The sequence below is a fragment of the Lontra canadensis genome, unplaced genomic scaffold, assembly GCF_010015895.1.
Source record: "Lontra canadensis isolate GAN:19392208 unplaced genomic scaffold, GSC_riverotter_1.0 scaffold45, whole genome shotgun sequence".
NCBI classification, from domain to species: domain Eukaryota; kingdom Metazoa; phylum Chordata; class Mammalia; order Carnivora; family Mustelidae; genus Lontra; species Lontra canadensis.
Genome location: NW_022631039.1, coordinates 12,654,824 through 12,726,912, shown reverse-complemented (window position 1 = coordinate 12,726,912; position 72,089 = coordinate 12,654,824). Strand labels below are relative to the sequence as shown.

General features: G+C 40.9%; 1 protein-coding gene and 1 pseudogene across 1 annotated transcript; both read left to right on the top strand.

The window, feature by feature from the left end:
* Positions 1–17,210: 17,210 nt before the first annotated feature.
* Positions 17,211–41,789, top strand: LOC116876267 (protein sidekick-1-like). Its single transcript, XM_032872318.1, has 5 exons — positions 17,211–17,352; positions 22,673–22,832; positions 33,851–33,957; positions 36,072–36,219; positions 41,716–41,789. Exons 1-5 carry the CDS (start codon positions 17,211–17,213, stop codon positions 41,750–41,752), a joined length of 594 nt encoding a protein of 197 aa, XP_032728209.1. The 3' UTR covers positions 41,753–41,789.
* On the top strand, positions 26,215–26,338 carry LOC116876585 (annotated as a pseudogene).
* Positions 41,790–72,089: the final 30,300 nt, after the last annotated feature.

Sequence of the window (72,089 nt, the reverse complement as noted above, 5' to 3'; positions counted from 1 at the left end):
TAGTCAGCCTCAGATAGGGTCTAACGTTTGAGAGGCAAAGATTTAAATAAATTTCCCCGAAAAGCTACTTTTGTTAGATACCCTGATACAGATTACAAACAAGGCTATTGATGGTTCCATATAAAAACAAATGAATATATTTTTAACATTTGTGGAAATCATCGTTTTGAAGCTCGGAAGGCCTGTGTATCACTATCTGCTCTATTTTTGGAAGTAATGGAGGAAGTATTTCAACCTGATTACTGCCTGTGGAGTGAGGAATTTCTTAGTATTTGACTGACCGCCTGCTGGCACTTTATTTCCTTAGAGCTCCTCAAGTCATTATAAGAATCACCCAACAGTTTGAAATGAAAATGATGTCTTACTATAAAATGTCAGCTATCTATGGTAAAAAGATTACACACCATTTAAAAATATAATTGCCATTCCCCTCTCCCCCTTACATCTAAACATTTCAGAAGAACAGAATCCTTGCAGAATGAGAAGGAGCACTCAGGGTTCAAGCCTTGCAGATTTGAGAAACTGCATCTATTTTAAGTCTTTTAATAGTCCAGATAATTATAACTCCACCTACTGCCCTTTTCTTTCATCTACCTCCTGGTCATTTTAATGATACAGTTTGTGTATTGCTACTGATGAATTCGGCCTGCTGAAGGTTACTTATTTATTTTTCCCTGAGCTGGGCTTTATCCTCTGTTTACTTATCTTGGTGTTCTGTTTCCTTCCTGAACTGCCACCAGACGTTCCTTTACATGGCCATTGTGTAATGCACAGTGGGCAGAAGGAGCTTGGGGACTCCTGCTGTGGGAGTCCTGTTTGGGTAAATGTCACCTCTTTAGACAAAGAGGAACTTGGCCGAATCATGCATCCAGAAAAAGCTTAGATTGCCACATCTTACACATTTTATCTGACAATTTGAAAGTCTCTGTTTGCTGTATGGTTTTGAAGAGCTAAACTGGTTTGGTGTAGGGTTTTTAATGCATTTCTTGTTAATATTTTTGGGGTTGAAGGTGGAAAGGAGCCAGTTGGGAATGAGTAATCTGGAGTCCATGCCCTCCTGCCCCACTTTGTCCACAGGCTTATTAAGAGCTGGGACATGAACCTAGGAGAAGAGAGCTCCTCTGTAAAAATGTTGTTGACTCCCGTGCAAATTAGTGTTGCCGCTGGAGCTTAATGGGGGTGCAGAAGAGAGCCTGCCTTCACCACTTGTGGAGGAAGGTATTGGAGTTAGTATCTGTGACAACAAGCTGGGATTTAGGTACTGTTTTAAGAAGTCTTACTCATCTTTAGGCTTATTTGTTGACCGTAAGGACATTCTTAGGCAGTAATACTGCTTTTCTCAGCACTCAGGGTTTCCATCAGGGGCCCTGGCCTTCGCTGATTTGTACGCACGCCTGCTGACCCTGACCTCCCTTTCTAGTTATAGGAATTGGGGTCAGTGTAGACCATGTCCCCGTGGGCTATCTCTTCCCACCTCTCCTCAAATTTTGTTTTAGTTGGAGACCTTGGTGGCTCTAAAAGTACTTTAGCTTCTCTTTGTATAATTCTGCTTATTTGGAACATGATTACTATGAAGAAAACTTGGGGAACACCTTTTCATGATGTTTTCCATCCCATTCCCAAATTGCATCGGTTAGCCTTGTCTAAGGACCTGATCCAAAAGAGGGTACCCCTTGCTACTGGGGAGAACCTTTTAGCTTTCAAGAATGTATGTGTAAACTTAAGGCAACTGTTCTTCCCTACTTCTCTTGTCATCTCTCCTGTGCCCCTTCCAGTCTCCCTGCTCTTCCTCCTGTTCACTGGCCACAGCTGACACCCACACACAGAAGGCTGGCTCTTTTCAAGAACACGCATGGCACAGTGGGCAAGAGAATAAACTTTGCAGATAGGTTCCCTGGGCCCAAGTCTGGCTCTGCCACTTCCCAGCTGTGTAACCCAGGACAAATTCCTTGACCCTCCTGTGCCTCACTTTCCTCATCTGTAAGAGAGTAAAAATAATAGTACTCACCGTGTGTAGCACAAATAGCTATTATTATTTCCTGAATATACTATTTTAACAGCTTTATTGAGATAGAATTTATAGCCATAAAATCCATCTGTTTTAAAGTGTCAACTCTAGATTCTTAATATGTTTAGAGTTGTGCTAACATCTCCATACTCTAATTTTAGAACATCCCCAAATCATCCTCATACTTACTAGTGGCCCATCCCCACCGAGACTTCCCTTTCTGCCAGGTAACCGCCCATCTACTTTGTGTGCAGTTGCCTTTTCTGGACATTCCTATCGATGCAGTCACACAATGCATGGTCGTGACTGGCTGCCTCCATTCCACATGTTGCAGCGTGTATGGGTCATGTATTTATTACTTCCTTTTGATTGTTGGATCATATTTCATCACTTAGATATATATGCCACGTGTTGTTTATCCAGCTGTCACTTGACAGACCTCTGGGCTGCTTCCGGATTTTGGCTCTTAGCCATGGACATTCACGTACAAATTTTTGTGTGGACATAACCCACACATTTTATTTCTCTTGGACATATACCCAGGAGTGGAAATAATGGGTCTATGGTAACTCTGTTTTAACATTTTGAAGAACTAGCAGACTGTTTGCACCTCATATTCCCACCAGCAACACACGAGGTTTTCAATTCCTCCATATCTTTGCCGGCACCTGTTAGTGTCTTTTTGATGATAGCCTTTCACGTGGGTGGTTTGAGATGGGTTATCTCATAGTAATATTGATTTTTCTAATGACAGATGATGTTGAACATTTTTTATGTACTTATTAGCCTAAATATACTATTGATTATATGAAAACTGGCTTGCTGGTTTAGAGATAATAGAGATATAAGAAATATCAGTCTCTGCTTTTATGAAGTTTACAACCGTGACAAGAGTGAAGTTAGTTTGAGTCAAGCATACTTAAAGAGTCCTATCTGCATCTCATTAACAGTAAGAAAATGTTAGCTCTAGATAAAGCTAAGTCGTCATTAGTATCTAGAGCATAATCATTTTCTAATAGGTTTATGTGTAGAGAGATAATTTTGTTTGGTTTCATCTCTACTTGCTTTTGTGTTTTAATTTTTATAAATTAAATTGGTAATGTGGAAAATGGTTTTGTTGCCACACTGTAAGTTCCAGTTTGTTCTCAGCAACTCTCAGATGATTGAAATAAAATGTGGCCATTTTTCTCACTTTTTTAAAGTTTTGTGGTTTTTTTTTTTTTCCCCCCTGTCTTACCTGAATTATGTAAGCTATTCAGCTGGTCACTTAACAGTGGTTTTTCTATAATATTCGTGGGTTTATGTAATTTTTGCTTGTAGGAAATTATATATATTCATTTTTATACCTCAATTTACCTTGTTGAATGTTACCTGCATGAAATCTGTGACTGTGGCACTGATTATCTCTGAGGGCTTTTCTAATAGTGCTTATCTGTGCGTTAGTCTCAGGTAAGAGGCGTATTTGGTGCACATTTTCTGGTTTTTGAAAGAGAAACATGAATCACTCCCTCCGATATAAAATTCACCAACACTAATATTAGTATTTTGTCATGCAATTATGTTTCTATTCATTTTTAGTTTACATTCTGAACCAGAGGGCCAGTGGGCAGAATGCATGGTCATGGAATTAATTAGGCAAAGAGGTTTGACCACTTACTGTCTCTGTGGTCTTAAGCAAGGTACCTAATCTCTTTCTCAGTTTTTTCATTTGTATAATGGGCATAAAAACATGACCTCTATCTGATGGAGTTGTTGCGGAGATACCTGATATTTTGTTTATTAAAACATTTCTTCCCAGGTATGCAGTAAATGCTCAGTAATTGTTAGATAGTAGCACTAGTAGTCCAAATAGGAATGTTGCCTTCTCCATCTAATTGGGAGATAACATACACCTGAAGAGTTAAATGGTACCTGGAGGATTGAAAGCTCAAGAACAGATAGCAAACTAGTTAGCATGATCGTATAGGAGCTTGGGTTTTAAAATGCCAGTGACCGCCAGAGTGGACAAAAGGTACTGCCTTAAAGTGGTGTGAGGAAGGTGTGTCTCCATTATGAAGGGTGGATAGATGGATGCCTTAAGGCCTTTTAACTGAGGTAAAGTTTCTACACCGTGAAACTCACAGATGTTAAGTGTACTACTCAATGAGTTTTGACAAATGTATACATTCACACAGCTACCACCTCAGTCTGGATAGAGAACGTTTCTGTCACTCCAGCAGATCCCCTCACGCATGCCTGTTCCAATCAGTCTCCGTCCCTGTAGGCAACCGTTTCTCTGATTTCTTTCTACATAGATTAATTTTGCCTGCGCTTGAATTTTGTATAAAGGGAGTCGTGTAACATGGGTGGTTTTGTCTGGCATCTTTGACCCAGCGTGATGCCTGAAATTCCTCCATGGTGTTGAGTTTACCGGTTTCTTCATTTTTATTGATGTACCTCTCTGTTGTTTTCAGTTTAGGGTATTATAAATAATGCTACTGTGATTCTTCATGTAAATTTATTTGAGTGGATGTGTACTTTCTTCAGGAAATATCTCTTGAAGAAATATCTGGGCCTGGAACTTCTGGGTCATTGGGTAGATGTTTGTTTAATTTTGTAAGAAATTGCCAAACCTTTCCCCCAAGTGGTTGTGCCATTTGTACAGTCTTACCAGAAATGGAGGAGAGCTGCTGTGGCAACACACATTTACCTACATTTAGTGTTGTCTGTTTTTTCCCACTGAGCCGTGTAGTCAGTAGTGGCAAATGATGTTAAGCACGTCCGATGTGCTTATTAGCTGTTGGTGTATTTTCCTCTGTGAAGTCCACGTTCAGGCCTTTTGGCTCCTTTTACTTATGTGTTTCCTTCCATGTTAATCTTTGAGTTGTGGGCATTTTTATATAATTTGGATACAAGTTTTTTCAAGATGTATGTAACCAGAATATTTTCTTCCACTTTGTGGCTTTCATATTCATTCCTTAACAATACACTTCACAGTGCAATTGTTTTAATTAAACATTTTTTAAGATACTCTTACATCCAGAGGAGTTACTAGAATACAGAGAGATCCCGTGTACCTCTGTGCCCTTTACTCAGTTTTCCCCAATGGAAATATCTGGAATAGCGATTGCAACCAGGTAACTGACATCCATGCATGCAGTGAGCACAGAGAATCCCTTATGTTGTTGCCCTTCCCATGTTCCCCACCCCTTTACCCCCCACCCCCATTTCTGGCCCTTGCAATCACTAGTCTTTTCTCTGTTTCTGTGATTTTGTCATTTCAGCAATGCTATATAAAAGGAATCCTATTGTATGTGACCTTTGGGATTAGATCTTTTTTTTCACTCAGCAGAATTCTGTGGAGATTCATCTGGGTTGTGTGTATCAGTAGTTTGCTCTTTTGTATTACCTAGCAGTGTACTATGGTTTGGATGTGCTGTAGTGTGTACAGGGACATCTGGGTTCTATGTGGTTTCTGCCTGTTATGACTAAAGCTGCTATTAACATCTTGTACAAGTTTTTATGTAAACGCAAGTCTTCATTTCTTTGGGATAAATGTCTAAGAGTGCAATTGCTGGGTTTGTACAGTAGATACATGTTTAGTTTTATCAGAAACTGCCAAACTGTTTGCTAGAATGATTGTACTACTTCATGCATCACCAGCAGTGTATAAGTAATCCAGTTTTGTTTTTGTTTTCACATGATCAACCTTTGGTGTTGTCACTATTATTTTAATTTAGCCATTCTGATAGATATGTACTGATAACTTTATTAGGGCTTTAATTTGCATTACTATAATGATTGATGATGTTGAACATTTTTTCATGTATATATTTGTCATCCATAGATCTTCTTCAGTGAAATGTCTGTTTATATCTTTTAGCCATTTTCTATTTAGATTATTTGTTTTGTGTGGTTGACTTTTGAGGGTTCGTTATGTATTTTAGATACTAGTCCTTTTTTAGATATGTGGTTTGGACATATTTTCTCCTAAATCAGTGCTCGTCTTTTTATCCTCTTCTCAGAGGCTTTTAGAGAACAGAAGTTTTAAATTTTGGTAAGATCCAATTTGTTGTTGTTGTTGTTGTTATTTTTTATAAATATATAATGTATTTTTATCCCCAGGGGTACAGGTCTGTGAATAGCCAGGTTTACACACTTCACAGCACTCACCATAGCACATACCCTCCCCAATGTCCATAACCCCACCCCCCCTCTCCCGACCCCCCTCCGCCCAGCAACCCTCAGTTTGTTTTGTGAGATTAAGAGTCACTTTTGGTTTGTCTCCCTCCCAATCCCATCTTGTTTCATTTATTCTTCTCCTTCCCCCTTATCCCCCCATGTTGCATCTCTACGTCCTCATATCAGGGAGATCATATGATAGTTGTCTTTCTCCGATTGACTTATTTCGCTAAGCATGATACCCTCTAGTTCCATCCACGTCATCGCAAATGTCAAGATTTCATTTCTTTTGATGGCTGCATAGTATTCCATTGTGTATATATACCACATCTTCTTTATCCATTCATCTGTTGATGGACATCTAGGTTCTTTCCATAGTTTGGCTATCATGAACATTGCTGCTATAAACATTCGGGTGCACGTGCCCCTTCGGACCACTACGTTTGTATCTTTAGGGTAAATATCCAGTAGTACAATTGCTGGGTCATAGGGTAGTTCTATTTTCAACATTTTGAGGAACCTCCATGCTGTTTTCCAGAGGGGTTGCACCAGCTTGCATTCCCACCAACAGTGTAGGAGGGTTCCCCTTTCTCCGAATCCTCGCCAGCATCTGTCATTTCCTGACTTGTTAATTTTAGCCATTCTGACTGGTGTGAGGTGATATCTCATTGATTTGTATTTCCCTGATGCCGAGTGATGTGGAGCACTTTTTCATGTGTCTGTTGGCCATCTGGATGTCTTCTTTGCAGAAATGTCTGTTCATGTCTTCTGCCGATTTCTTGATTGAATTATTTGTTCTTTGGGTGTTGAGTTTGCTAAGCTCTTTATAGATTTTGGACACTAGCCCTTTATCTGATATGTCGTTTGCAAATATCTTCTCCCATTCTGTCAGTTGTCTTTTGGTTTTGTTAACTATTTCCTTTGCTGTGCAAAAGCTTTTGATCTTGATGAAATCCCAATAGTTCATTTTTGTCCTTGCTTCCCTTGCCTTCGGTGATGTTCCTAGGAAGATGTTGCTGTGGCCGAGGTCAAAGAGGTTGTTGCCTGTGTTCTTCTCAAGGATTTTGATGGATTCCTTTCTCACATTGAGGTCCTTCATCCCTTTTGAGTCTATTTTCATGTGTGGTGTAAGGAAATGATCCAATTTCATTTTTCTGCATGTGGCTGTCCAATTTTCCCAACACCATTTATTGAAGAGGCTGTCTTTTTTCCATTGGACATTCTTTCCTGCTTTGTCGAAGATTAGTTGACCATAGAGTTGAGGGTCTATTTCTGGGCTCTCTATTCTGTTCCATTGATCTATGTGTCTGTTTTTGTGCCAGTACCATGCTGTCTTGATGATGACAGCTTTGTAATAGAGCTTAAAGTCCGGAATTGTGATGCCACTGACTTTGGCTTTTTTTTTTTTTTCAATATTCCTTTGGCTATTCGAGGTCTTTTCTGGTTCCATATAAATTTTAGGATTGTTTGTTCCATTTCTTTGAAAAAAATGGATGGTATTTTGATAGGAATTGTATTAAATGTGTAGATTGCTTTAGGTAGCATAGACATTTTCACAATATTTGTTCTTCCAATCCAGGAGCATGGAACATTTTTCCATTTCTTTGTGTCTTCCTCAATTTTTTTCATGAGTACTTTATAGTTTTCTGTGTATAGATTCTTAGCCTCTTTGGTTAGGTTTATTCCTAGATATCTTATAGTTTTGGGTGCAGTTGTAAATGGGATTGACTCCTTAATTTCTCTTTCTTCTGTCTTGTTGCTGGTGTAGAGAAATGCAACTGATTTCTGTGCATTGATTTTATATCCTGACACTTTACTGAATTCCTGTACAAGTTCTAGCAGTTTTGGAGTGGAGTCTTTTGGGTTTTTCACATATAGTATCATATCATCTGCGAAGAGTGATAGTTTGACTTCTTCTTTGCCGATTTGGATGCCTTTAATTTCCTTTTGTTGTCTGATTGCTGAGGCTAGGACTTCTAGTACTATGTTGAGTAGCAGTGGTGATAACGGACATCCCTGCCGTGTTCCTGACCTTAGCGGAAAAGCTTTCAGTTTTTCTCCATTGAGAATGATATTTGCGGTGGGTTTTTCATAGATGGCTTTGATAATATTGAGGTATGTGCCCTCTATCCCTACACTTTGAAGAGTTTTGATCAGGAAGGGATGCTGTACTTTGTCAAATGCTTTTTCAGCATCTATGGAGAGTATCATATGGTTCTTGTTCTTTCTTTTATTAATGTGTCATATCACATTGATTGATTTGCAGATGTTGAACCAACCTTGCAGCCCTGGAATAAATCCCACTTGGTCATGGTGAATAATCCTTTTAATGTACTGTTGAATCCTATTGGCTAGTATTTTAGTGAGGATTTTTGCATCTGTGTTCATCAAGGATATTGGTCTGTAGTTCTCTCTTTTGATGGGATCCTTGTCCGGTTTTGGGATCAAGGTGATGCTGGCCTCATAAAATGAGTTTGGAAGTTTTCCTTCCATTTCTATCTTTTGGAACAGTTTCAGGAGAATAGGAATTTGTTCTTCTTTAAATGTTTGGTAGAATTCCCCTGGGAAGCCATCTGGCCCTGGGCTTTTGTTTGTTTGGAGATTTTTGATGACTGTTTCAATCTCCTTACTGGTTATGGGTCTGTTCAGGTTTTCTATTTCTTCCTGGTTCAGTTGTGGTAGTTTGTATGTCTCTAGGAATGCATCCATTTCTTCCAGATTGTCAAATTTGTTAGCGTAGAGTTGCTCATAGTATGTTCTTATAATTGTTTGTATTTCTTCGGTGTTAGTTGTGATCTCTCCTCTTTTATTCATGATTTTATTTATTTGGGTCCTTTCTCTTTTCTTTTGATAAGTCTGGCCAGGGTTTTATCAATCTTATTAATTCTTTCAAAGAACCAGCTCCTAGTTTCGTTGATTTGTTCTGTTTTTTTGGTTTCTATTTCATTGATTTCTGCTCTGATCTTTATGATTTCTCTTCTCCTGCTGGGTTTAGGGTTTCTTTGTTGTTCTTTCTCCAGCTCCTTTAGGTGTAGGGTTAGGTTGTGTACTTGAGACCTTTCTTGTTTCTTGAGAAAGGCTTGTACCGCTATGTATTTTCCTCTCAGGGCTGCCTTTGCTGTGTCCCACAGATTTTGAACCATTGTATTTTCATTATCATTTGTTTCCATGAATTTTTTCAATTCTTCTTTAATTTCCTGGTTGACCCATTCATTCTTTAGAAGGATGCTGTTTAGTCTCCATGTATTTGGGTTCTTTCCAGATTTCCTCTTGTGATTGAGTTCTAGCTTCAGAGCATTTCTTTAATATTTTTTTCTAACAGTTTTCTGATTTTATACCTAAACCCATGATCGATTTGAGTTAATTTTTATATGAAATAAGAAGGTTAGTTAGAGGTTCTCTATTTTTTTTTTAAATCTTCTGGATATACGATTGCTCTGTCTTTGCTTTTTTTTAAAAAAAAATATTTACTTATTTATTTGGGAGAGAGAGAGTGCATGATTGGGTGAGGCAGAGGGAGAGGGAGAAAGAATCTCAAGCAGACTCTGTGCTATGTGCAGAGCTGGACACAGGGCTTGATCTTATGACCCTGAGATCACAACCAGAACTGAAACCAGGAGTCAGACACTTAACCAACTGTGCCTCCCAGGCACCCCTATCTTTCCTCTGTTGAATTTGTCCTTCACCTTTGTAAAAGATCAGTTGGCTGTACTTGTGTTGGGCTTTTTCTAGGTTCTCTATTCATTTCTTTGATTTAAAATTCTGTCTCTGCCAATACCATACTCTCTCTCTCTTTCTTTTCTTTCTCTTCCCTCTCTTTTCTTGTCCTCCCTTCCTCCCTTCTTTCCTTCTTCCCTTCCTTTGTCATTCTAACTGGATTGTAGCATGCTACAATCTCTTTAGTTGAAAACATCACACATAACCTCTGGCTGAGGTCAGGCTATATGTGAAAATTGATTTCATTTTTAAAGTCACGTTAAATTTTTGCCAAAATCAAACAGAATTGGAAGGCTGATAAAGGAAAATTAAAAAACAAAACAAACTCAGAAGTCTCCTGCTCCACTCCTCCCTAAATTATTCTTTGTTGAATGCTAGTTCTTCATTTATCACATTTTATCCTTTTCCCCCCTTTTTTGGCCTTTTGTTATGAAGATGAGGACTTTATATCCTTATATGGTCCAACATTCATGCTTTCCCTTCTGTTTTCCAAATATAATTATATCAAAATTTTGAGTTAAAGCAATGTAAAATGTTTGACTAATTTTGTTTAATATTTTGTAATTATATTTTTCTTGTTCAAAATATTTTGCTTTCTGAAGTTAATAATTACTTAATTTCCCCTCACTTATTTGTTTATGTTCCTATTACTAATTATTTTCAGACTTCCAACTCCTGAGATTATGATTTTCCCACCCAGCCCAATGTATCCTCTTTTCTTTATTCTTAAAGACTCCTGACCCAGTTGTGCTCTAGGTATTCCATATAGATGTGCTCCTGGCCCTTATCATTGCTCCTGTCTCATTTCCTAAATTCCATCTCTTTCTCATCCTTAATATATACTATAATTTTAGTAGAGTACATCTTTTAGTAGTTTCATAAGAAAGCATGCATGAGAAATATTTTTGAGACCCTGAAAGTGTTAATAGGTATTAATATGAAAATATATAATATGTATCTTTTTGTGCTTAATTGATAATTTGAATGTAGAATGCAAATATTCAAAATTTGAGGCTGTGCTCCATTGACTTCTTGCTTTGACCGTGTTGTTGAGAAGGCAGATGACATTCATATTCACCATCTTTTAATGTGAACTAGTTATTTGTGACTTGGAGATTATAGTATCTTTTCTTTATCCTCAATGCTCTGAAATTTCATAGCAGTATGACCTGATATGGGGATTTTTAAAATTCATTATGCTATACATTCAGTAGGCTTTTTAATTTGAATACTTATATCTCTCAGTTAAGAGGATATTTTGTGTATCAATATTTTAATAATTTCCTCTTTATTTTACTCTGTTTTCTTTCTCTGGAATTCTGTCACACAGTGGTTAGAATTTCTGGACTGATTGATACTCAAATATCTTATCTCCTATTAATACCATATTGTCTTGATTACTATAGCTGTATAATCTTGAAATCAGGAAGATTGATACCTTTCATTTTCTTCTTTACTGTCTTTTTTAAGATTTATTAAAATTCATTGAAAGAGACAGAGCACAAGCAGGGGGAGAGGCAGAGGCAGAGAGAGGGCAGAAGCAGACTTTCCATTGAGCTGGGAGCCAGATGGGAGGCCCAAGCCCAGGACCTGGAGATCATGATCTGAGCCGAAGGCAGATGCTTAACCATCTCAGACACACAGGCACTCCTCTGTTCATTTTCAAAATTGTTTTAGATATTCTAGTTGCTTTGCCTTTGTATTAATTTTAGAATAATCTTGTGTATATCTACGAAGAATGTTGCTGGTGTATTTACAAAAATTCCATTAACCCTGTATATCTGTTTGCATAGAATTGACATCTTCACTGTGTTGAGTCTTCAAATCTATGAACATAGTCTATCTTTAAATTTTTTTTTTAGGTCTTCTTTGATTTCTGTGATCAGAATTTTATAATGTTCAGAATAAAGATCATGATAAGTTTTTTAAAGTTTATACCTAAGCATTTCATTTTATTTGGAGTAATTGTAAATGGTATTGTTTAATTTTGGTTTCTACTTATTCACTGGTAGTTTATAAAAATGTTATTGATTTGTGTGTTGATCTTGTATCCTGCAGTTCTTGTTGAATTCACTTATTAATTCTAGAAGGGATATGTGTATCTGTGTGTGTGTATGCGTGTGTGTACGCGCACGCACGCATGCCTATAGCTTCTTTGGGATTTTCTACAGACATAATCATGTCATCTACAAATAGGGACAATTTCATTTTTCCCTTCCAATATGTATATCTTTTATTTATTTTCTTCCTTATTTCAGTGGCTAGACCTTGACTAGGATTGATGAGAGCAGACATTCTTGATTGGTTATCAAGTTTAGGGGAAATGTATTCAGTCTTTTAACTGTTCAGTAAGATGTTATTAGATGTAGGTTTTTGGTAGATTTTCTTTATAAAGAAAGTGCTCTCTATTCCCAATTTGATGAGAGTGGTTTTTTTTTTTTCTTAACTTTATGAATGGGTGTTGGATTTTGTTGAATGCTTTTTCTGCTGCAGTTTATAGATCACAGATTTTTTTTAACTCATTGATATGGTAAATTATGCTGATTGATTTTTCAAATTTTGAACCAGCCTTGCATACCTGGAATACATTCCACTCAATCTTGGCATACAATTCTTTTAATACATTACTGTATTTGACTTGCTAATATTTTGTTGAAGATTTTTGTGTCTAAGATCAGTAGAGATATTGGTATATAATTGACTTTTTTGTATTATCTTTGCCAAGATTTGATATCAGGGAAAAACTAGGCTCAAAAATGAGTTGGGGAACATTTCTTTCTCTTCTGGTTTTTGGGCAAGAAATATGTAAAGTCAATGTTAATTCTTTAAATATTTAATAGAATTCTTTAGTGAAACCATCTGTGTCTGGAGATTTTTCTCAGAAGCTTTTTAATTACAAATTCACTTTCCTTAATTGGTTACAGTACTCTTTGGGCTGTAGATTTCATTTTGACCGAATTTTTGTAGTTTATAGTTTCTCAGGAATTAGTTCACATCTTCTAAGTCTCAAATTAATGAGTTTAAAGCTACTCATTGTATTCTTAGTGACCGCAAAATCTGTAGTGATATCCCCTATTTCATTGCTCTTATTGATGGTTTATTTATTCACTATTTCTTTCAATCTTGTTAGAGCTTTACACTTTTTTCCTTGAAAAACCAGGCTTTTGATCCATTAATTTTGTTTTACTTCTCTCTTTCTTTCTCTTTCTCTCTCTCTCTTTTTTTTTTTTTTTTTAAGAGAAACCGTGAGTGGGGGTGGTGAGTGGGAGAAAGAGAATCTTAAGTAGGCTCCATGCTGAGCATGAAGCCTGATGCCGGGCTCAATTGCAGCACCCTGAGCTCATGACCTGAGTTGAAGTCAAGAGTGGGATGCTTAACTGATTGAGCCACCCAGGCACCCCTAAAAACTGAGCTCTTAAGTAAAAATTAGGATTTTGGAAATTCTATATATGCCACCCTGAGCTGGACAATTCCCATTATTTAGGGATTTTTTGATGAGATATGGAGCTATATTAACATGGTATTTTCTATATTGCATGAGAAAGTATGTCAACATTTTGAAGAGCTGCATAAGTTAGCAAACCAACAAAGTCATGCAGGCATAAGAAATCCACTCAAAGTGTGAGATAGGCTAAAAGTTTTTAATGTAGGAAGGCACCAGAATTTCACTGATAGAGTTACAGATCCCAAATGGCAACTAATCTTTATGAGACTTGCTACTCCTTCAGTTTTGGTGCAGTATCAAGAATATTCAGTTATCTGAAAAGGCTATTAAAATACTTCTCCCTTTTCCAGCTCCATGTTTGTGAGAGGTGAGACTTTTTTCATGTCCTTCAGCAGACACAACATACTTGCAAGAGATTAAATGCAAAAGCACATATGAGAATCTAGTCATCTTTTATTAAGCCAAACATTAAATAAATTTGGGGAAAAAAGTGCCATTCTTTTCAATAATTTTTTTTAATTTGGGAAAATTATTTTTTCAAAGCTTGTTATAGTATGATAACTTTGTTACTATTTTAATGAATTAATAAATATTTCCATAGTTCTCGGTTTTACATTCTTATATATAATAGAAAGATATGACTCATATAAATAAGAATTTGGGGTGTAAAGGGGTCCTGAGACCAGAAAGTCTGCTCACTGTTGCTGTAAAGGAGGTTGGTTTTATGATTTTGTTGATTGGGAAACCCAAGCATAGGAAGCAGGGTTACCAAGTTCAGGAGCTAGAAATGGTTAGCGCTGAGATCCGTACATGGGCGGTCTGGTTTCAGGGTCCTTGCAGTAGTTGCCACCATACACCAGTACTTCTCAGTGGGGAGACTTTACGGTTTGTAACTTGGCCAAGATCAATGGGCCTTATCTGTTGGAACGTTGATATCTATAAGAAGTTCCTTCCCCATATAATTTTCTTGGTCTAAAGTTAAATCTTTACCATTGGGGTACCCTTTGAGTCCCACTTTTGATGTCAGTACATACGTGGCATAAATTCACAGTAAGCGCCTAAGCAGGGCAAGTTAAATCACCTGTGAATTTCTTTCCATGGACTTTTCTGCCTTTTATTTAATCAGAGTTGGACTTCCAGGATTATTTGAAAGAAATACTGTACCCTGTTCAAGAAGAATGTTTGTTATCTCTGATAACTCTTCTTATATTGGTTGGTCCTACTTTTTCGCTACAAACCATAGAATGACAATTTAGTGCATTTCTACTTTGAAATAAAATATTGGAGAGTTGGAAGCTTATTTCAGTTTGGAGAAGTAGAGGAATTGCTTTTATCCCACTGCCTCTTCTTATTATTAATTTATATGTTGAAATATATTAGCACGGTGCAGAATCAAACCAGTACATAAATACAACCATTTATGTTTCTACCATAAGCTTCACTGTAGATTAATCTTACTGAAAGCTTGAATGGTTTCTTAGGGGGAAATATAGGAAGGGTAGGTTTACCCCATGAGCTCTCTTAAATATGCTGTTAATTCGCATTGATTTCAGAGAAAACAGAGATAATCAGTTTGACTTCCCCCTGACTGAATGTATCATCCAGCTGTTTGCAGCACTGCTTAATGGAAACCTGAGGGCCCCTCCTGCTTTCTGGGTTTTCGTGTGCACAGATCCAGATGCCAAGAGAAGACTGAAGACACTACTCAGAGAAAATCCCACACTTCTAGTCAAACTTTTGAGTCCAAAATGATGACTTTATGGTGCGATCTAGGAATATGTACTGGGAGCTTTGTTCTGCTTTCTTCCCTCTGATTATAGTGCCCTCCAAAAGACAAAGGGACAAGAGCCTCGGGAGGGGGTGAGGTGTACTTACGTGATGTGCTCAGGCTCCCCCAAGTCAGCCCCTGACCAAGCTTAGCAGTCACTGCCACTCCACACCAGGCCATCCCTCTCCCTCAGAGTCTGCCCCCGGGTGGCCAGGATGCTCCTAAGCTCTGCTCACCTTTCACGGGCCAGACATACACATGCGCGCACACACACGTACACACACACACACACACAGGCTTGCACAAGCCCACTTCTTAATTGGGGTGGAGATGTGCCGTAATCTAAAAAAATTCTCATTTGTCATCAAGGATGGAATGGTTCTTTAACAAGTCTTCAGATGCCTTTGAAAGCCATGGTGCAGCATAGGCAGCGCTAAGAGATGGACCCAGGCCCTCACATTTCTGTGAGATCTCAGCACCTTGACCCCTGGGAAGCCTGAGTCTAGCTGCTCCGGGCTCTTTGGGCACTGATGCCTTACCTCCTTCCCTGGCTGACTTGTAGACACTTTAGCCACGGGGGTTTTTGGCCATGCCATTGAGGGTCCCACAGGCAGCAGCTTCCTGCTTCTGTCCTCTTACTTCTTGGTATTGCTCTCGGCTGGGTAACCAGCATCACACTCCCTGGACTGTGGCTCCTCGGGGCAGGGACCAGCTGTCTGAGACTCTCAGGGAACGCTTGAGCCAGGGACCACAGGACATTAGCAACCATGAGCTCCAGGCCATGCCTCTCCAGGGCTGGACCCTGTGGGTATGAGGAGGACATGAAGGGTCTTCTGGCTCTCAGAGGGCAGAGTGGCAACTGGCCTTGCCGTGAAACTTGCAGTCCCCCACTAAGACATGCTCGAGAGTATACATGTGGGAAACCCACTATGTTTTGTAGTCCTCATTTCAGTTTTTTAAAAATTATGTTTAAAATGTATGTATTTGTTTAATTGCAGCTACCTTCTGCGCTGAGATTTCTGATACTCATTTATTTTATAAAGCAGTGGTGGAAATATATAAAGTGACATATAGAGAGGTTGGCTGATTTTTTTTTAAGACACACAGAATATGATGGGTCTATCACTGGAAAATATTTATAAATATTTCTGATAAGCTAGGAGAATGAAGCCTGAGAACTCACTCTGGTGATAGAGCTGCCTCCTCCTTCATTTCACCTGTAAACAGCAAGGGCTTCTGTAGGTGGTCCCAGAAAGCACAGTTTGCATCAGCTTGTCCTAAAGCATATGGAGGACTCGCTCCAGAGAGAATTATCTTCTAGGATCATCTCACGTCATTGAAGGGTCACCTTTCCATACTTGTGTATTTAACTGTAGTAGAACATACCTGATCATATTTACATTTTTACCTCAGAAATACACTTGAAATGCACAGCTCTTGCCTTTAAAAAGACAAATATTACTCTTATGAGAAAGCACAACACACTGTGAGATTGAAGCCCCGGCTTCAGTAGGTGTGCCTAATGACCTGCCAGCAGCAGGGATTTGAAGGACTATATTTACCAGAAAAGGATCTTCTACCTGTATTTTTCAGAATAGGTGTTCACAAATGATGCATTATGCCCTGTGCTTTTGTTTCTCACTGGGATTTGAAAAATAAAACTTTCCGTTAGCTGTGAATTCATAAGCTTGGGGCATGAAAATGTTTGAATTTGATATAAAAGAAGTTTTGAAAGGAAGATTAGTGGTTTAAACCAAAAGATTAGTCACCTTGGGAAATTCAGCTGTCGAAAAAGCCGAGTTCAGTAATAAAAGGTCCTGCTCCAGCTGATTGCTCCATTCATGCTACGATTCCTAATCCTTCCCGCCAGACCCTTGCCTGATCGACAGCACTGATTACCAAGGCCTAATAGCACTCATCGTCACTTTACCAGAACGTGTGGGGTTCATCTGCGTTAGACACCCCTCATCTGTGGTGCACTTGGCTCCTTTGCTGTGTGGGAGAAATAATAATTACTCGTATTCATTATCACTTTAAGTGGAGGAGAAAGGTGAGGTCCTAGAACCGATCATGATTACGTGGGCCTACCTCTCTCATTGGCAGAGTCACGGATGAGCTTGATGTTGGACTCTTTTGGCAACCAGCGGTTGATTCCTATCCATTCTGCCATGAGAGAGTTTCTGGTAGCAGACCCATGGTTTTCCATGATGGAGCAGATAATTAAAACCCATGGCGAGCTCAGCCTTCTTCAGGGTAGGAAAACCTGGGGCCACAGGACGGGGTTCTGCTTTACAGCTGCCTATTCCCCGCTTTCCCCCAGAAGTAAATGATCTTTGCTGTGGCAGATGGTTGTGGTCCCCTTGTAGATGAGCAGAAGATTATCTCCATATCAGACAGGTAAAGTTAAATCCATTTACATTATATCAAAACCTTGAAAGTCCATTTGGGAAAGTGACCTCTACATCATAAAATGGTGATGTTATCTCAAGAGAGCATTATGTGCATTCCCCTCCTTTGGCTGGCCCTGAAGTCTCTGTTATCCAGACAGACGAGACTCTCTTGTTCATAACTGATTTCTATTCTATTTAATAGTATTTGGAAATGGAAATTTCAGAGTTTTTCATAGTAATTCATCCCAGGGTCTTACAGTGTTCATTTTGTTAAGGACAAAGAAGCTGGCTTAATAATGTCTACTCATTTTTCCCAAGAAGAGGGAGAACTGTTAGTCATTATTTGGAAAAACACACATGTGCACACATACACACACACACACACACACATATACACACACACATACGTAAGTACACATGTACACAAACCCCTCAACAAGCATGAGGTAGACCACTGACTTTCCCCCAGCTCCAAGTTTGATGATTTATTTTAGAGGTAACTTAATCATTTTTGTCTTTATGGATCTTTTCAGACTTTTCTCTGTTCTGTTGAAGGTATATAAGGATCACATGCTTTTGTCAGGGTCTCTGCAGACCTGAATAACCAACCCTTCTGTCTCTTATTGGTCACCAAAGCTTTTGAGCTCTGTTGCCTTGATGCCCTCTGAATTTCATGATCTGCATGTTTCAGTGGTAAATAGTTCTGGGCTCAGAGCAATAACCCTGTTATTCTGCACACTGATCTGTGTCGTGTAATGACTGGCGCCTACACACGTAAGATCCCAGAGCACGGACGCATTTGCCTCCCTTTCTCCTACCATAAATATTAGTGTCTGCACTAATCACACTTCTGTGATCATTTGGATCACAAGATATTTGCTTGCCAGCTGTATGAAACTATTCTTTAAGAAGATTTCTTTTCCTGCTTGTTCTGAATATGCAGCGTAATTTGTACAGAGTATAGACGTGTTTACTAAACTATGAATTCTAGGAAAAAATGAATTATGGTATCATTTACATTTAAAATAGTCATATATTGATACTCTGTCGATTGTAAAACCAAATTCACATCCTTGAGTGTCTATTTTGAAGCCTTTTTTCTTTCAAAAGATGTATTTTCTATTAGTCATTTTTGTAGGACACGGGAGCCATATGAAGTGGTTAAATATGGTGCACATGGCAGGGCACTAATGAAGCCCTGAGCTTAGTCAGTCTCAAGGTTTCAAAGCTGTAGTCATCACACTTCAGCCTTATGAGGCCATGAAAGCAGCCACTTTGAGCTGAAGTATGTAGCAAAGAGGGACCCTGGACAGGCTGTCACTGCTGGTGGGCAGCCTGGGGATGCCCTTGCAGTGTAACTCGGAGAGGGTGGTGTGCCGCAGCACCTTGGGACAGGACGAGGATTGACTGCTTTCCTGTCTCTCAGTCACAAATTTCAGTCACATTGCCGGACACTTTGCCACCTCTTGTCCTGCATCACACCTAGCCTGTATCCTCTTATGGGACAGCAACTGTGCCTTATTCTCATTGTATTCCCAGCACTAATAACAAAATGTGTGTGTGTGTGTATGTGTGTGTGTGTGTGTTGAACAGAAAATCATGCAAGTCAGAGACCTAAGAATCTTTCTTGATACCTCCCTCCCTCAGTCCCATATTTAGTCCGTCACTAATTTTCTATTTTGCTATGTAAATACTGTTTTAAAGCTACTCATTTCTCTCCATCTCCACCCTACAACCACTACTGTTACCTTGGCCCAACCCCCCATCACCTTTGAGAGCATTTGCTGGGTCACCACAGTGGCCCTAAGTGGTCTATTCCCACCACTCTGGCCCCTCTTAATTCCTTCTCTGTAGTGTGGCCAGATGAGCTTTTAACAGCACAGCCCCTTCAAAGGCTGTCTGCTGTCCTTCTGTAATAAAGGCTAATCATCATTATCATCATAATACTGGTAGTACTTTGACCAAGGCCATTGAATAGTGGTCATACAATTTATCATTCACATAAGGACACTTTTGAATGTGAAGTGGTGCCATTGAAAATTCTACAGGGATGACATGGAAATAAGGATCTTTGCTTGCCTTGCCTGCAACAACCTATAAGAAGGGCCTAGACCTTGTTCACCCTGCTTCCATTTGCTCTGTCTTCCATGCGCCTATAGATCTGCTTGTTTTTCAGTGTTTGGTACTTCCCAGGGTTACTCACTATGTTTGCTACCATCACAGGGCCTTTGCACATGATATTACTTGAGTTTTTGAATCCTACTGCTCTTTAGCTTCTGCATAACATCCCATTGACTAGGCTAAATCTTTTTTTATAGGCTCTTACCACATTCATGAGTGCAATTTAACATTAGTTACCTGAATGAATAGTAGTAAGAGATTGGCAATATTCTACTATCCATGTACCAGTAATAGAATGTAGTGACCAGCACAATGGCAAAATAAACTCTGTACAGTTGGCCCTTGAACAACATGGGTTTGAACTGTGTAGACTCACTTATACATGGGTTGTTTTTTTTTACAGTACAATACTATAAATGTATTTTCCATATTATTTTCTTAACATCTCTTTTCTCTAGTTTACTATATTATACAGTATATAATACATACAATATACACAATATGTGTTAATCAACTGTTTCTTTTATTGATAAGGCTTCTGGTCAACAGTATGCTATTAGTAGTTAAGTTTTTGGGGAGTCAAAGTTGTATGTGGATTTTTGACTGTGGGGATTGGTGCCCCTAACCCCTGTGTTGTTCAAGGGTCGACTGTGTTTAAGTAATATGTATTGGGGTGCCTAGGTTCAGTTCGTTGAGCATCTGCTTCTTGATTTCGGCTTTGTTCATGATGTCAGGATCCTGCGATCGAGCTCCGCGTTAGGCTCCACATTCAGTTTGGAATCTGCTTGATTTTCTTTCCCTCTACCCCTTCCCCCACTTGTGCATGCACATTTTCTCTCTCTCTCTCTTCTCTCAGATAAGCAAATCTTAAAAAATTAAATTGTATATATTAAGGACAAAAAAACCCAGTTATATGTACTACAGTTTAATGTAAAAATACCATCTTAGTTTTAACACTGTTAATATGCTATTGATGCTTAAATTGTTAAAAATACAGTAATTTAAAAGCCCAGTTTAATAATTCCACAAATTTATCCAAACTTGAAGTTAAAATGCGGGTTCTTGAGATTTCCTTAAGGAGACACCCATGGCATTTAGAGTCATTATGTATACTATTTAGGGATTCCGTATCAGATTATCTGAATTTAAATGGTGATTTCACAACTTACTGTCTGGGTGGCATTGAGCAAGTTAGTTTCCTTGGGTCTCCCTTTACCCATCTGTAAAAGGTATAAAATGGTGACATCTTTCTCATGGGACTTTGTGAAAATTGGATAAGGTAGTGCATACAAAGCGCTTAGCACAGTTTCCAGCACATAATAAATGCTCAGTGACTACCAACTATAACTGTTATCTGTGTTGTTGTTATTCTTTTTATTTGTTCAGCAAATATTTTATTCAGTATCTACTTTGCCTCTGGCATTGTTCTAGGTGCTGGGATTCAGAAGTAGTCAAGAAGAGGGCATGGAGTGTGTTGGGATAACCCATAAGCATTCTTAATTTCGAGATCTTGTAGGTGTTGTGACTGAAACAAATGTCATGGTTTGTTGGGGCATGGTGGTGGGGAGAGGTTTTGTCAGCTGGAAGGATGAGAACGAGTCATCTCATACAGAGCAAGGGGTATGTGGGGATGGGAAGGAACACACAAGAAGGCCCCACATAGGAAGAGGCTCAACCTGATTTCAGAGTTAAAGAGTGTTCATGTGTAAGTAGAAAGGGTCTGGGGCGAGGGAGGCAGGTGTGTCAGGGGATTGTATTCGTAAAGTAAGAAACTAGAATTCTGTTTATTTTAGTGTTGAAGAAAGAGAAACCCCGTGTCCTAATCAGGGTCATGTAGAAAATTAGTGATGGGCCCAGAACTAGAAGCTAAGTGTCCTGTGTTCATATTTATGGTTTTTTTTAATGGGTTTTTCTTACTAATTTTTTTTTAATTTTATTTTTTATAAACATATAATATATTTTTATCCCCAGGGGTACAGGTCTGTGAATCGCCAGGTTTACACACTTCACAGCACTCACCATAGCACATACCCTCCCCAATATCCATAATCCCACACCCCCCAACCCCCCTCTCCCCATCAACCCTCAGTTTGTGAGATTGAGAGTCACTTATATTTATGTATTTTTAATTATTGAAGTGTACATAGAGAAATTGCACAAATCTTACACAGAATAATATTCTATGAATTTTCATAAAGTTAAGTGCCCTGTGTAATCACATTGAGAAATAGGTCCTGGCCTGCTTGCTGTAAGCCATGCTGTCACACCCCTACACCATCCCTATCCCCCAGAGGTGACATTTATCCTGACCTCTAAGAGCACAGTTTAGTTTTGCCTGGTTTTGAGCTTTCCTGGACTTCGGGAGGGAACCATATGCTGTAACTTCTTTCTGTCCGGCTTCTTTCATTCCACATGTGTCTGAGATTCAGTGGTGGGTGGGGGGGTGTGTGTGGCAATAGTTGTTGCATTCCCATTGCTGTGTAGGATTTTAGTATATCAATACACACAGGTTTTCAGTTTTACAGCCTGGTGGAATGCTCTGAAGAGACAAGGGGTATGTGTGAGCTAGAGAAAGAGATGGAAGCTGGATGGCGAGTCCTGTCATTTATGTATGCATGTTAATCTTGCTTATCCTAGTTACTTTTTTTTAACCAACTGAAGGTTATATGAAGAAATTTCTTTTAGAGCCTCCATGTAGACCCTTGGTTGTTACTTTGAAAATATAATGCCTAGTTAAAACCAAGACTTGCATGACCAGAGACTGCCCTTTATGCCCCTTTGTTAAACAGATATTAATCATAAATGGAAATAACTTGGATGAACTTGTCCGATGTTTTCCAATGATGCTGATCATTGAGCTTTCAGCCTTCTGAAATATCATCTAAGGTATTACATGTTTCTAAGGGGTCAAGGATTATTGGCTACTTAATTGGGCCAAATAGCCATCATTTATACTTCTTTAAAAGTAGGTCTGTTTAAATAAGTGATTGATTAATTGGACGATTGCCATTTTCATGTGTACTTCATTCATTCTCTCTCTTTCTCTCTTTTTAATATTTCAGAAGATGTTGTGCCGTATTTTAAAACAGAGCCAGGCCTACCACAGATTCACCTGGAAGGCAACCGCCTTGTTCTCACCTGCCTTGCTGAAGGGAGCTGGCCTTTAGAGTTCAAGTGGATGCACAATGACCGTGAGCTCACCACCTACACCAGCGAATATAAGTAATTGACTGCTTGAAAATAAGATTCCATTTCAAGTTGATGTGTTTAGAATATTTGCCTTGTTGGCCATAATAGCACAAAGAATGAAAATATTTTAATGATTTTCTAATGCATTAAGATTAAAGGAATAGAATTAATTAGAATGTGATTTAATATTCTGATCTACATTGTATTTACACCTAGGAAGTCTATCATTATATTTGTAAAAGGAAGCCCGTTAGTGAAATTACCAGACTAAAAAAAGCTATAGTTACAGAGGAATGCAAATAACAGCTTTAGCATGATAAATTTGCTGTCTTGTGGCAACAGCCCCACCCACCAATATTGTTCCTATTTAAGGAGCATGAATTTTTAAACAGAGATCTTTAAATCTGTAGCTTCTGGAGCTCTGAGCAGTCAACAGAAAATTTACCTGGCTAACTTTTAGAGTCAGGATGGGAGAAGATGAAGCTGTGGGGGAGGGACATGAGCAGATCCTCTCATTCCAGCAGCAAAAAGGAGGTTGCGCCAGGTGTGGGGTGCAGGAGTGAGCATGATGCTGGGGGCAGAGAACAAGCACTGGGGTTGGGGGAGGCCGAGATGAGGTCACATGCAAGCTGTGGCTTCTCCCAGGGCCAACAGTACCAGCTTCTAACCCTCCTGGTCTCCTGGCAGGGCTCGGGTCTTTCAGGTTTAAACCTATTTAGCTTCCATTTCTATGGGAAGGTTATGGTAACAGTCGCTATAGTTCTGAGTAGGACAGAGAGTTAGTGACTGCCTAAAAAGTCCCAGAGGTCCCCATATCAGCAATATCATGCTCTTATTTAATGGAAATAAGAGAATTGGTTGTCCAGAGGTATTTTAAATAGAGTAATGGGCTTCTCAACATGGCTCGGGGGTGGGGGTCATAGCCCATCACTCACTCCCTTTGAAAGTCAGAAGTTAGGGGCATCCGGATGGCTCAGTCAGAAGATCACGTGACTCTTGATCTCAAGGTTGATCTCTACACTCACGTTGGGTGTAGAGATAATTTCATAAATAAGCCTTAAAAATTTTTAAAAAACAGTCAGAGGTTGTAATATGATGGCCCGTGAACCACATCCAGCCTGCCCATACTATGTGGTATGTCTGTATTTTAAAAATCAGTTGAAAATATATATGGATATACACATGGATATCTCTCTTAATTGCTTGCCAGCATTTAACACTTATAAGATTTCATATAAAAATCCACTTTCTGGTCCCTCTTAAACAGTCAGAAGGCCTGGCCACCTGGCTCTGCTGACCTACACAGAAGAACTGTGCTTTGCTCAGTTCCCTTATCTACCTGCTCTTTGTAGACATAGAAGTTTGTGACCTCCTCTTTCACTATTAGGCCTATACTGTCAGAGTATCTGCTGTTGTAGGAACAACTAATCATAATAGTTCAGAGTATGTTGACATCAACAGACCCAGGTTTGAATCCCAGCTCACCACCAGTTAGCATCAGCTAACTCAGGCAAGCCAGGAATACCTTCAAAATGGGGATGATCATACCTCATTTGTGGTGTTATGAACACTGAAGGGCTCTAATGCAGGTAAAATGGTATATTTTCTGGCCCACAAGCAATCTGCTAATAAATACGAGTTGACATTGTATATTAGTATAATGAGGTGTTAGGGATTTAGTTTTGTAGGAGGGGCGTAAGAAAGGAGAAGACAAGCAAGCTTACAAAGGAGAACGATGTGTGAGTAATGGGCTTTAGCAGCAGGTGTCTTGAATTCAGATATTTCTATTCAACTCCTGTGTGTCATTTTGGACAAGTGCCCTAACCAGTTTGATCTTGATTTTCTCATCTGTAAAATGGGTGTAATAGAAGCCGCCGAAGAGAGTTCTCATAAAAATGAAATGACATAATGCTTTGTATGCCCCAGGAAGAAAGGAATGAAGTTGCAGAAGACTCCAGATTGTTCTTCCTATAAAAAGTAGTAATATGGATGATCTATAATGATGGTCTTCAAATTGGGGAACATGGCCTTGGATAGTGGCAAAGGAATTGCTTTCTAGATATTCAGTTTCCATATGTGTCTTTGCTGATGTTGAGCTGGCTGAGAACATGCCTCTGTGTGGGCACTATGGTTCTCTTTTCCTGCCCTCTTTGTGCTTTCTCCCAGTTCACAAAAGGAAGGCTCAATTTCCCTGAATCTTCCTGTGGAATTGCTTCTCCAGGGTGCAAGACAAGTGCGTAGTTCAGAATTTTCGGCTTGAACAAAATGTTGGCCTCTTTTAAACAACCCCAGAAGAACTTCTTTCCTTTTACATATTCTCTTTAGGGGAAAGTAGGATACTAGAAATGGGATATTTTGATCAGTTTTGGGTTTTTAAAAATTTAGATATGTTGTGTAGATGAGCAGCAGGAGCTATACCAGTTTTAACAACCTCCCCCCTCCTTTCCATTCTCCAGCTACTGTCAGAGATCATATTGTGCTTCAAGGAACAGGTAATGAGAGCAAAGCAAAGAGTGTGTGCAAGGTAGACCCACGGCAGGCAGGGGCATCTTGTTTTATCTAGGTAGCAAACCTACAGCTGTGCCCTGGGGCTTGTCCCCTTACACAGAGTAGGACAAGAGTATTCGGGATTTGTTAGAAAGAAGAATGAAGTTGAGAAATATTCTTTTATGAAGCACAGTCTGGCTGCATTTTCCCTTCCTCTGAGATAAGAGCGTGGTGAGGCCTCAATTGGAGATCTGAGGAAGAATGAGGTAAAAAGTGCTGTTTACTTTGATCAGATCCGTGTTCTATCTTGATATAGAAGGAACATGCACAAGAGGAAAGTTAGGGCTTTGTATCTTCTCAAACATTTATTCAGAGGACACCTTCATTAACTTTGGCAAAGAAGATTATTTAATATTCTCAATCCATACCCATTTTTTTATTACTTTCCTGTGTTTTGCTTGCCGCTGTGCTCCAGCCTCTTCTCTACTTGTTTATTTGTTTTTCCTGTGTACTCATTGGATTTAAATGAACACCGAAATGACCACAAATACGTGGTCAATACCTTCTCTTTGTTGTTAATTTCTATCCAATTCTGTGTATTCTAGTGTTAAATAACTTCCCAGTCAATGAAATTTAAAATAATTGAAAAAACAAAAACAAAACCTCAGCCACTTTCCTTTTATTAAGAGACATTGTCTTTCTAAATTTTTAATGCCTAATAATTGTATTTCAAAATTAACACATTTATGTTGTTTTGATTAACTGTAATAATTGCAATGAACGTGTAATACAGAAGACTTTTTATAAGCACTTAGGATCTTTTGATCAAAGGACATCCTGTTTAAGTTGCCATTTATATGTGTATTTTTATTTCAGATAAGTATGTTGGATAATCAATAAGTATCTTTCAGGCATGAAAATAGGTTAGAGCTTTACACAGTGGCAGTATCGTAGCCAATGAGGTTTACCCGAGGCGTGATTATTGCTAATTGAAAATAGGTCAGAATAAAATTCTATGGGGTAAATAGATTAACAATTCAAGTTCAAAGAGTAAAAAATAAAAAAGAACAATATGAAGGTTCTATCTGTTAAAGAGTTCATTATTAAAAATGGATAATGTGGATTTCAAAATCATTGTTTAGATTCCACTGGATACATGTAAAACAGCAGGGTAACAGTTTTGTTTAAAATGCTACATCAGGGTCTCCTGGGTGGCTCAGTCAGTTAAGCATCTGCCTTCGGCTCTGGTCATGATCCCAGGATCCTATAAGTGAGTTTGGCATGGGCTCCTTGCTCAGCGGGGTTGCTGCTTCTCCCTCTGCCTGCCACTCCCGTGGCTTGGGGACGCTCTCTCTTTCTCTCAGACAAATCAATAAAATCTTAAAAAAAAAAAAAAATGCTAGATCAGGGGTGCCTGCATGACTCAACTCAGTTAAGTCTCTGATTCTTGGTTTCAGCTCAGGCTCTAATCTCAGGGTCCTGGAATCAGGGAATCCTCTTGTGTATACTCTCTGGTTCTCTCTCTCTCTCTCTCTCTCTCACACACACACACACACACACATAAATAAATCTTTAAAAAATTGCTGAATCATACACCATGCCATTATTATACATGCAACTATTCAGATTTATGATGAAATAGTTTTGGTGTTCACTTTAAAATACACAAAGAGGTGGGTTTGGTTTTTTTTTTTTTTTTTTTTTTTTTTTGCATTGCTCTTTGCATTAGCAGATTTACCTGTTAATTTGGCACCCTCTGGATAACCCACAGGAAGGCAAAGCATTGTGGGTCTTTGAAGCAAGATTGCATGGGCCGTTCATTATACATGGATCATTACAATGAGACACATGCTTCATTCCCATTTCACTAGAAACTTAGTAAGAAGAAATGGGTTATTCTAAAGCAAGAATGGTTTGGGGTAGATGTGATAAATTATATTCTGTTCACTGAGGGCTTCAGACACTCAGATGGGTTATCAAGGATCCATTGTATTTTGTCATCATTTTTTTTAGACATAAAACCTGTCCCAAAAATCTCATGCTATTTTTTTAAATTACTCTTTCATCTACTTCCTTCCAATAAGCACCTTCAGTTGTCATATGTTAACCTTCAGGAGACCATTCCCAGTCTCAAATTGAAAAACATGGCTACTTTATGAAAATGGTAGCTGTTTTCTCACTGAAATTGAGTCCTTCTCCCCCTACCCCCACTTTGTGTCAATAGAAAATAATAATCCTATAAAGGGCACATTGTATAAACTCAGCTTTTCTAGCTTTGACCAAAAATAACATTTTCTTTGCTGCTTGTGTTGCAAATTGCACAACGAATTTCAGTGAGTTTCAGATGATTTTCATATTAATGCTTGTATCCACATTTAGGCAGAGGTATCTGTATTGGCAAAATTGTAGTAGTTCAGCAATTAAACCAAGTTTACATAGCTGATATAGGCAGATTTTTTTTTTTAGAAAATATTTATTTTAAATTATTTTCTACTTTGAGATAAAAAATTATATTCAATATGAATAGATAGATATCTAAGCCAGTAATTTCTTAGTGGTAGGCATGATATTCATTGTTATAAACAGGAGGGATAATTGGATACTGTAAACTGTGAAAAATCTTATCATCTCCTTAGGAGACCTATCTCTGTGGTTCACTTTCTGTGACAGTATCAATAATAGAAGTTTGATAGATGATGATGATTTTTTTTATTCCAGTAAGAAAATAGGAATGGTTAAGGAAGAAAGTAACTTTTTTGTATGTCTTATAAAAAGATGAAAAGATTCACAATATCAATAAAAATTATTAAATACCTGGGAATAACCTTTATAAGAACCTACATGAAGTGGAAAACTTCATTAAGAGATATGAAAGAGAGTCCCAGATAGGAAATCTAAAGAGCCATGAAACCAGACAAAATATATGAAGCAGTTGTGTTTAAGACATTGGACATCAAGCAGCCAAAGGTGGTGATGCCTGAGAAACAGAAAATCAGTGGGCCCTCTGATTGCCCCAGCTTTAATGCTGTGCGAGAATTTCCAGGCTATGGCCCACACACGGGGGTGCACATGTGTCTGGAGGACTCCTGAGTTGGAGAGATTGGAGAATCCAGGGAGATCGAGGCAGAGTACCAGAGAAAGAGGATTAGGTATCTGTAGAGGTGTATTGTTGAGTATTAGACACAATTTTCATCAACACATTCATGTGAGGAGATTCCCCAAGGCCCAGGAAAAGACTGCCCAGAAGTGATGGTAGTTCTTCCCATGCTCACCACGTAGGGCTGGGTGGGGGGGCCTATTCTCACCAGCCATACCAAAAAACCTCATAATTTATGGGGTTATTGAGTAGAGGATACAGAATGATCTTAGGTCTGTAATGAGAATTATTAACCCTTGACCAAATGCAGCTCTAATCCTGCCTGAGATTTTATAAACAAGACCGGAAAGGGGTCAGGTGACTTTCAAGTATTTTTCAAGCATCAGAGAGTAAAATTTGAGAATATTTATAGAAATACAACAATATCCAGCACCAAACAGGGTAAAATTCACAATGTCTAAAATTGAATCAGAAGTTATCAGGCACATAAAGAGAAAGGAAAGCATGATCCATAAGGAGGAGAAAATTCAGTCTATTAATCTCTTAAGCCAAAGCTGACACAGGTATTAGAAGTAGCAGGGAAAGATATTGAAACATTATAAATGTATTTCCTGTGATCAAAGCTAAATACATACATGAAAGATATTAAAAGGCAGACATCAAACTTCTGAGGACAAAACCTGTAATGTCTGAGATGAAAAACACATTGGATGGGTATTAGCAGATTAGACATGGCAGAAGAAAATGTTAGTAAACTTAAAGGTACAGCAACAGAACTACCCACAATGAAAGGCAGTTAGAAAAAATAAAAGGGAATCAAACACAGTGAAATGAGGACTAACAAGTTACAGGACAACTTAAGCTAGACAACTCCAATGTATGTGTGATTGGAATCCCAAGGGAGGCAGGATCAGAAACATTTGAAGGAATAATATTGAAAATGTTTCACAGTTGATGAAAACTGTAAACCCACCAAGGCTGGAAGCTCAGCAGATGCCAGGACTGGACTTGCTGGCCAGAGCAGTAAGGAAAACCAACACAGAAGAAATAAAAAGGCATCCTAAGTGAAAGACAGAAAAATGTCTTTTTTTGAGGGTGACACGATCACCTATGTAGAAAATGCGGCATTTTCTATTAAAAAAGCTGCTAAAACTAGTAAGTGGACTCAGCAATGTTACAGAATATAAGAACAATTTTTAAAAAATCTTAAGACGCTGAGCCGAAGCATCTCATTATGCTTTATTGCTAAGCTACGGGAAAGACTCCTCTACTTATTTTTGTTTTGTTTTGGTTTTAACCTGCTCTGCTCCCTACTCACCAAAAGGAAAGGTCTACTGAATTGAGAACTCTTTTGTTAGGTGACATGTAAACAGTTGCTTTCTTCATCACCCCCATGAACTGAGTGTGACCCTGCCCGCATCTTCCCACAAAGGGCTTAGTTCCCCCAAGTTGTATGGCTTCAGTTTTCTTGACTTGGTTTATCGTCTTTCTTCTGTTGGCTAACTTTCCATTGGCCCTGTGCTCTAGGAACTGTGCAGCTCACCACAATAACAGTTATATTTTTGGCTCACGTGAATTAGTCTTGAACATTTTGGCTAAAATAAGTAGAATCCCTCATAGTCCCACACTGCTTAAGGCTCTGGGTCCTTTTATCTTTTTCTTAACATGTTTCAGCCTGGATTTTTCATTTCAGTATTTTGTTTGTAAAGAAAGCTGTGGACTGATCCCACTTTTGATTATGCTTTTTTAATTTCATGTAGGAAATTTATAAAAATAAAATTGAAAGTCTATTTATCATCACGTCTCCAAAAGAAGAATCAAAGTAGTTCCACGAAGGATATAAATGACTTACAGGGTTTTTTTTTCCCCCCATAACCATTTTTTTTTTTCCCTTTGAATGTAAGATTGGGCTCTGGGCCAAGATATGGAAGTTTATTATAGGACTTGGTTGTTTATTTTCATGCAAAATAGATGTTTTTATACCAGCATAAAAAGTTGGAGTTGTAGGGGATAGTCTCACCTGGAGTGGCATGAAATGGATGTAAGACCCCCATTCAAAGAAAAAAAAAAGCTTTACATCTAATTTTAAGGGGCATGAAAATTCTCTCTTGGATTGAATTATGTTGCCTGACCTGAGAGGGAGAAATGCAGATGTGCCTTCATTATTCAGAACCAGCATAGGTCTGTCGACCTGTGTCCTTAGTCATAGTATCTCACTGTTGCTAGAAGATCTGCTCCACAGTAACCTCTCTGCACCCAGGCAGTATTTTGTCAGACATTTTCTCAAATTTTAGTGTTTCGTGTTCAAGAAAACTCCAAACAGGTTCATTTATCCCAGTTTTGAGGGACTGTTGATTGCCTAATGATTCTTAGTGCTTTACCAGGAAACCACGACTTTTAAAAGAGAGATGACTTAAAGAGGCATTATTTGGGTTTTTCTGTGACCATGGTGAGTGCCTGATAGCTTCAGAAGCTTTTCCAGCTGAAATTATTTTGGCTTTGTCCTGTAGTGTAGACATTTGGGGAATTCTAGGACCAGCCACAAAAACAAACTTTCGTAGTGAAATGGAACAGGAAGCTGTTGCATGGACATTGGGTTGCTCTTAGAATCAGTCACCAGGCAAGCTGGAGACGGGGCAGGAGCAGAGTGAGGTGAGCTGCTAGAGCCAAATCAGCCTGAGAGCCAGTCCTGTGAGAGTCCTGCTGCTAGTTCAACTGGAGCCAGGGTGCTGTTGTTGGAGCCGCTATCCTGACTGGCAGTGGACGCTGCACTGCTCCCCTGGGGCCCGGGCTCCGCTGCGCACTGGCACCGCTGCTGTTAGATGAGTCCTTTAGCCCCGTTCCTGTGCATCACCAGCCTCAGACCCCAAAATCCAGAGTACGTGTGGCCAGTGGTCACGCATCATCTCCTACCTGTGTCCAGGGATCTTCCTCCACCGAGACTCCGAGTGGAAATTCTCCAAACACAGGAAAATGGCATAGATCCCAGGCAGACAAAAAATGTCAAATGTTCACTCCAGGCAGGGCTAGTCAAGTAGTTGTTTGTGGCCTGGAATAGAGCTCGAGCCCTGGGGTGGTTCTCATGGCCCATCTTGAGAGGCATTTCAGAACTGAGGTATTCTCCTACTTAGCATGAATGGACATTTAAACCCTTGGTTTTGCTGTGATTTTGTGTTTGGTTTTCTTTAATTTGCTGTTCCTGATAATGAACTAGCCCTGGTAAATGTTCTCTTGGTCTAGTAGAATTCTGCCTTTCTACAGTGAGTACAAACATTCCCTGCTGTGTTTATTTGAAAAAGGAGCAGGCATTTTCTATACTTTAGTGGCATATGGTGCTAAGATTTTATCATACTTTCTTATAAAGAGCCAGGAAACTTTCTCTGCTTAAAAATGTGTGTTTATAAACAATAGGCTTGCAGTGAATATTCCCATCTGTTAGGTGAACATAATTTGTGTAGGAATTCCTGTAATAGGTGGAGTACTTTGCAACTTTTTAGTATATTTTTTCCCTGGCGAGACATTAGACTAAAGAGATGGTACAAAACAGCATATGCCTAATATTCATTTTTGTATCTGCTCCTCCCTGTGGTTTGAAAACACTACTATTTTTGTGCATTAGTACATGAGATTACTATAGAAATTCATAAGAATTTAAAATCTATTTAGGATACTGCAAAAAAGCAAGAGAATGGAATGGATAACAATTATTTAAATATGGAAATGTTGCAAATGATGAAACTGTTCATGTCATTTTTCAAGTATGTACTCCTATAACTTGTGTTATTTCATTTCCAAAAACTTTTGTGGACTTCATTGTAACTTAATCTCAAAACTCCTCCTTATTTATAATCATGGTATCTGACAGTTAAAGCTGCTCATCTTTCTAGCCTTGATTTGCAATTTAAATAAATGGCATTGACTCTCTGTGTTCAGTTTGATACTATTCTTATTATCCACACTAATTAATTTTTTGAAATGAGCCATTGCCCAGAATGAAATAAAATTTTGAAGATTAAAACTCAGTAATTTTTTTCATAAAAGATTTTATTAATCTTGTGGGAATATCAAGATCATTATCAGAGGGAAAACATACTTTGATTAATATTTGCTTAGTGCTGAATGACCTAGATTGTCCAAATGTTTTATTCACTTAAAAATTATGCCTTTAAGTTCCTTTTTCAGGTTGACTAATTGGACATACTTGAGTAAAAAGATGAGCAATCAGTTGAATGTAAGCAATTTCAAGCTATGCTTAGGAACTGAGCCAAGAAAGCGTACCGTTCTTGGTGCTTTTTACCTCATTTTTAAAAGTTTCTCTGATTATCCTTTGTGAGAAGTATTCTTAAATTGAAGATAACTATTAACAGAACATCTTTGTAATAAAGGATAGCATCGCTGAGTTTTCTCTTTTTGGGGAAATAGGCTACCATTTGATTGGTTGTTAGCTCTCTTTTTCTTTCTTGTGGTAGGCAACTTCCTTTTTGTAAAAAGTGTCCAGGACTCAGCCTTATTCTTGATTTGTTTTTGAACATGGCCTAGAAACCAATTAAAGAACTCTCTTAGGTCTTATGAAAGGTTTGGGCTCTGGAGCTGTAACACTCACTTGAAGTGGTCCTTAGGTATAAATTGTACTTGCTTATGGATTTAAAAATATCCTAAGTTATAAAACTAACAGTAAACTGAAAGCGGGGCTTTTATGGAATCTGTATCTTCTAACTACTTTTTTTCCTTCTATAAAATGTTACTGAAGTTTTTAGAAAGGCATTGATTTGAAGGACATGATTACTTACAGTCACATAGCATTGAAAAATACCAATGAAGTCACCTTTCAGTTAACCACAACATTTTTAAAGTTAATGTCAGTCCACATGCAGAGAAGGAAGCGAGGGAAGTGTGTGAATTGTTTTGGCAGGAGAGGGGGTCTATAACTGTGAGCACAGAGGGGAATTGTGTCACCATGTCGCTGCTCTCTTTGCCTTGATGACCCCTATATCTCATCCTGAAAATGTTATTTGAATTTTTAGGTAGAGTAACATGACACATTATGTAAAGTTTATTGCCAGGTCTAGAAATGACTTCTAGAGATTCTGAGAGAATTATAAACACCTTTTACTGAAAGGTCTAGTTTATGCATAATGACCCATAGCTATTTTACATTTGTCATTTCGTCAACGACTTGTGAGTGTTGTCTACTACGTGCATGGCAGGGTGCTAGGTGCCAAGAGCAAGTGATGGACAAGGCAGATCTAGAACCTAGCTTGGGGTACTACTTACTGACAGCCTTGCTGGGGAGACAGACATCGATGATGTAATCTCACAAATGGCAGTTGGTGAGTGTGTCGACCAGAGAAGGATTGCACAGACAATAATTTACCAAAAATAAAATATTTGTTGAGTACTTGCGAAATGAGATGCCAGAGCTACTCTAGATATAGAAGCATTAACACTTCTTTTTGGTATTTGGCAGGTATATTATCCCGTCTTTACAGAGGCTTGATGCTGGGTTTTACCGCTGTGTGGTGCGAAACAGGATGGGAGCTCTCTTGCAGAGAAGATCAGAAGTTCAAGTCGCATGTATGTGTGCATTGGAAAAGTCTCTGAATGATAAATAACAGAAACAAAATGTCTGTGGGGAATGCTGATCAAAATCACTTTTAACCATTGTAGGAATCGAGATTCTGTCTTGGATTCTCTTTGGAACAGAATAATTGCTAAAGGTTTTGGGAGATAAGTAAACAGGCAGTGAGGCTGGTCCAATGGTGGTGATGGGGCTAATGAGGTCAATGCCCGCCCTGGCCATCCAGCAGTCAGGGGCTCTGTCAGGCCCTGTGGAGGACAGAAAACAAAGTATTAACAAGATGCCTTCTGCTTTATGATTAGCTGCTCTTAGCATTTCTGATACTCAGATTCAAATGTTTTTCAAATAACAAATTAAACCCAGTTAGGTAAAATTTTGTCAGTTCAAAATTAGTTCTTTCCAGTGATTTGTTTAAAAATCCTTCAGCTACACAATAAAAAGTAGGTGGATAGTAATGCCCTAGATGGCATTACTGTTAGTGACTTGATGAGGTCTCTGTGGGGCAGACCCATTTGGAGTAAAAGTAACTGAGGGAGATACCAGACTGCAGGGAGTTTGTGTTTGATGTTGTATTTGGAAGGAATTGGAGACAGGCTGGCCAACACAAAGCACTTAATACTTTTGCAGTCCAAAATCTGTGAAGGGTCAGGTCTGTCTAAAATGGCCTTTCTGCTTTATTATGTTTTGAATTTACTACCAAAATGTCTTGTCATTGAAAAGAAAGCAGTATTTATGAAGCTTTAAGTTACATGTTACTATGTTATGACAGATTTCAGAGAACTCTAAGGAGTTCCTAAACTGAGCTGTCAACCAATAACTAGAATGTTTTCTTATTTGTTTTTTTTGACCACAGGTAAGGCCTATAGTTTTCAGCATTACTATATCAAATAAAATAATTGCTCACTACTCTACTATTCTGTAATTACTAGTGACTGAGTGAGGTACTGGTCCTGTATACATTTAGTTATGTTTTTAATTAGGAAGGCTCAACTTTTCTGAATTGTTGTAAAGTTACTCAGCTAAATTTTTCCACAGAATAACTGAGAACTTCTATTCAATTGAATAATTGAAAACATAATTAATACATACAAAGTTTAGATCAGTACCCCAAACATATTTGAATAAGTTAACAGCTTGGAATTTATTATCATGTATTAAATGCTATATGTAATATTATTTGGGGCTTTTTTTTTTTTGGTCAATTATTTGTACCCTTGTTTCTATCATTTATCTCTGGCTCTTTGATGTTCTCTTCTTTCTCTTTTCTCCTCCTTTTTGATAACAAGTTTCACTCTGAAAATAACTGTGACTATTTTCCTAATCTGTTTCATTAGTTTCATTTCTTTCCTAGAATATTAAATGCTGCTTATTACATAGGAACTAATTTCCTTTGAATAAAAACATGCATAGATAATAGAGATTTTCTATGGATTATTCCAAATTTATATACATTGAAAGGAATACACATATGCCACATGTGTGTATATGCATATATCTGTATCTAAGCATAATGTAGACATTTTTCAGAAGTTTCAAATGTTACTAATTTAAAAATTGGCCTCTTACACCTACATTCTAATGACTGGGGTTTTTTCTGTGACACCCATTTTTAAAAAATGCTGTTTACTGGTAGCACAGGGACTGGAACAAAGCCTGCTTGCCCCAGATTAAAGGAAACTGAACCGGGCAGCGGTGGCTGACTGGGTGGAACCAGCCTGAGAGACAGGGGAGATGGGGGGAGCTGCGGGGCGAGCTGCCGGCACTTCTTTCCCATCTCTGTGGTGGTGGGATGCTTTCCCACAGTTTATTCCAATATTAAAATCAGTTGCAAACGTTTCATTGTAGTGTTGCCGCGACACAAAGACCATGAAGTTCTGCTGATTAATGCATTTTGTGGGCACTTTGGAGGCACATGGCTCTGCCTCATGCTTCGCTTCACCCCCAGATCTGCACTCATCAGCATTACTGCTCAATCTCTCTTGTCTTATTGCTTAATTATAGCAACGTCGGTGACTTTGCTGTAATGTGTAGTTATTTCCATCTTTGACCCTTCCCCCTCCCAAAAAAAAAGAGTTTTCTGGAACTTAAAGGGTCTGATTTTTCTCTGCAGATATGGGAAATTTCATGGATACAGACCAGAGGAAAATGGTGTCTCAAGGACATGCAGTAGTTCTCAACTTACCACCCATCACCAGCTGCCCAAGACCGCAAGTGACCTGGTTCAGAGAAGGGCACAAGATCATTCCCAGCAACAGAATGTAAGTTGCTCCAAACTTTAAAACACAACTCATTCCACTTGTTGGCACCACTGACCTATTATTTAATGAATTTCACTATATCAGTTAAGCCTTGAAAAGAATAATGACCTCGTCTGGTAGTCTTCCCCCAGTCCTTCTAAGCAGCTTTTTGGAAAACTTGGCTTGGAAATGTTTAAGCAGTTTAAAGCAATCGTCGTGTCATGTTACTCTTCGGGATGCTGCGTGCCCAGAATAAAGCGTCCTTACTTAGTCGTTACGGTCTGTTTTTCCCTTTCTTGAATGCACTTTTTGAGGTGTCATTGTCATCCCTGAGTTGTGTTTAGCTCCAAGTACTAATTTAATGAGTGCTGGTATTTACTTACAGAGCTGTGGGGTTTTCCCCCCTCTTTTTACTGAGCCATGTTTGATACTACTTTCTCTGACAATAAAACAGTAATTACCGCTTATTTCTCTTTATCCTTTTATCCTACCGTGACAGTTTTATTTCCCTTCATCTAATTAGTGGTTCGCCCATCTATTGCAGAAGAGTTGCTTTGTGATTAGTTAAGCATTATTTCAAGGTGTTCCTGCCTATCCCACATTCAAGGTATTTATCTAATGCCAAACAGATTTTCTTCATTTAGAGCTTTAAGTGATTAAAAAGAACATTTGGTATATATTTCATAACTGGGCATTCTGCAATATAATTTAAAGATAATGTACCAAATATAAACATTTCAGGGATGAACATTTCTGAAAGAATCATGAAATGCTTATAAGCTTGGGCTAAAAGTCAAATACTTACACTGTCAGATGGTTGCACTCATACAAAAATTCATGAGAAGAAAATGGTTTTGTTTTGTTCTGTTTTTCAAAACAGATATGTATATAAAATAGTTTGCTGGAAAGGTTTTAAATGTAACTCTGAAAGTCACTGTGAGATGTCAACTTGCTTTCTCCCCTACCTGCCCATCCATCGGGTCCCTTCTCTAAGCCAGGCTCCATGGCTCTTCTGCCGGGGCCTCTGAACCTGCTTGACGCCAGACCATTCTTAGCCTTATTGAATACATGTTTCTAGTGTTATTATCGGAACAGGAAAAATATTGAAGTGTATAAAGGCCATATTTAAAAATTTAGTAAAAGTACTAATTACAGTAGAAAGTGAGATAACTGCTTTCCTTTTTATTAAGAGTTGCTTGGATGTCCACGTTTATATTGATTCCAATGATAATAAATGCCTCTCAAGGTAGGTGAAACAAAGAACAGGGATCAATTTTTCATTCTTTTAGAAGGCTGTTAGGCTGAACAAAAGGCAGCTGAGGTAGACTCTTGCAAAATATTCTGGAAGTTTCTGCCATTGAGCGCACTATGGGCTGGGCCAATTTGGGATGAATGCTAGGGAAGGGTGGGTGCTAGGGAGGGTGGGTAGATTGAAATAAGCTTCCTCTCCAAAGTTGTTGCTTCTAAGTAATGTCAGTGGGAACACAGTCCGTGGTAGAAGGATTAGTCTAACTCAGCAGCAAGCAGCTGTACAGGCTGTCACTTGTTGACTTGCCGTCTAGCCAGATTCACAAGGCAGCATTTATTCAAGAAGTATGGAAGGAGATAGAATGAAATGACAGCTCTTAATTTTATAAACTTTTCTTTTTCTACTTGCAGATTCTTGTTAAAACCGTTCAATTCCTGGCTAGCCGCTAATGTAAAGATGCTAAGTAGGCTTTAACTTAGTGTCCCATCAAACAAATGATCTGCGAAGCTATTGATAAATCTCCAATCTCAGTAGAATAATGCACCGGTGATCTTTTTTTTTTTTTTTCCTTAGGAGATGAGATGAGATGAGGCTGGTTATGGATATTTCCACATTTTCAGGGCCTTTTGTTTCATACTTTCCACCTCATCATCACCCCCATATTTATTAAGTCCCTGCTGTGCAAGATGTCATAAATCAGTGCCTGTGTGGTTTTCTTCCTAAGTTTATACATCATTCGAAGATATATTGCGTTACACTTCTAAGAAAGTTTGGCTTTGGATAGCAGTTGGGAGGGAGGGCATTTCTGCATGGCCCCTGCCCAGACGGTTGGCAGACAGGAGTCAGATGGCGTTAGATCTGTTGTGCACCACCAGAGGTGTCCTTTAAAAACTGAAACTTTGGCTGAAAGTGTTTCACTCTAGGGAAACAGGTCAAGCTTCTATACCTGTCAGTTCCCTAACATGGCTGTGGAGATGATCCATTGCCACGAGGAGGAGGAACCTCGTCTTGCCAGCCCCACCTCTTTACTTTTTTTTTTTTTTTTAAGATTTTATTTATTTACATGAGAGAGAGAGAGCATGAGGGGGAGGAGCAGAGTAAGAGGGACAAACAGGCTCCTCCCCGAGCCCCAGGCCCTATGCGGGGCTTGATCTCAGGACCCTGAGATCATGACCTGAGCCGAAACCAAGAGTCTGGACACTTAATGACTAAACCACCCAGGTGCCTCACCACTGTGACCTTCAGAATGTGAGCTTTTGGCTTACAATTAAATGATTTTTTTTTTCATTTTCAAGGAAAATAATAATTCTAATGTTTCCTAACTTGAAAAGTTAGTTGAATTGCCTATTAATAATTTTAACAGCAGCTGTTATTGAGTACCTACTTTAAACACATCCTCCCTGATCCTCACAGCTGTCTTCCGAAGAAGTATAATTAGTTGTGCTTCTAGAGATCAGACCGAGGATTGGGAGAGGTTAACCAGCCCACTCAAGGACACACCGCTGACCAATGGCAGAGCTGGGTTCTACCCCAGGCCTGTCTGGCTCTGAGTCTCATGCTGTCTTCTGCATCACACTAATTCTTCTTTTCACTTTATTTTGCCAAACCTTCTTGGTGCTTTTGATATCTCTTTCCCTATACTTCTTCTTTTCCTATTTCTCCCTTTTTAGAACACCAGTCTTCAATTTGAAATACTACAGGTTGCCGTGAGCCACAGCCACACACAGACACATTGTCCACCTAGCCCTGAGCCTGCCTGCAAGTGTATTATGTATTCGATGTATCGGGTCTGTAAGTCCTTAACTTCAGAAGTTTTTAACAAAAGAGAAGGCAAACATGGTTATCCAGTTAAGGCGTGGGCTTTATGAAATTCAGAGGCCTCGTGGGAGGTAAGGTGGAAATGATGTGTGTGTAGCACAGGGTGGGGGGCAGCAGGCCAGAGAGGGCAGTTGCTGTGTGCAAAACCCAGCACCCAATCCCTGACAGCCTCTTTGTTCTTGAGCTACACACTTGTGGAAGGAAGTGGTTTAAATTGTGCAGCAAAAGGAGCAGCAAAAATCTATCACCATCCCAGAAAATTAGCTGAAGTGAATGTCCCCATGGTGGGTGTGAGCTGCTGCACATTCACGTCAGAATGAGGGTAAAGGAAAAACTCACTAAGTTCTGATTGCACTTTGGGCTTTTCCCCCCATTCTTTTGCCGAGTAGGGCATACCACATCCCAGGTGCTGTGCCAGGCACCGAATATGCAGCAGGAAACAAAAGAAAGTCCTTGTCCTCAGGAACCCTGTCTCCAAGTAGAAGGAAACAGATGACATGCCAGCTGGTGATAATAGTAAGGAGAAAATGAAGCAGGGGCGGAGTGGGGAACGCAAGGGTCAGCTGGGTTGCTGTAGATGTAAAGTCAGAGAAGTTCTCTCCCCTAACCACCTCTTTGAGCAGAGACTAGAACAAGTCTGGGGAGGAGGCCTGGGGTAAACCAGTGAGAAGAGCACCTGAGGTAAGGGAACGGCACATGTGTTGGAGGAACAGCCAGGCCGGAGTGAGGGAGAGGGCTGGAGAGGAGGTTTCTGAGCTGGTTGGGCCCGATTCCTAGATGCCAGTGACTTAGCCAGAGTGAGGACTTTGGCATTTGTTCTGAGGATCCGAGCAGAGCAGCAGTGTGATCTCCCTTGTGATCCTTCTGTTAGGAATTCTGTGAGGAATGGACTATAGGGCAGCAGAATCCGAAATGAGGAGGCCTAGTAGGGGTTTGCTGCAGTAGCTCAGGTGACTCAGGTTTGGGGAGGGCTGGTGAGAAGGGGCTGATACTGATATATTCTGAACGTAGACTGCGTAGGATTTCCTGCTGGATTAGCTGTGGGGTATGAGAGAAGGAGAGGAGCCATGGACAACGCTAAGAATTTTGGCCTTCACAGCTGATAGGATGGACTTACCATTTCCTGAACGGGAGAGACGATTTGCTGGCAAAGCAAGTTCTGTCTCTGTTTGGGGGTGGGTGTCTAAAATTGGTTTTGTACATGTTTGAGATGCATAGTAGGTGGTCACGAGGATCCATTTGTGAGAGAGTTGTTTATATCAGACTCAAGGTCAGCAAAGAGGTCTAGCTAAACTTGGGCATTGTTAGTATGCTCGTGATTTTTAGACCTCTTTAATGCTCCGTATGAAACACCTAAGTCAGTAAGCGAAGCCCAAATAGTTCATCGTATCAGCTGAGATGCTCTTGGTCACAGGTCACAGAGGATGAGTCTGACCGAACTAAACAACCATGAACTGGAGTACTTGAAGAATTTCAGAACCAAGCCAGGAGAAGGACGGGGAGAGGGGGGGACCAGGGTGGGGAGATGCATACCGGGACTGTGCTCGAGGCCAAGGCGCAGGGAGCCAGTCAGCACTTTAATGGCTTCCCAGGAATGTGAGGTCCAATCTCCTGGAACTTGTAACTGTGTCACGTAACAGGGCTTATGGGGAAGAAGGCTGTAGAAGCAGGAGGAGACTCGTAAGGTGGGAAGGTGGGACAGAGGAGGAAAAGTGAAGTCTTAAGATGAGCGGAGGTGTGTTCAGTGCCGTGGGCCCACCGTGCCCGCTGCTCGCAGTGCTTACTCTTCTCACCTTCAGACATGAGCTGGTGAGAGTCACAACCCCGAGTGGCATGTTAGGTCGTTTCCTCCAGGAGTTTCAGTGCCCCCTGGGTACTGGCCATCGAAAACAATCTTGTTCTGAGAACTCCATCTTGTGCAGCAGATACACACTCCTGGAATGGCTGAGTGTGTGAAAAGATGTGAAGTAAAGTCAGTAATATTTGTAAACTTCCTCACCAAAAGTGGGGGGAGCATAACCTTGAGGAAAAATGCTATTGATGAAGGAGAAATCTATCTTAGAAAAGGCAAACTATACTTCAAAAGAAATGAGACTAAGTTATACTCAGAATTTTGAATAGGTAATTATAGGTTTTATTAATCTAAGAAGATGAAAAAAATGCGTATTTGTTTTTCTGATTTACTGAATCCAAATAGTTTGCTATCTTTGCATGTCAAAGGTGAGAATAGCCTTGTCTTATAAACATCGTCTAATTTGATAATAAAATTGTTCTGTTATTTTGGTTTTGATATATGTTCTTTGTTTCCTTTTATTTCTCAGAATGTGAAATGTGAACATTGATGTCGTGCAATATTTCTCCCACCTCCAGGAGGTAATTTATGTCGGCAGTTATCAGATTAGGACGCGAAAACTTGTTTTGTACTGTGCTACTCTCTGGCTTAATTGCAGGTTCTTGTGCTCAGACTGCGTGCGGCAGCCTACCTGACGGGAATGCAGAAGCACGGCGTACTTGTCTGTGTTTGCCGGGGAATGCGAAGTTTATAGGTTAAATATTTCAACCTCCAGTCAGCTTTTTGCAGGATGACTTGCCAGGGAAGATGTGAATTGTGAAGTATGGGCAGTAAACAGCATCCCAGGCGACGTGGAAACAGCCTGACTTGTAATTGTCCATGCTTAAATACTCGAATGTCCATTAACTTATTACCATTTCATTTCAATCGCTTCAAGAAAGATTTGTTTAAATTAGCGCTTGTAGTGGAAGTCACAACTTAATGCTTGAATGAAGTAGATCTGGTTGTAATAATATTTTTATAGTTAACTGGGCTTTCAAAATAATATGCTTTTAAAAATTTTATATTTTATAGGCATTTTGTGAATGTTTATAGAGTATGTCTATACATGTGAATTGAGCCCTATTTGCTATAAGTGAAAAAGACTAGGAGATGTGGGCTCCAGACCTGCTTCCATCATTAAGTCCGACCTTGGGCAAATTACTTTCTCTGCTTTGCTTCCATTTTCTCATGTCAAAGTGGGGAAGGTGTGCTAAATGACCACTGAAGTCCTTTCTGGTGTTCACACTCAGCCACGCTCGTGGAAGGGTAGGCCCGTTCTGCCTCTCCCTCTCCTCATGCATTCAGTAGATATTTACTGAGTGCTAATTTTTTGCCAGGCACTGTTCTAGCTGCCAGGGGCAGAAAGGTGAATGAGGCATTGAAGGTCCCGCTATCAGTGAGCAATGGCCTCACGTGGGAACAGGTTAATAAACAGGATACTCTCAGGGGAGGACAGGCACCATGAGGGATTGAACGGGGACTGGGATGGGAGAGCTGAGCGGGAGAGGGAGGGATCTGGTCGCTGCTCTACACTGGGTGGCCCAGGACAGCCTCTCTGGGCAGGCGACATTTAAACAACCACATTACTGAGGTATAATTTACGTACAACATGAACAGATTTTCAGCACACAAACTGATGAATTCTAGCAAATATCAGCCCCTTCCCAGTCAAGTTCCCTGGTGCACTTAGCACTCATATGCTCTCTCCAGCCCTGCCCACTAATCTAATTTTTATTACCATAGGGTAGTTTGTGTATTCCAGAATTTCTTATAAATGGGATCATAGAATATGAAATCTTTTGTGTCTGGCTTATTTCATTCAAGATAATTTCTGTGATACTCTCAGGACGGTGTTTAGTAAGAGTAATTATTAATATTTCTGGGTGCCGGCATTGTTTTAAGTGTTTTCCATGGAATGATTCGTGAGCTCCTCCCACCAGCCCAATGAGTCGTCCTGTTATTGTCCCCACTTGACTGATGGCTGCTAAGGTAGGGAGAGCGCAGCAGCTGGCCAGTGTCCTAGCACCCACTTGCCCTGCTGTGCTGACTGCTTTCTCAGCTTCTGTCTGTAGGGCGAGGAGCCTGCCCTGCATGGAGCTGGAGGACAAGTGTTCTTGGCAGAGAGGGCAAATACTTGCAAACCCAGGAAATAGCTGCTTGGGTTTGCTCAGCTGGAGGGACTGTTGTGCGGTTGGGGTGTGGAAAAGAGGCAGAAGGGAGTACGGGGGACACGGGACCTCGAAGCAACAGAGTCTGTGAAGGAACCTGGATTTATTCCATATACCGTAAGAAGTCTTTGTGGAGTTTGTATTTTTTTTTGGAAAATTTTTGAGATTGTGGTAAAATACATGTCACAAAAACTTTACCATCCTAACCCTGGTTCAGTGTACAGTTCAGTGGCATTAAGTACATTCGCATTGCTGTGTAGCTGTCCCCACCATCCATGTCCAGAACCTTTTCTTGTTCCCACACTGAGGCTCTGCCACCACTAAGTAACAACTCCCCACTCGGCCCTCCCCACCCCAGCATCTACTCTTCTGCTTTCTATCCCTGATTTTGATGTCTCCAGGGTTCCTCATGCGAGTGGAACCATGCAGTATTTGTCCTTTTCCCTCTTCTTTAATTAAACTTTGTATTTTGAGTTGATTGTGTATTCAAATAGAGTTGTAAGAAATAATACAGGCAGAGCCTGTACACCCTTTAACCACTTTCCCCAGGTGGTGAGATCCTTGCTACACTGTCGCACCAGATCACATTTAGGATATTGACATTGATAGGGTCAAAACAGGACACATTCCCATCACCAGAGGGTCCCTCCAGTCTTATTTATGGCCATGCCCCTTTCCTCCAGCCCTCCCACCCACCCTCTCCATTTCTATAATTTCATCACTTAGACCATGTTATGTAAGTAGAATCACGCAGTCTGTTGTAGGGTTGGCTTTCTTCACTCATCGTAATCCTCTGATTTATTCAGGTTATTGCCTGCGTTGGTGGTTGGCTCCTTCTCACTGTGTAGTGTTCCATGGTGCGGACATACCACAGCCTGTATAGCTGGTGGTGAAGGACATTTGGGTTATATCCGGTTTTCCACCATTTCAAATAAAACTGCTCTAAACAGTTGTGCACAGGTTTTTGTGGAAACAGAAGTTTTTTTTTTTGTTTTTTTGTTTTTTTTTTCTGGGATAAACACCGGGCAATGCAAGTGCTGGGCCAAATGGTAGCTGCATGTTTAGTTTCTGTAAGGAAACGCCCAGCTGTTTTCAAGAGCAGACGTACTATGCTATACTGCCCCCAGCAGTGTCTGGGCGATCCCGTTTCTCAGCCCCTTCTCTCGCACTTCGTGCTCACACTGTTTTTTGTTTTAGCCATCCTGATAGGTGTGTGATTATAACTCAGGGTGTTTTTAATGTGCATTTTTCTAATGGCTGATGATGTTGAATATCATTTAATGTGTTAATTTTAGAAGGAACCAAATAGGAAAAACTAAACCTCTTGAAGTGAAAAACACAATCATTTATCTAAAAAGTCAATTGAATCTGTGAGAGAGCAGACACTATGCAGCTAAAGTGGGAAATATTGTCCAGGTGGGTGTGAGGAAGAAAACTTAGAATAAAGCACAGAGATAAAAATGATGGAAAATATGGAAGACAGGCTAAGAGATAAAGAGGGTAGAATAATCACTCGAGCTCTAAGAAGAGGAGGGAAAGGTTGAGAAGAATGGGAGGAGATAATGTTCAGAGATAATTGTCCTAGCATTTCCTAAAATGATGGATCCTCAGAGTCAAAAGGCAGATTAAGCTCCAAGTAGGACAAATGAAAATATATCCAAATCTAGATGTATTATAATGTCGCCGTTGAACTTCAAAGACAAAGAAGAAATCTTAACAGCAACCATACGTGTAATTCCCGTTGCCTCAAAGGCACAGCCATTAGATCTCTGTGGGCAGCGATAGTAGAGAAGATAACGGACTAACAGCTTCAAAATTCCAAGGAATGTAACTGTAATTGTGGAAACCCATATCCTGCTAATCTAGTGTCCAAACGGAGGGAGGCGTGAGGATATTTTCAGACAAGACTGGGAACGTATTTTTCTGAGAGCTCCCCTGAGAGATCCACCAACAGCGGGCTTGAGGAGAAAGGAAGTAGAATGTTAGAAATGTTGGTCTTCATTTGATTTTTTTTTCCTGTTAGTAAATGTTTAGTAATTGTGGTTTTACTATGTTTAAATAAAAGATAAGGAAGGTGGAGGGAGCAGATGGAGATAGTTCTTTGGGCATATTTTTACTGGGAATGGCTGCAGAGAAAGGGCTAGTGTCCACATGGGCTACCTGAGATCAAGGGGGTGGTTTTTCTGTTGAGGTGGGAAATACCGGAGAATATTCGTATGCTGGCAGAAGCAGTTCTCCAGGAGGAAAGGACAATGTGAAGGGTCTAGGGAGCGTGAGCGCAGCTAGAGGAGCAAAATCCAGGGACGGCGAGAGGCCAGGTGGCCTGGGCACACACACAAACAGCATGAGAGGGAGGGCCTGGCATGGTGGGGTCCATGGGCTTACACCTGTACACAGGGGGCCTTCAGCAGGGAGCTTTAGAGAGAGTCAAGGACAGCTTCCACTGTCACAACAGAAGCCTAATGGGGGTGTGGATGCATGTTGTGTGGCAGATGTTCTTAGGGGAAATTGAGGGCTTTTAGGGTTTTCTTTCCTCTGTGAGTACTGAGAGGAGGTATGAGTTCAGAGTGGAGTGTGGCACACGATGAGAGGGAAGGTGCTGAATCATCCCGGCACTCAAAGCAAATGGAGAAACATGCTAGGCTCATGGGACCACCTGAGTGCACATGCATGGTTGCGGCTTGTGCTACTGGAGCTCTTCAGGAAGCTTTACAGGTTCTGTTGCAGTTGTAGGGAAGGCAACTAATTGGGTTCAGAGAAGGTGAAGTTTGCCTGTCGCATGGGAGTGAAAAACAAGGACATCGAGGGTGTTTGCAAGGGGGCGGTGGCTCTCAGTGGACTCGGAGTCATCTGAGGGAGCAATTGTGGGGTGGTCATACATGGCGGCGTGGAGTCAGAAGACCGCGGGAGCCCATGAAGGAAGAGGAACGACTGAGTGGGGAAGTGAGGGGAAGTGCTGCGCTGGGCCCCATGGATCCACTCATCCTCACCTTGGCCACTCCTTCCAGTCCCGGACAGCAGGTGTCTCTTCCCATTGGAATGGAGAGAGTGAGTATTGCAATGCAGAATTCTGGCCCAAGTTAAATTTTTGTAGGGTGAAACTTGACCCTTATGGAAGCCTAGAATGGGTCTATGTTGGGGAGAGGGAGCAGACCAGCAGAGAAGTTGCCACACCACCCCAGCTGGACTGTCCAGTGACAGGTGGCCTCAGGCCTCCTCTCTGAAGTCATCCTTCAAGTCAAGCACAGCTGCAAAGCTGAGGCCAGTGGGCTCCCGCCCTCCTTTGTGCTCTCTCCTCTCTCCCTTCTCCCTGTTTACATCGACCTCACGCACCTGGAGTGGGCCCACAGAGATGCTGCCCAAGTGACTCTTTTCCCCAGGAGACCCAGGGTGTGAGGTCGGGGATCTGGGATGGGACTTCAGAATGAACTCTCGTAGGGGTTGGCAAGGCTGAGAGGGTGACCCTGCATGTGGGGCTGGGATGGCATGGGAGAAAGTATCAGCAGAGGTGAGAGGGTTAGTCACCAAGGTCCCAGCAGGGGTACTCAGCCACGTGGGATGACAGCAGCAGGAGGAGTCCTGGTGATGTAGTTTTGATTAGTAGTGTTTTGTTGGGGTCTGGATCCAAACACCAAGAAAGAATTCTTGAGACGTCTTTGGTGCAAAAAGGTGATTTTATTAAAGGTCAGGACAGGAGAAAGAGCTGCTTCCCTGGAGTTGTGAGGAATGGCCGATTATATACTTGGGGGTTGGGGGAGGTAGGGAAAAAGGGAGGTGTCCAAAGGACTTTGATATGCTAAAAACGTCGTCTTTTTTAAAGATTTTATTGATTTATCAGAGACAGCAAGAAGGGAGCGCACATGCCGTGGAAAGGGGCAGAGGCAGGGAGAGAAGCAGCACCCTTAAAGAAGACTCTGGGGATACTGGAAGCGTTACTGTTATCAAGCTAAGGCTGTTTTCCCCTCTAGCAAAGTATCAATATTAAGACGGTTGGGGTTTGCTAGAAGAATGTTGTGCTCTGCCTGGCTCAATTATTCGTCAATGGGCTGCAGGTTATAAGGATATTTAATTTTGTCTTCATTTCTTTTCTGCCTCTGTTTCCTACATCACTAGGGAGATGCAGAGCCAGGAGATTCCTTCTGCAGCAGGTGGTGGGAGTGAGTTGAAGCCCGGCAGGGGGTTCCGGAGAGTAGAGGGAGCTCTGATTCTGCCACGGCAGCTTCAGAGGAGCTGGGGTTGGAAGGAGAGGCGACGGTTTTGGGGATGCCACTGATGGCCCTTGCTTTGGTAGATGAGGCTCTGGGAAGCCCTTTTGGAACTGCTCTTCTGGGTGGGTCCTCCAGCGTTTGGCACTTTGGAATCCCTCTGCTATAGACAGAAAATTTGTGTCTCCCTCTGTTCTCCCAGTTCATTTGTTGAAATCTTAACCCCCATGTGATGGGGTTAGGAGGTGTGGCCTTTGGAAGGTGCATAGGTCATGAGGGTGGACCCCTCGTGAGTGGGATTACTGCTCTCATGGAGGAGACCTTCGAGAGCTCCCTCCCCACTTCTGCTACATAAGACTCAGCCAAAAGGTGGTCACAGACAAGAAAGAGGCTCAGTCCAGACACCCAGTCTGTCAGTGCCTTGAGCTTGGATCTCCAGCCTCTAGAACTGTGAGAGAAATGTTTCTTGTGTACCGGCCACCCCGTCTGTGGAATTTATAGCAGCCAGATGGATGAAGATGGAGAGAAGAAGAGAAGGCAGAGTCTACCCTGTGATGGATCGCATCACCTCCCAGTGCCTCTCCTGTACTTGGGAGCGGGCAGATGGTCTCTGTCCTGAGATTTAACAAGAAGTAATGAATGAGAAGTAATTTATTAACTAATGTTTGAGGAGGGGAAAGAGGATACATGCTGTATTTCCTCCCACCCCATGGTGTCCTCATGCTTCCTTAATGATGTCCTGTGTACATGTGGCTCTGTGCATGGCTATGTGTGTCGATGTCTGGGGACCTAGTGCTACCTGGCATGAAGGAACCCACGGGTAGAGAATGTGCTGGGGCTGTGGGTACCACTGTGCCCCAGTCTGCCTTCACTCCCATATGTGTCCTATGGGCTTTTCCAAGTGCTGGTTTCTGACACCTAGCAAGTTCCTGTTGTTGTTCTGACCGCATCCAGGAGGAGTCCCATTGTCTGAGCTGATATGAGGGCATGCAGATCAGTGTCCATGGACATAGGGAAGAGAGAGAGATGGGAAGCACGGCATTGCTTCAGCGAATGGCCTCCAGAATGCTGACTACATTTCTGCCTTTCAGTGCTTAAGGGCAGACCTCACTCTGCACGGTTGGAGGAGACCCAAGATTGCCCGAGAAGTTCATGTTTCCTTTCAGATTGTTAGGCATTTTGACACTCTTACATGGAAGGTCACCCTTAAACATTCAATCAGGTTCTGGGCTGTGGCTGGTGGTCACCGACGCTGACAATGGGACGGGCACTATCAGTGACACGGATGGACTTGGTGAAGGTTGTTAAAGCATCTTCTGTGTACTAGGGTTTGTTGAGCATGTGTGGGCAGCTTCCAGCATCCTCCTGCTTTGGGATCAGGCTACCTCACAGCCAGGGAGCCACTCCTGAGCACAGTGAGTAGCCGAAGGGCAGGGGTGGGGAACTTAGAATTACTTGGTTCCATTTGAGTTGGCAGTGTAGTATTTAATGACAAGACTTTAATATTCTGTGTACCAATTTTTCATTTGAAAATAAAATACCACTTCATTTTACATGAGCAGATCTAGTGACAATAATGCATTTCTTTACAAATATTAGCCTATTATACATCTCAAGTCAGTTGCACATAATTGCATTTCACCAACTCTACATAATACTTTAATTAAAACTAGGATAATTAAAATACAGTTTTAATGAACAATAAATTCTGAAGTTGTCAAGCCTAGAATGTGTTATGTGAATCATACCTTGCTCTCTTTTTAGCTGCTAAATCGGTATCCACATTACATTTTGCAATGGCAATGATCTGAGTGGGAGGCATTCTTTAAATGCTTCTAATAAATGATAGATTTCTTTGTGGCTGTCATATATCTCTCTGTCCCCCTTGCATACAGTCGATTGTTTGCTACTAGTTATAAACCCTAGAAGCAAGGAAAAGTTTTTCTTTGTGTTTCCCCCCAGTTTTATTGAGATATAATTAACATATAGCATTCTATTAGTTTTAGGTGAACAGTGTAATGATTTAATATATGTATTGCAAATGATCACCACAGTAAAGCTAGTTAACATTCATCACCACACAGAGTTACAACATTTTTCTTCTATTGAGAACTTCTAAGATTTACTCTGTTCGCAACTTTCAAATATATGGTATTCTTTTTTTTTCCCCCAGAGAGAGAAAGAGAGAGAGAGAGTGCGCAGCACGCACAAGCGGGGATGGGGGGGAAAGGAAAGGGAAAAATCTCAAGCAGACTCCGTGCTTATAATGGAGCCTGATGTGGGGCTTTACCTCACGACCCTGAGATCTTGACCTGAGCCAAAATCAAGAGTAAAACTCTGAACCAACTGCACCACCCAGGTGCCCCTACAATATTGTATTCTCAACTACAATCACCATGTACGTTATATGCCCAGAACCTACTTATCTTACAACTGGAAGTTTATACCTTTTGGACCCCTTCACCCCTTTTTCCCCCTACCTCCACCTCTGGTAATCACCAAATTGTTTCCTTTACGAATTCAGGTGGTTTTTGTTTTTGTTTTTTTTAGATCCCATGTGTAAGTGAGCTCATACTGTATTTGTCTTTTTGTGTCTCACTTACTTCAAGCAGCATGATGTCCCCTGGGTTCATCCATGTTACCACAAGGGACAGGATTTCTTTCTTCATTAAGGTTGAATGCTACTCCATCACATATGTGTGTGTGTGTGTGTGTGTGTGTGTGTGTGTGTGTGTGAAAGTATACACTACATCTGCTTCACCCATTCATGGGTCGATGGACACTTAGTTTGTTTCCATGCCTTGGCTGTGGTGAACGTTGCCGCAGTGAACACGGGCTACACACATCTCTTTGAGACAGTGATTTCATTTCCTTCAGATCTATACCCTGCAGTGGAATCACTGGATTGTGCACTAGTTTTGCTTTTCATTTTTGGAAAACCTCCAAACTGCCTTCCACAGAGGCTACACCAGTTTACATTTCCACCAGCGGTGCGCCAATGTTCCCTTTCTCCACATCCTCGCCAACACCTGTTACCTCCTGATAATACCAACCCTAAGAGGCATGAGGTGAGATCTCGCCGTGGTTTTGATTTGCATTTCCCTGATGATCAGTGATGTTGAGCACCTTTTCATGTAACTGTTGGCTGTTTGAATATCTTCTTTGGAAAAGTGCGTACTCGGCTCCTTTGCCCGATTTTAATTGGATTGTTTCTTTGTTTTTGAAGGCTCGGCAACTTAGCAAAACACTTGGCCATCCCAAATAGTGAGTGTTTATTAGATGAATGGATAAGTATTTCCTGAATGAATACGTAGTAGTAGTTGACCCATTCTGGGGAGATAGTGCGGGACAGTGTACATTAAATTAAGACTCAGAAAACTATGGTCCTGGTCTCAGCTCCGTCAGTTAGGAGCTACATGACCTTGACCAAGTCCTTTAACTATTCCCAGCCAAGGTATTATAGTGGGACATCTCAAACGGAGAGAGTAGTAGCTACCCTACCAAGCTCTTGGAATTACTACAGGGAACATGCATTTGCTGGGTAAAATTATAGATGTGAAAATGCTTTCTAACCTGTAAATGTAATGTACCGCTCTTAGTCTCTATCATTAAGTCCTACCCCCTTGGCTTCCCCCAGTTATAATGTCCTTGGAGATTCAAGCAGGTCTCGGTATTGGCTGGGTAATTAGGGAAGCATTGCTTCCTGTGCATCTAATGTGTAGATCATTACACAGTCAAATGTAAGTGACTTTTATTAGCTTCTCTTTTGGATTATCAGGGCCACTGGTTATCTCTCCCAAATACAGGTCACTGATTCATTCACTTGTCTCTTCATTTAACAAGTACCCAATTGCACTGGCATCATCCATGAAAGTTACTCTTGAAGCACCAGATTCTCTAGAAAGGAAATATGCTTTGGACTCTGGCCAAGGGGATACTGCTATAGTTAATAAGTCAAGAAGACTTTGTAACACTGTTTCCTTTGTAATCACACATAGGGCCTGGCCCCTGAGGGCAGCTTCTAGTGATGCTCCAGGATGCATGTCATCTTGTATATCCAAGGAGAGCCAGTGCTCAGAGTGCAGTTCAGTTCATACGGGCACCTTGGGGGCTCTGTGTCATGGCAAGACAGGTCTCATCTGGGCTTGCCCCAGAGTCCTTGGGCAGAAATCTTGGCTACCAAAGTGAAGTTATCTCACACAACAGAGGAAGGGAATGAGCATCAGGAAGGAAGGGATGTGGTCAGAGCTCAGGGAAAGTCACCTTATGTGTGACTCATAGTGTGTGTGCACTTCAGGGCTAGGACCATGAGGAGGCTGTGATGTGCAGAGGCTGAGGCACTGGGGGAATGGGGCGGGTCAAGAAAGACAAACAGATGAGTGGTGGGCCAGCTCGATGGCAGGAGGTGCTGTTAGAGTTGGCAGCCTGTGTCCGCAGGTGGGAAGAGAAGCATTTCCAGGGATGGGCCAGGGAGCGGGGTGGGGGTGTACAGTAGAGCCTGCAGAGTCCTTGAGATCATATTTTCAAAGGGGATCAAGGAGCACAAACTGCCAGTTGAAGACCCCACACAGATGGAGATTGGGCGGGGGACAGGGTAGGCTTTAGAAAGCACATGACATTTAAGTAAGAAGGGCTGACTGGGAGAACCGGCTGGATTCTTTAATCATTTTCTGACTCTGGGCAGAACTAACTTAATAACTGAGCAACTCAGCTCCATCACCTGTGACGCGGGGTGAAAGCAGTGTCGTGACTGTCTGATGTGACACACACTGCTACTATGTCGGCTGGGGCTCTGCTGTGCCGTGGGCCAAGCGGGCTGGCCTCTGGGTGTGGGTGCTGTGCAGCCTGTGTGGACCCTGTGGAGAATCGCGTGCTTCCTCCACAAGGCTGCTCTCAGTCTCCACGGCGCCCGAGGAAAGGAAGCAGGGGAAGTCTTACCACACGGTTTTGTGGATGACTGCGTGGGGGAAGAAAGTGGCTCTGTGATTTAAGGTCACATACAATGTAAGTGATAGAGCGAGGGATGGAGTTCAGTGCCTCAGTGATGCCTTTCTGGTCATTTTGGGGAACGTTTATGACACTCAGCTTGCCCACACGGGATTTGGGAAGGGGAAAAGTGTCCTTGCTGGGCATTTGGTACCCCATCTCTGGCTCCACGATGCTGCATGTGGTGTGGTGCCCAGCGGCAGGCCTGAAGCTTCTTCCAAAGGCGCCTTTTCTGCCTCAATAAGATGCAGGTGATAATAGAACTGACCTCTCAGCACTTTCATTTTTGTTTTTGATAATCAAATATGGTAACGGATAGAAGAGCCTATTGTGAGTCGCAGAATGTCCTGTCTGTGTTACCTGGACTCCTTTTCTCACACAGGCTCATTCCTCGCTGTAATCAGATCTGACCAAAGCCAAGTTAGATCGAATTGCTCAAGCATTTGCATCCAGAGGACAGTCCCGAATGTCAAAGCTGTCACTCATTCACTTGGTCTGCCCACCAGTCAGCAGGTGCGAGGCTCTGGGGATAGAGAGATCAATAACACAAGCCTGACTCTGAAGGGCTCACAAGCTAGTGAGGGGATTGTAGCTACTTCTTCATAGTTCATCCGGCCTAGCCTCTTTGTTTTCTTAAATAATAGCTTTATTGAGCTGTAATTCACCTATCATAAATTCTTTTTAAAGAATACACCATTTTAAAGTGTATAATTCAGTGATCTTTAGTATATTCTGAGTGAGACAATCATTTCCACTCTCTAACAGAGCATTTCCACTGTCGCAGAAGAGACCCCCAGACCCCCTAGTAGTCCTACCCCCAGCCCCCTGGCCTTGGCCGTGATCAGTCTGCTTTCTATCTTTGTGTATTTGTCTGTTCTGGGCATTTTATATAAAAGGAATCATACACTATGTGACCTTCTGACACTTCGTGGTCTTTATTCAGTGATTTTTTTAAAATTCTTTTTTTTCCCCCTTATTGATCATCATTAAATATTTCAATGGGTCTTTTTTGGGTACCTTTCGTGAGCTAAATTCTACCTGGGTAAAGAAAAGATGTCCTTCATTTCTTTAACAAACATTTGTCTGGTGTCTCCTTTGTGTCGGGCACTCTGGCAAGGCATGCATATGATACCACACAGCTCCCTGTTCTCACAGGATTTACAGTAGTAAGAGGAAGCAGACCAAAAAATAGGCAAATGAACAAACACATAAAGAAAATTGGGTGATGAGGGAAGCCTATCCCAGGATATAATATTTAGAACAGAATTAAAGGAAAGAAGCCAGCAATGTGAAGAAATGGGGCTGGACATTCTGGGTATGGCATTGCCGAGAAACTGAAGTCAGGAAGCGCCCAGTGGAGGTGTGAGACCTGGAGGGAAGCTGGCCTGGTCATTGTGCTGTGGGAGGGGAAAGTAGTCCTAGATGAGGTCAGCAAGGCCTGGTTATGCACGCATGGCAGAGGGTTGGGGTTTTATATTTTAAATTATTTTTAAAAATTTTTTATTTTATTTGAGAGAGAGAGTGAGAGCATGGGGGGGGGGGCAGATGGAGAAGCAGACTCCCTGCTGAGCAAGGAGCCCAATTCTGGGCTAGATCCCAGAACTCCGGATCGTGACCTGAGCTGAAGGCAGATGCTTAACTGACTGAGCCACCTAGGCACCCCAGAGGGTTGGGGTTTTATTCCAAGTGTGGTCGAAAGACATGGAGGATGCCTTGATCTGATTTGCTTTCAGAAAATCTAGCTGCTTTGTGAAGAATGGATAGTAAGGGGCAAGAGTAGAACCAGAATACTTAGGAAGCTCTTGCAGACAGCCTGAAAGAAGATGGGAAAGAGGAAGTGGGGAAAAAGGAACAAATTAACCAGTTAAAGCAGAATCAATAGTTATGATATGAATAAATAATAACAAATTAAGGACGACTAAATAGAATCGATAGGACTTACAGGTGGAGCAGGTGTATAGGGGAGCTAGACCTCTTGCTTCTGATTCGACTCCTTCAGTACATGTCTACTGAAATAATGGTAATGGGGTAAAGATGGGCTTGGGGTATGTTTAGTTTGAGAGGTTTGTGAGAAATCTTGGTGGAAAGATCAACAAAGCATGTGGGTGTGCACAAGTCTGGTGGGTGATCTGGGCTGGGGATAGGAAATCGGGAGCCATCCATATGTGGGTAGCAGACTTGTGAGATTCAACCAGAGGGGTGGGTGAGCCTTTCTAGGGAGAGAGATTTTTGACAGAAAGGAAGAGAAGCGAGCTGAGGAACTCCAACATTTAGCAAAGGATCAAGAAATAAGATGCCCTTGAGAAGAAATAGACAGCAGGAAAGGGAGGGGCCGCCGGGAGCGCTGCATGCCGTGGAGTCACCAGGACAGTGTTTCACTTGAGTCCAGCCCACACGTGGTCTTGAAGTCAAGTAGAAATGAAGAGGAAGAAGAGGTCAGCAAAGCCCAGGAGGGAGAGGTCGTGACGAAGGGCCAAGGGAAAGCCCTGTGCTCTGTAGCTCTCGCCACCTTTTTGGTAAAACCTGCACATAATGGGCTCAGCTGTGCCGCCTGGCTGGGAAGAGGTCCAGTTTCACTCTTTGCCACAGCCACAGGTCAGGAGGCCCTCTGGAAAAAGGGTGTTGTGGACAGATTAGAAAGTTTGGGATCAAACAGCCATAACAGCACTAGTTCATGCTTCACCTCGGATAATTTTTCTTCGTGTTTTTGTGCTTTGTCTTTATCACCACTGACGGAATTGCACTGTTTTACCTTGGAAGGTTCTACATGGGGAGGAATCCTTAGCACTCATTCATCTTTAAGAGTGTGACCCTTTCCTTCTTCAGTCTAGATGTGCCCATTCAGTATTGTACAAGGTAAATCACTCTATCCACGAGATCAATTTTGTCCTTCAGTCATATGCGCAATGTGCATACTGTACTTCTATAATCAGCGTCTGTGGTTTATGCGTGGAGCGGTTCTGTGAATGACCCATGTTGAGCTGTTTCAGGCATTTAGAAATTACCTACGTGAAGTCTACCTGTGCTCAGTTATTTTCACACATACCTGTCGTCCCGTGAAAGCACTGCTCAACCATGAGTACTGACTCCGAAGATCCAGATTGCCATTTACTTACCTGCTTTGTTGAGCTTAGTATTCTGTCAGAAACCTGTGTTGTGCCAAGTTCTTTGAAAAACTCATTTACTGTCAATAATTTTATCAATCTTTTCTTATTCTCAAACTTGATATGGACAAAGAAATCATAATATGGCTGGAAGCTGCTATCTGTGGGTTTATATTCTTGAACTACATTTAGATAAAATGAAGAATTTTGTCTATGGAATGAATGTCCAGCAATACTTGTGTTAATTCAAGTCTGAGAGAGGGAAGGGGCTGGCAGTCCGCCACTGGCTTATCTCCGGTCCTTAGTTGTGACTAAGGATGTCTGGCTCTTGGCTAACAGACTCTGACCGAATTTAAATACATTGTAAATGCCCTGGGTAAAATTTAGTCATTTCTTGGATCTAATGAAGTAAGGAATTGTGGCAATCATGGAATTTTTGAAAAGCATCTAATGATTAAGATAGAAAAATACTGTTTCTAAATATTTACTGGAAAATGCCCTGGTCTTAGCATTTTCTATGATCTTACTGTTCTTAGTATCTTTAAAGAGGATAATACATACAGCTTGCAAAGAAGCAATACAAAGTCATGGCTGAGAGTGAACTCTGAAACCAGACTGCCTGAGTTTAAACCCTGATTCTGCCATTTCATAGTTGTGTGACTTTGGGCAAGTTACTCAACCTCTCTGTTACCCTAGTTTCCTCTTCTGTGATGCTGGTATTCCTAATAATGTTTATCTCATCAGAGGGCAAGGATCACCTGCATAGCGCCTGTGAAATTAGAGGGCTCGGACCAGCACCTGGATCACAGAAGGACATCATAACGGTAGTAAGTTGCGTCACTCATTATTATTTTTAGGAATCTGAATGTTTCAAATTGAGGAAGAGGCAATGGTTGTATCATCCTCTTGGTGTTTGTTCTCTTCAAGTAAATGGGTCTTACAGGATGGGTTCTAGTTAAGCTGTGCAGAATTTGAAATATGATCAGAACATGTCCCATTGTTCTTTGGGGCTACATCCTCTTTGGTAACCAGAAGCAGAGGAATGTTTCTCAGTAGGAGGCCTGGAGCAGGGTCCTTTCTTCCTACTCCTTTCTGTGCCTTGTGCTTTAGTCCCAAAATGAGTAAGCCATTTGTCTATTTCAAGACCCTATTTAACAAGCTGGAGAAGGTACTAGGAGTCAGTGCCACCAAGGGCTGCCGTGGGACGTCAGAAACTCACAGATCTCAGGGTCAGGGGAGTGGCTCATTTATTGAGAGCACAAGTGTTTAGTGTCCTCGAAACATGTCTCCCGAGTGTAGAGTAATATTTGCATACACACACATGTGGATCTGTACCTACTTGCATACATGCGTACACACACACCTATACGTGCATGCGCATGTAAATCTATAAATGTGTAATGTGAGTGCACGTATACACACATGTCTACACACAGATACCTTGGTACACATATGCGTATATAAACACAATGTGCACATATTCACACACACATGCCTGTGCACATACACACCAATAGGTGTGCACACACAAACATAAATAACAATATATGCATATACACATGCATATGCATACATGCTTAGATATGTGTGTATGTGTATATGCACACATGTATCAGACAGCTAGTTCACTTGATTTCATTTTGGACTTTGAAAGAATGCATAGATTATTTTGTCTTAAATTAGTCAATGTACTCAGACTAAATAGAGTCAAATGTTTCCATATTTTAAAATCTGTTGTAGTGGTAAGAGGTTTTGACTCTTATCCATATTTAAAGTGAGTAGAATCATGGTACAGATTTTGGAGTAAGATTTGCAATGATAATAAAACATGCTTGGGCACCTGGGGGGCTCAGTTGGTTAAGCAGTTGCCTTCAGCTCATGTCATGATCTTAGAGTCCTGGGATCGAGTCCCACATTGGGCTCTCTGCTCAGCAGGGAGTTTACTTCTCGCACTGACCTCACTCTCTCTCTCTCTCATATTCTCTCTCAATCTCTTTCTCTCTCTCTCTCTCTCTCTCAAATAAATAAATAAAATCTTTTAAAACATCCTGGATCCAAGAAAGGAACATCCATGTTTCTGTCTTCAAATGGCGTAATTTTGGGGGGATATCAGAAAAACCAAAGCTTATTTCATGCATATTGTTTCTTCTTTAAGTTTTCAACTAGATAAAATATTTAGGGAACTTGAATATTTATGCTTGAGACATGTCTTGATTTGGGTCTCCTCATGGTTTTGTTTACTTTTTATGAAGTTGTCCTCTGAGAGCTTTGTGGTGTAATTGAGAGATTTGTACAAGAAAATATTCAATCAGGTGAGGAAACAGAGATACTTTTTATACCATGTGGCTAGCAAGGGAGCATGTGTGACATGTAGGTGACCTGCTCATCCCTGTCTGCCCAGGACTGCCCCAGCTTAGGGCTCAGATTTGCTAACGTTTACCTTGGCAGACCAGGTGGCTGGCCACTCTGCTTGTTTATGGCTCCCGTGGGGGTAAACGTTGCCATATTCCAGTAACACGTTTTCCCTACTGCTGTCAAAGGCTCCGTATCTCTGAGGAAGCATGGAAACATTAGCTAACTATCCTGTAAATGCCAAGCAAGGCAGAAATGTGTTGTGGACAGAATTTATTTGCAAAGCATTTTGCTACCTAATATATCAGCGACACTCTAGGAAGAGCTTGATAGACTCCCATAGAATGCAAGGCATTGTAGATTTGGGAAAATCAGCTGTAGGATCTTCCCTGACCCCAGGATCTCATCTTGGCTTCTCAGAATGGCTGGTGACTAGTCACACCTTTTACAGGCTTTCTAGCAAATTTTCCTTGTGAACAACACTCATGCTTGTTGAAACACACCTGTTGAAATGAGCTCTGCGAGCATTTCCCGCATGCTCACAGGGAGGCATTTTTCTTTCTTGGTAGAATGCCTGACAAAAACACACATGACTTGAAGGAGATGTAAAATACAAGGCAAGTCAGAAGGGTGCCACCAAGCTGTGTCACTGGGATACTCTTAGTCACAGCATTGTTATAATGAGAAACGCCAGGCCGTTAATTGCCCCCACAGCTCAGGGCAGCTCCAGCTAAAATGCAGCTGTGCTGTGAGAAAGTGTAGTGAGAAAATCGAGTATGTGTACTCTGTTCTCCCTGCACACTTTACTGTGGTCATTGCTGTTGTGCTTATAAATTTGGAAACCAGAAGTGGTATGATTCAGCTTTTGGTGTGCTTATATTTCTTTCTAGGGAAACTTTTTGTCCCTCTGGTTGTGGAAATAGATGAAATCCGCATGAGCTCTAACAACTTGGCATCTCACTGTGGCTCTCAGACAAAAGAGCACTGCCTCCAGGAAATCCAAATTGTACTTTTCTATCTTCATACTTGAAAAATAACAGTGACTTTAAAGAACAGTCTACCATTTTCAGGAAGAGTATATATGAACCAAATTAACAGCAGAATGATTAAGACCTTTGTAAGTTTGAGTGGGTTCTTTATTTTTTTTTAAGATTTTTTATTTATTTATTTGACAGACAGATCACAAGTAGGCAGAGAGGCAGGCAGAGAGAGAGAGGAGGAAACAGGCTCCCCACTGAGCAGAGAGCCCAACGTGGGGCTCGATCCCAGGACCTTAGGATCATGACCTGAGCCGAAGGCAGAGGCTTTAACCCACTAAGCCACCCAGGTGCCCCTTGAGTGGGTTCTTTTGACTGACTCAGAAATCTTTGAGTTTACATGAAAGTAGAGAAATAAATTAATGATATTAAGTCTCTGCAAAAGTAGACTTTCTCTCTGTTGTTTTCTCCAAACCTATTAAAAACTTGTGGACAGGCCCTTCATCTGTGAAGTAGGTTTCAGGCATGAATTCCCTGTGCCTTCTTGGCTCTTGCCCCTGTGCAGGAAGACCCACCATGCACCCCAAACAGCATGCAGTCTCATCCCCGCCTTATAGTGATGCCTTGGCCCCTTTTTCATCACACTTGATAACTAATAGCCTGACCTATGGAAAGCTTCGAGCAGGTTCTGCAAGCTCTCTTTGACATAAGGGATAATTCCTGTGAACGTATACATCAATTAAAATAATGAATACCACGCTTTTATTCCTCTTCCTACTACTACTTCCTTAAATCAAGCTAGGTTGGAATTCTTTGAGGGCAGGGATGTATTTTTTTTCACCTTTGCATTTCCTGCATGCAACACAGTGCACCACACATACTGGCACACGAGAAGTAGTGATCGGTTTGATGAACTTATGAGTGAGAAGGAGTGAAGGAATGAGCTTTGTCTTGTGCCTGATGTCATGGGAGTTCATCTCTTACTTTTTTCCTCCCTCTCCCTTTCCTTTGGGAGAGACATAATGCTACAACAAAAGGCAGCGAGGAGTGGTATTTTGAGGTTACCCTGGGATGTGGCGTGGGACCCTGGTCTCTGACACTGCGGCCTGCTGAGAGCTCCCCTTGCCCAGAATTGGAGAGAAAAGGGATCAACGGTTAATTCATGTTGGAAACATTGAGTGCCATTTGCCTTGTTTTTTCTCTCTCTGTTAACAGATTTACATTGATTTTTAGTGATAAAGGCAGTCTCTTAGTTGGCTTCATTAACGAAAAGGCCGAGAAACTTAGAACATTCTACGCCACGTTCCTTGGAGTCCTCCAGTGCCTCACTTTCGTGTCCCAGTCGAGAATTCTCTTCCTCCACTGCCACCACCTTTGTTCAGGTGGTCAGCTTTTCTACTCCGACTCCTGCAGAAACTCTCAGCTGATCTCTAGGTCCCCAGCTTTGTCCTTTGTCCCCAACTCCCACCAGTCCAGCCTCTACCCTGGAGGCTAAACAGATCTTCCTGCAAGTCACACACGGCCCCCTCCTCTAAAGACCATCAGCGGTTTCCCATGGCTTCAGGATGAAGTCTGAGCTGTGGTCCTCCTCATCTGGCCCCAGCCTCCCTCTGGCCTCCTCACATCTCCCCAGCCACACCACACACTCCATGCCTACCCCACCGTGGGCTCTCCTTTGTCTCGGGACCATTCTGCATGCTCTTCCTGCCTCCAGTGCCATTCCTCTGACTGGTTTTACTTTGGATTCGGCTTTCATCTTCCCTATCACTTTCTCTAAGAATATTTCTCAGGCTGCTTTCCTCAGCCTAGCTGCTCTTGGAGCCCAGGTTCAGAGTGACTTGTGTGGTCCCCTGTCACCTGTACCTCCATTGTGGCACCCGTCAGCGACGTGAGGGAACAGTCCGCTTGTTGGTTTCTCTCTGCATTAGGACCTTCTTGAAGATGAACACCATGTTTTAGTAGCCCGTGTGTTCTCAAACCTTAAATTAGTTCCTGGGGCATAGCAAGTAATTGGTATTTATTTGAAAGAATTGTTTGATTTATGCCTACTATGAATTTTCTTTTCCTACTGTGTGTCTGTTAAAGTACATTTGTGGAAATTAAGAAATCAAAGAACGAGAACTCACATTAACGGTGTCATGTAGGGGTATGCTGACTTTCGCCCTTCCTGTCTCAGGTCTTGAAGGAGGGAAATGAGGGATAGATGCTCGCATTTCCTCTTATGTATGTCTGCTGAGTCACTAGGGGGGTTTGCAGGTACAGTTATTTCACACTCTTTACACTCTTTTTGAACTTGGAGTTGGAGTGGGTTTTTGACTTACTCTTCTCTTTCAGGACTCGTGCTTTGTTAGTTTGCGTGCACTTATAGTCTGGCAATAGAGTCCGCACTTATTGTGTGGTAGGGATTTGTTTTTCCATTAAGTGCTCCCCGAAGAAAAATAAATGATAAAAGAAATAAAAATCCCAATGAATTATGACATATGCAATTCCTTGTGCCTATCTCTGCACCCTGCCAGGTTATTCTGACCTAATGTAGGTAAATTCTCATTTGAGAAATACATACCCATGAAGGTTATAGAGTTGTTCAAATGTAGTTTTGTTTTATTATTATCAAAAACGCATCTTTGGGACTCTGCAGCTTCTATTTATTCCATTATTAAAATGATAACACATTTATTTTTTTATATGAGTAATTTATAGAGCATTTTGGCCTAGAATGATTTTTTTAAAGCTATTTTTGAAAAATTAGGGCTAAATGAAAAACCGTAAGTAGCTGACTCATGAGGACTGGTAGTTCTGGTTACCACTGATAGTGTAACGGGAACATGCCCTACATTAACTCTGGGGGTTTCACATCAGTAAGAGGACTCGCAGGTTTAATGCTTCAGCAAGCCATAATCCATTATGCTCATCCTCGCTCTGTTCAGTTAAAAGGGAGAGGCACATTGCATCGAGACTTTACCAGCCAACACATGCAAATGTCACTTACTTTATTTTATATAAACTAGTTTATTTTAGAAAAGCACTTCTGTGGAATTAAGATTATAATATGACAATATTAAGAGAAAAAAATAAATATGTATTTTTACTACTGTAACTCATATCTGTCTTTGTTTCTCCTTCAACATTTCTGTATTTCTATGAGTATTAAACCACTGTCACCTTAAACTCGTTACTTAGTAATCTGTCATCTTCTGCAACCCAGCTATACTGTCGATGTCCCTGTTTCACCTAATGCCACCAGTGGTTTCCCAGTCATATCGGTTCTGTGATGGACTCTTCCTTTTTCACTTTCCTACCCGCAGTATCTTAACTGTCAATCCTACAGATTTTACTACTGGGTGGGGGTGGGGAGGGACTTTAATTATGAAATATGTATGGATGCAGAAAAATGCATAAAACCTATGTGTAGAGAATGATACATGATTATCGGGCAAACACCCATGTGACCACTTCTGATTCCAACACTGAACATGACCTGTCGTGGGGCTCCTTTCCAAGCACCCTCCAGTCCTCCTCCAGAAGACTTGACCTCTATGCTGCCCTTTAGAGTTTTACCACTTACATCTTTTTTTAACAAATGGAATCACATAGAATGTATTCTTTCGTATCTTGCTTCTTTTTTTCTTATTAAAGATTTTTATTTATTTGACAGAGAGAGGGAGCACAAGCAGGCAGAGCAGCAGAGAGAGGGAGAGGCAGACTCCCCACTGAGCAGGGAGCCTGATGTGGGACTCATTCCCAGGACCCTGGAATCATGACCTGAGCCCAAGGCAGACACTTAACCAACTGAGCCATGCAGGCACCCCTGGTATCTTTCATCTTAATTCAACATTATGTATCTGAGATTTGTCCACGTTGTCCTTTGTAACTGTGTTTTATGTTCATTGATGTATGGTTTTCCGTCGTATGAATGTCATTATTTACCTTCTGTTGTGAATGATCGTTAGTCTTGTTTGTTTTTATGATTAGAATGAACAGCCCTGCTGTGAGTACTCAGGCGCATACTTCCTGATGCACGGACCCCTAATATTCCTGTCTTCAACCGCACTAGATCTCGCAAACAGTTTTCAAAGTGGTTGAACCAGTTTACATTCCCACCATCATCACAGGAGTTTAGAGCTCCAACTCTTTGTCAACATGTGGAATTGTTACATCTTTAAATATTCGCCATTCCGGTGGGTGTATAGTCACCCTTCACAGTGGTTCTGATTGTGGTTTTCCTGATTACTTAATAAGGTTAAGTATGTTTTCATATGTTCATTTGTCAGTTGCATTTCCTCAGGTGAAGTGCTTGTTTAAGTCTTCAGATCTTTTGCCCTTATACTATAGTTGTATTCATCAACCTTGTCCTTCATGGTTAATGCCTTTTTAGTTCTGTTTAAGATATCATTCCCTGTCCTATGGCATGACGATATTCTCTTAAGTTATTTTCTGAAAGCCTTATGCTTTTGCCTTGCACAGTTGAGTCCCTAATCTACATGCTGTTGATTTTTGTGGTGAGGGAAAAACCTGTCTCTTCTTCCTTTTCCTTCTTCTAGGTCCCTTTTTTCCCCCACACCCACCATCATTTTATGTTCTTATTATCTTCTGACTGGTTGTTGCCTTATTATCTTCCTGCCCTCATCTTCCAGGTCATGGTCCATGTTACTTTACTTGGTAAATTTTCCTAAATGTCACTCTGATAATTGTATATGAATTTAAAAACCACCATAGTGTCACTTACTTCACTCATGATTAAATTTTGTCTATTTTTCTGATATTCAGAGCTACTAAAAAATCTGCTGCTTTTTGTAGTTTCACCAAGAAGAGATAACATCTCATCAGGGAAGATGAGGTGGCCTGTGCAGCGATTCATCACCATGTCTAGAATCAGTCCTCAGCTCTGCACATCCCAAAGTGTTGTGTTTATTTTTTTTTTTAATTTTTACTTTTTTTCGGAACACTTGGAATTGATCCTACTCAGAGGAGAGAGAGTAATGTAAGAGCCAAACACCCATTTACAGTGAGGAGTAGCACATTCCAACAACCATTATATTCATATCTGTTCTCCAGGCCACCCTCTCTCCAGTCTCACAGTATCTAGGAAGCCACGTTGGTATTACACAGTTGCTTTCTGTGCAGACAAAAGGAGCTAGGACATTTTAACAAATATTTATTCTGAGCCACAGTGAGGCCAGACACTTTGTTCCATCTTTACAGCAGTCTACCTGGGTTTTTTATATGCATCCAAATCAATCTCTTCTTCTCTCTTGGATTGGGCCAGAGAAACACAGCCAAATCTTTGTTCTTTCAAACTCGTTTTTTCAGGCTGCCTGATGACCGGCCCTCCTCCCCAACCCTCACTAATTATACTCCTCCATCAGGAAGAGCAGAGTACAGCTGAATGAACTTCTACCACCGCAATTCTGAAAGTAGCCTTTTCTTCTGAGATATTGTATGTCTCATTGTTTCTTCAGCTCCTGACCCCAGCCCTCAGGCACTCTCTCCACCCAGGGACATCTGTTTCATTCAAGCATGTGAGCATGTCCCGGCTTATGTCTTTTTAATCCTACTACAGAAAATATTGTGCTTTACGCAGAATAGGCGACTTGTTATTTTTTTGAAACACATCTCGTTTCTCACTTCTTTACCTTTGGTTAATTATGTCATTGCTTTGTCTCGGTTACACTGTCCCTGGGTCCATTAAATCTGTAACTTCTAAAAAATCCTATTTGATGACATATAATAAACCTTTCCAGTTTATTCCTCCTTCTCTAGAAAATGCCTTACAATCACGTATCCTACTGAGGGGCAGAACCTGGTGGGCCATGTTTGAACCACATGACTCTTCCTCTGAAGTAGCAATCAATGCATTGGCTGGTCATTGACTAATTATAATCTTCAAAGAAAGCTGTGCTTAGAAATCCAGACACCATAAAGCCCATAGAATTGTTTCTTGGAAAAACCAAAGCCATGAATCATTTGGAGTCACAGAGTTACAGAGGGGGCACAATTCGTTGAGGAAGCCATTCTGCAAAGGGGGATATGGCATAGGGGCTACCAGGAGAAGGGAAATGAGAGGTATAAGGCCCAAAGAGAGATGGAGACAGAATGCCACCTCCGTCCCCTATGGCTCAGCACCTCCCGTTCCAGTGCCCGTCCTCTTGAATATGACTGTGCCTCATTCTCATGGGATCTGTGTCCTCATGCTATGTACAGGGCACGAAGAACAAGTATCTCTCCCAACTTCTTCCTCCCTGAGTCTTTTCTACCCAGAAGTAACATCTTGTTTTCCTTAACTTTAAAAAGGTATAAAACTTACCCTCTTTGGGGTACAGTTCAGTGAAGTTTGACAAACACATGCCGTTCTTAATCCACACTCCAATTAAGGTATAAAATACTTCCCTCACCCCAAAAATTCTCTTCGCTTTGAACTCTCCCCAGTCTTTGGTCCTCAACTTCTTTACCTTCCCACCTTATTTTCTTTCCTTAGGCAATCTCACATAAGTCCATAGTTCACCTACCAAGTATAGTATTTCCAGATGACTCACAAATTTATTTCTCTAGCCCAAGCCACTTCTTTGGCCTTCAGACCTCTGTATTCAATGCCCTCTTCATGGCATTTTCCTAGATCTTCCAAGACACATTGATCCTGTTTTCCCTCTGTCCTGCTTCACTTCACAAAGATCCTGACTCCCTTCCAGTACTCCTTTCTTCATATGGATGACACCACCATCCAGCAGTTGTCCAAGCCAGAACAGGGAATTGTCCTTGATGCTCCTTTTTCTCCACCACTACATTGGGTCAATCACCAGGTTCTTTTTATTGTGCCACCTAATATCCCACAAACCCACTCCCATCTCTATGTCCACCTCTGTCACCATCTCTACCCCAACTTCTGAGCTGAATGTTGTCAGGGGTGTTATAAATTTCTGCCGGGGTATTATAACTTCTTTCCCTATGTCTGCTTTGGTTTTCTCAATCCATTCTTCCTGTTGTGGACAGAATGATTTGCTAATTGTGAACACAGTGCCAGTCCCTTGCTTAAAATCCATTAGTATCTTGGTCTGAGTAACCAAAACCCTAATGTAACCTGTGAGGTCTATTTAATATGGTTCCTTACTTCCTCATGTCTAATTTATTGGCTTCATCTCTGTGTCTGAAACTCAGCCATGCCACTTTGTATAATGGTCAGACTCGCAGTATCTAGGGTCAGACTGCATGAATTTGAATCTTAGTGGGTTTTTTTTGTTTTGTTTTTTTTTTTTTTTTGCTTACTCTAGCTATGATTTAGACAAATTCTTGAGCTTACATATTTGGGTTCTCTTTTTTGAAGTTGGATTATTAGTGTCTACCTTATAGGGGTGTGTGTGAATTAAATGTGATGAAACGTGTAAAGTGATAACATAGTGCCTGACATTAAGTAAGCCTCCAGTAGATGTTAGCTTATTTCCTTGAATGAACCGTGTTCTTCATGACCCAGGGAATTCTTACTGGTTCGTCCCTCTGCCCAGGATACTTCCATCATTTCACCTGGTTAATATGGACTTATCCTTCTGCTCCAGGAATACCTTCCATCCTCGTTGGGCCACGCAGAGCCAGTTCATGTCTTTTGTAGATAAGTTAATGCCTATTAATTATTTTTAGGGTGTCCCCTCTAGTGCTGGCTTATGTGGTAAATTATATGCTCACCCTCCCATGCTCAGTTCGAAAGTGACTTTTTCTAGGGAACTTCGCCAGTTCCACCAAGTCAGGTGTCTTGCTATTTGTTCTCATAACACATCCTGCATCTTTCTCTGCTGTAGTTATTACCAGGTCCTTGTGTAACTCTTTACTTGAGGTTTGTTTCTTCCCTTAAGTTGTAAGGTCTCTGAGGATGAGAACTGGCTGGTCTGGCATTGTCACAGATTCCACAGCATTGTTCTTGTTTGCTGTCAGTGCTCCCTAAATATCATTAGAGGAAAGAAGCACTAAGCTAGGAATCTGATCTGGCCTTTTGTCCTATTTCTCCCATTAAATGTCAAGTCACGTCCTCTTTCTGGGCCTCAGTTTCTACCTGAAAAATGACAAAATTGTACTTGATGTTCTCTAAAGCTCCTTTGACTCTACATTACATGAGTGTGGACACATCAAAGAAATCTCTTACCTATTTTCTAATATTTAGAATCATGAATTCTAAAGAAATACATGGAATCAGTTTAATCCCCCCCACAAAAAAGAATAATATCCCTGTATTACCCAGTGAATGTAGCCCTGATTGTTATTTCTTCTCTTGTTATGGACTCCTAAAGTATAAACTGATGTTATCCTTTTTTTCCTCAATATATATGAGAAGAATATAGAGTCTGTATGATTATCTGATCATTGCTGTACCTGTTAACAAGTTGAAAACTGAGCTAATAGGAGAAGGAAAAAAAAACCTAGTTAAGATTATTTAAAATAAGTTTGTCTTTCTCTAGGTAGGTAGCCAATTAAAGACATTTTTGGTTGTTGCTGTTGTCATTCAAAAAAATAATCCTTGAGGAGAGAGTGTCCTGAAAAATCCAAAGCATTTTTATTGAGCTTTGTAATGAAATTAAGTAGAAAATAAGAGCATGAAATGAAATCTGTAACACTAGTGGGAAATCTTGAAACCATTTTATAAGTTTTTTTTCCCCCTAATTTAATTGGGTCACACAGCATGTCTGTGAGGTTGGGAAGGTTTTTGTTTGTTTGTTTGCTTGCTTGTTGTTTGTATTTAATAATGTGAGGAAATCTGCTAAACTTGATTGTTCCCTTTCCAACTGTTAAATGCATACATAGCAGTTGCTTACACCTAAATGGAGAAAGATCCTAGAAATTGAGAAATAGCTACTCTGAAGTCATTTTGGCTTCTGGGAGGGCTTAACAATGCTTTGTGATATAAAATTTCCTGAGGTCTTTGAGAAATTTTCTTAGTGACTCTGAGGAATGGTGGGTCATGGTGCTGTGACTATCTGCGTAAATTGAAGGATTGTAAGATTGAGGGGCAGAGAATTTTGAAGAGGAGGTCCGTGACTTCCAGTGAGAATGGAAACGTCCCCCCAAATGGCTTCCACACTGGTCCCGTTTCCATAGTACTGGGTATCTTGAATGCCTACCATGCATTAGTCTTATATGACAAGTCATTCTTGTATTCCACACCACCCTCAACACCTTGAAGTGCCTTTCGTTTCTTGGCCTTATTGGATGTAAGCCAGTATGAAAAACTTAATTTATCTAAATTCATCCTTCTGCTGAGAACTCTTGAGAAAAAAACTGAGGCATCATTGAAAGAGAGAGGATACACAGATGAAGAAGATGATGAACTGGAAACCAGTGCCTGGAAAGGTCCAGAAGTAACCTCATCCATAGACTCAAGGACTGGCTCCATGAAGGAGATGATATGGAGGAGAGTGAGAGGACTTGAGAGAGCTCTGAGCATTCAGGGACACACTTGTGCCCCAACAGACCCCAGCCCAAGGACCTGCTTTGGACTACCTGCATTGGGTTGGGCTTAAAAGCTCAAACTAACTTCCAAAACTGTTTAATTTTTTTTTCTAAGTGCATCTTTCAATATATTTTTGTAGTATTCTAAGTGATTTCCTTTTCATTTTCTTTTTTCTGTCATTTTTAGAGGATAAACTTTTTTTTTTTTAATTCTTAACTTCTTTTGGCTGTGGGGCAGTCAGGTTGGTAGCAAATAAATTCTTACAATACTAAGATACCTTTTTGTAGCATTTGACCAATTTGAAAGGCAGTGGTTCCTAAATTTCAATGATATACCAAGCTTTACAGAAAATGAGTTCCAAAGGGAATTGATTTTTATCTGCAATACTTTCATCCTACAGACAGGATATTGACTACATTTGATAGAATGGAAGTGTGAAACTAGAAAGAAGCATTGCAATAATAAATCCTCTGGGAGATGTTCATGATCAACAGGATCATTCACTAGATGGAAATATCTGAGGGCTGGACAGTGTCAATAGAAAAGATGACACGATAGCATTAGCCTTCTGGAAGAGTCTTCTCCCTCGAGTCATATGGTTTTTGTTAACAAGTTCTTCTTTTCAGAATCCCGTCCTTTCTTCTTATTCATTAGCTCATATGAGAATCTTAAAAATCCTAGTAACTTATAATCAGAAATTTTAAAATGTCAAAATATTGGCAGAACTCAGCCCTGCTGGCGTGTTGCTATATGAATTTATCCACAGCCATTGTGAAATGCCCTGGTATAGTCTTAAATTATTTTGAATTCTATGCTTTCCTAATGCATTCAGTAGTTTTGTCCTACTGTGGGAAGGTAAAAGGTCTGTCGTCAACATAAGCTTCTTTTCATGAGCTTCTCTTCCCTGCTGTGTTGTGTAGTTGGTTGCTGGCATGGTCACTTCCTTATGTGGCTAACCATAGTTTTCACCTATGTGTAGGAAAACATGTCTCAAATGTTGATTTCATTTGAGAATTATACAATAAAACTCAGTTCTAAGTATCTCTTCTTCAATATTGATATTGATAAAATGATTATAAATTATTCTTGGAAATAAGAACATAGCTTTTAGCTCGTTAAAACTCATAATTTTATAGAGAATAAGGGATTATTTAAAAGAGTTGTAATAGGTGATAACAGGGAGATTTCTTTGATCACAGAGTTTCTAAGAACCTTTGTCTGTTCAAGCAAAAAGAGAATGAGGAAATATCTCTGGATAGCACAGACTGATCCTATGTGGATTGAAGGACTATCAATGTGCATGTGGAAATAGTGAGCCAAGAGATAGATCATAAAAAATAAGGGAGAGACAGCATCAGAAGTTGACTAGAAGTTGAGGGGATAGTGGAAATGAGGCTTAAAGATGGAGGCAGGTAAGAAGAAGGTAGAGTGGACGGGACAGAGCTGTGAAGCTAGGATGACAGCTGCCTCAGCTCTAAGTCCAGTGGTATGAGGCTGTGGGAAGTCCAGAGAGGTTTGCAAGCACAGGAGGGTCAACGGGGGAGAACCAGGTTCCAAGTGGAGCAAGACGAGGAAGGAAACATTCAGAGAAGAGGTGGACCAGCCAAGCGGGCGTTTTGCGGGGGTTCAACTGTGAGTCTCTTAGGCACACTGAGAGTGGTTAAAGACTGTGGAACCAAAGAGGGATGCAGTGAAGGAGATGCGCAGAGATATCTAGGGATTTGAGTGTAAAAAATTAGAGAAAAATTGAGATTCTGGGGCTTTACCCATCAACAGGGATAAAAGCAGTGTTGTGCTGTTAAATGTTTAGTAACTGGATTTTGGCAAGGAAAAATCCTAATTGATAGCATTTGCCAATTTCCATGGTGTTAGTACTCCCACCAAAACAGATTTCAACTACCAACATGGTATCATCTCATATGGATTTGGGTAGAAAAGCACAAAATTGGCACATGTGAGCCAATAGAAGCTGGCTTTAGCAACACTGGATAAAGGGCACACTTGGATTAATGTTTTTGGGCAAAGGCAGATAATTGGCCAAAAATGTTAGTGATAGAGTGTAGGCACTGTTTGGTATTTCTTTTGACTTCTGTGGATAGAGATACAGTGACCTCAGGCCTCTTAGCTTGGGCCATATAAAAAACAGACCTGGGATGGATTTGACCCATAGGCCATACTTCGCCAGTTAAACTTTATCATGCCTATGAAACATCTCCACTTGGAAATCTAATAGATCCCTCAAATTCAAGCCTGTTAATGTATTAATATCCAAAATACACATGTTTTTAAAAACTACAACTCAACCATTAAAAAAAAACCCAATTAAGAAATGGATAAAGTATTTGAATAGATACATCCCCAAAGAAGATTTTAAAAATGGCCAAAAGCATATTAAAAGATGCTCAGCATCATTAGTCATCTGGGAAATGCAAATCAGAACCACAAAGAGATACCCACTTCACACCCACCAGGATGGCTATTATAAAAACAAAATCAGGAAATAACAAATCTTGTTGAAGATACGGAGAAATTGGAGCCCTCATGTATTGCTGATGAGAATGTGAAATAGTGCAGCTGGTGTGGAAAAGTTTGGTGATTCCTCAATTTATTAAACAAAATTAGCACATGGCCCAGCAGTTTTACTCCTAGTTATATACCCCAATGAACTGACAGCAGAGACTTAAACAGATAGATATTTGCACGCTCATTCGTGGTGGTGTCATTCATAATAGCCAAAAGGCGGAAACAACTCAGGTGCCCACCAGCAGATGAATAATGAAGATAATGCAATCTATACATACAGTGGAGAATTAGTCAACTATAAAAAGGAACATTTGAAAAATGCTATGACTTGAGTGAACCTTGAAAGTATGCTAAGTGGAAAAAAAGCCAAACACAAAAGGGCAAATACCGTCTGCTTCTAATTATAGAAGGTACAGGCTACTAGGTACAGGCCAATTTGTGGAGACAGAAAGGAGAGTGGAAGTTAAGAGGGCTGGGAGAGGAAGGGATTGTGGAGCATAACAAATAACATGGAGGACATAGGGAAATGGAGAGGAGAAGGAAGTTGAGGGAAATTGGAAGGGGAGGTGAACCATGAGAGACTATGGACTCTGAAAAACAATCTGAGGGTTTTGAAGGGTCGGGGGGGGGAGGTTGGGGGAGCCAGGTGGTGGGTATTAAGGAGGGCACGTATTGCATGGAGCACTGGGTGTGGTGCAAAAACAATGAATTCTGTTACGCTGAAAAGAAATTAAAAAAAAAAAAGGAAGGGATTGGAGAGTTCGTTTAATAGGTGCAGAATTTCCATTTGGGATATTGAAAAAGATGTTGAAATAGCGATGGTTGCACAGTGTTGTGAATATACTCAGTGCTATTAAATTTTAGGTTTAAGTGTTAAAATGATAAATTTTATGTTACATATTTTTTACTACAGTTTTAAAGAAAGCAGTTCAGTGGGGGAAAAATAAACCTTTCAGCATATGGTGCTGGAGAAACTGGACATCAGAAGGCAAAAACCATGAACCTTAACCTAAAACTCACACCTTATGCAAAAAAATAAATAAACTAAGAGGGCAGTTTAGATCTGGGTATAACATGTAAGCCTGTGGAAGTCTAGAAAAAGCATAGTAGAAAATCTTCAGGACCTAGGAATTAGTGAAGATTTTTTAGACATGGCACCAAAAACATGATTCATAAATGAGAAAAGTAGATAAATTGGGTTTCATCAAAACTGGAAACTTTTGCTGTGTAACAGATGTTGTGAAG

What these genes read in the sequence shown, in the direction of transcription:
- LOC116876267 (XM_032872318.1), top strand. Translation starts at nt 17,211, where the DNA reads ATGAGCTTGATGTTGGACTCTTTTGGCAACCAGCGGTTGATTCCTATC. An exon ending in ATCAGAAGTTCAAGTCGCAT is followed by an intron (nt 33,958 to 36,071) that starts GTATGTGTGCAT and finishes TTTTCTCTGCAG; the next exon opens with ATATGGGAAATTTCATGGAT. An exon ending in ATCATTCCCAGCAACAGAAT is followed by an intron (nt 36,220 to 41,715) that starts GTAAGTTGCTCC and finishes GCTTAATTGCAG; the next exon opens with GTTCTTGTGCTCAGACTGCG.